The following is a 58,545-nucleotide window of genomic DNA, read 5'->3' as shown; positions in this document are numbered from 1 at the left end:
TTTAAAAAAGTCGACAGATTTTGCTTAATTGTAAAACTTTGGTTCTCGTAACGTACAAGTACATGTGAATTTACAGCTTGACGACGACTTTACTGAATCCGATGAATTGAAATACTCATGTTATCACAGACAAAATTGGAAAGAACTTTACATATTAGTTTATGAACAAATACATACGTAACGAAGAAATTCAGTTCGTAATATTCCCTCCAGATTTATGTTGCGACAGAGACGCATTCGCGTTGCTAGATTTGACGTGGACATCAACCATGTCTTCTTGCTTAGCGGATGATATAGTTTCCATCCCAGGCAAAGCTGCAGCAATCTTCCTGAACAGCGCCTGATATAGCAGAAAGATGCATGTAAAAACTGAAGGACGATTAGAGTTATTTATCAGATGGAAAATGGGTTTTGATGCTTCTCACCTTTATGTTGAAGCCAGCTTTTGCGCTAGTCTCCATGCGATGGATATATTAGAGCGACATGATTATTTTTCAATAACATGGTGAAGTTACACTTGCCCCGGAAATAAATGACACAGATGGGGCTGACGTTAATTTATCTAAGTATTGCCACGCGAAGCTTAAAATATAGTCTGCTGGCTGGAGTGTGATTATTTTAACATGACCTATTCCAATTGCTGTCCCGTACGAGGAATTTAATCACATATTTTTCATTTGTGAATGCACATTTATAGAGTGAAAATTGTGCTATATTTGAAAGATTACTATACAATTTAAATGTCTGTCCTGTGTGTGGCATGGTGTAAATGGTTAATACTCACCTGCTTACAGTTCCATTTTAAGAATCATAAACTAACTCGTACTTTACCAAAGCCGAAACCGGAGCCAGGAGTAGAATTTAGGTCTGTAAAATCATAAACTGAATAAGATTCGCGAAACAGGATCCAGGGAAGAAGCACGATCTCCACGGAAAATGATTGGAGATAACCCGAAAATGGATCCGGTATAAATTTGTAGGACTCGACTATTTGCGCGTTTGGGTTTTTCGAAACGAGTGCACTTTAGCATACGCTTGTGCTTTAGGGAACTAAACATTAGTTTAAGTCATTTTGGTTCACGGCTGCACAAGTTCTCGACTTCAAATCTTAACTATAATTAGTGTTTAATTTCGTGGTATGTCATATTAATTTTTTATGTTTGATAATTTTTGTGTAAAAAATATTTATTAATTTATTAAAATATGATACTTAGATAATATTTACTGAGATAATTTATACTTTTAGATAAATTATAGATAAGTTGGAGAAAAAATTAGAGAAGTACAAAAATTACTAATAAACTCACACCAACAAAATTAAATAACAAATAGTATAAAGTTTAAAGCTGTAAGTTAAAATGAGTTGCTCAAATTTAGTAATATAGTGTAGTATAGATATATTTTTTAATTAACAAATTACATTATATATCTAATTTACAGATATTTAATAATTTAGAACATCACAAATATATACATTAATACTAATTAAATATATTATGGATATTTGATCTATTTGAAGTAACTATTTCATTTCAATTATTTTGAAATATGAATAACAAACCAACCCGGTTTATATTTATGTGTACAATCCAAAACACTTAACTTCAATACAAAAAATAAGTTAAACGTAAACTTTTATGCCTCAAAATACAAATTAAAGTTGTTATTAGAAATATGAAATATATTTGTAGGACCGAGCGCTTACCGCTTTACCAAAAGCTATAGCTAGTAGTAATGGTGCAACTCAAATATTTTAAACCGCATAACAGCTCAAACACTACGATTTGATCGCTCGACCAAGCATGGACAATTATGGCACCCAACAATATTATACTATAGCGGCTATTACTTAGTCAAACATTATTTACTAATTATCAATTTCAGGGCATGCAGGAAATTAATTGGCTTGGATAGTTTGAATAATGAGAAATAAGGTATATAAAACGTGGTAAAAATATATATTATTTTTATGTTTAAAATTTTCATACACACTGGGAAATTGCTGAAAAAATCCAGTACGCCGGAATATGCTGCAAGTCCGTCTTTTCTTATGTGTTTAACACAATATTCAGTGATTGCTCGATGTGATACATTGTCTTTTTTGAACTGTACAAGCACCACCATCGCAACCATTTATTTAATTTGTTTGTTACTTTATTTTATAAATTTTTGGGATAATATGTTTTCTTCTTCGTGAATTCGTCCGCTATATAATTGAATTTCAGTTTTAGTTGTATATCTTTAGTTTTTTAACAATTTTAATCATTTTTCACTTAGAGTATTGACGTGATATTGCAACTTTAGCGACACATAAAAAAATGGGCTACAATCTCTAAAAAAATAAAGATATTTGACTAAGATCGAATTTTGGCAACATAACATAAAAGATCAAACTCATAAAAATATAACTATAACAAAATCAGTTTTTCCTAAATTTTATTTTTAATTATAATGATAATATAAATAGATTTACATAATTATTTTTGTCGACACTTCAAATATATATAGCATGTTTGCCAAGAAACGACAATGACAAAAGGAAACATCACCCACATGTCAGGAAAATGGCATTTTTCATGTTTTGTCAACAAATACAAATATGGAAATTATAAAAAATAAAATTATTTTTAGAAAGCCTATCTTGTATAGATATAAAGTTTTTTTTCTAAAACGAAACATTTAAAATTAAGATGCAATGGAGAGAATACAATTACAATTTTTAATACTCTTTAAAGTAAAAATATACATATTTTTTGAACAATCATATTCAAACATAAAACTAATTTCATTTTAAAAACTGTAATTAAATAAAATATTTTCAAAGTTGAATTTTTTTATATCCAAATCCATTCCAAAGATAATTTTGAACGTAACCTTTCGGAAAGATAGGCTGTTGAAAATTTGCAAACGGAAATATTTTTTTGTTAGTTTTGTTAAAAGTACACTATTTTGTTTCCTTGTAAATGATTATTATATTTAATTTGCGAAGCAGATAATATAGAAAAATTAGTGTTAATGATTAGCTTGACATTATAATATAACCGATGGATTAGAAGCCACTCTTCCATTGAATTATATCTCAAGAAAAGTAACTCGCTAGGGATTAATGTTCAACGCCGGTTCATTGATTGCATCGCCACATGTATATTACCAATACGATATATTCCACCAACAAATTAAATAGCAGTCTATTTTTAAAAATAATTTTCAGATTTAACGAGTTAATTATTATTTTATAAAATCATCTAATGAATTTTTTTTAAATTGATTCCTACTTAAACATCATGAGTAGGTCTTATATGAAACGGTGTCACAGATCTATATAAATGAGATGGGTTGACTCGATATATATTTATGAATAAAAGTTATACATTTGACGTAAAAGTAATATTTTTCATGAATCGAGTTGAGTTGGAGATCTGTATCATAAAATAAAATTGATAACTTCGACATAAAAGTAATAGTTTTCATGAATTATGTTGAATTGGAGATCTGTATCATAAAATTGATCCTAAGACAGTCTCATAAGAATTTTTGTGAAATATATGTCATTTCGATAGAGGATTTATTTATGTATTCGAAAGTCTTTAATTTGTTCTCTAAACTGGTAAAAACATTTGCAATATTAACTCTTTTCAAGTCGAAATAATAATTAACTTAATCAAACACGTTATATGAAAATAAATATTACACATTCATACTTGAATTTTCACTTATATTACACAAATAAATTACCACGCTGGATTGTATTAAATTTTTTTTTTTTAAAAGCTAAATACCATAAATTTTACTGTACGATAATAGGATTTCACATACTGACTTATTTTAAGGTATTAAAAATAATTTTTTAATGCTTTTTTTACAAGAAAAAATGATTATTTTAATAGCGTAATTAATAATAAATCCATCTTCCGTACATCCTTGTACTGCAGTTGGCGCAACCCGAAGATCCCGCCTGAATGATACGCATAACCGAAAGCGCCACCGCTGAAAGCTGAAATGAGTCCTTATTCCTCTTTGTCAATGGCGAAACCACACCTTCCTTCTCGCCAAACCCATCCTCGCAGGTCGTGGCGGCTTCCATGATCGAACTTATCTGAATATTAGCGTCATCGAAACGCTTGCTGTTGTAATATCTCATGGCCAGTTTGACGGTAGGAATGGCATCCGAGTAAAGATCGAAGCAATCATTCAAACACTGCCTCACATAAGGATCCCATTTCTTGGTTTTCAGCAACTGTTTGATGTAACAACGGGTATCGGTGACGTTGTACCGGACGAGCCGGATGGAGATCATGCCAAGGCCATGCAGGGCGGCGCATTGGCTGGCTGGGGCGGCTTGCAGGGAAGTTGTGCAGAAACTGTAGTTGATGTTTGAGTCGTTTTTGGAGGTGGTTTGGCATATCGAGTGGATTAAATTCTGGGACTTTACGGCTTGGATTGTGATCAGGAATGCGAGGAAGAGAGTTGAACATGGGAATGAGATGAAAATCTTCATTTTTTCCTTGTGTTTTAGTGGCTTTATGGGGGGGATGTTTTTTGTTTTCACTTGTGTTGTTGCGAGAGATTGTTTAAATAGCAGCTGGCGATATCGATACACGACATACACTTGCATATTAAACACGCCCTTTATAAATCAATTAGGATTTGAACTTGCGTGAAATTATTAAAAAAATAATTAATTAATTTGTATTTTCGGGTTTTTTAAAAGGAAAGAAATGGTTTTTTAACATAATTTATGATTTTTCAATGTAAATATTATGTATAGTCGGTTTTTTATTAAAGAAAAAATTCCCAAGAAATGCATCAAGATACAAAGGATAAGTGGCATTCAGAAAACCAAAAAATTATACATTAAATGTAGTTTTTTTTTTTTTAATGGATGGATCGATAATTTACTAACTAAGAGTTTAAATTGTATGGGTTTTAAGTTTGTTGTCATATTTTCTTTTTAAAAAAATTTAAGTAGATAATTAGAAGATATTTCAATATTCTTAACTTGGGACATAAATCAGACAAATAAATCAATATCTGATTTTTTTACGTAGTTTTTATTTATTTTATGTCATATACGTAATTGAATTATTTGTCCTAGAATTGTAAGTCCAAACACATAACTTTTTTTGCACAATTGAATGTCGCGGTCCAATTTATACTTTGTGGTTTACATTTGTTTTGGTGCTGATGATGATGCATTCCATTATAGAAATATATATGTCACGGTCTCACGGATCGTATTTGTGATACAGATCTCTTATTTGGGTTATCCATGAAAAAATATTACTTTTTATGCTAAGAGTATTACTTTTTATTGTGAATATCAGTAGGGTTTACCCGTCTCACAAATAAAGATCCGTGAGACCGTCTCACAAGAGACCTACTTTAACATTTTAGGATCTAGCGAACAAATCTTAGAGATTTTAAAGAAAAAAAATATTGATATGCTGTACACACATTGTGCACACTTATGCCAGCACTGATAATTGTCATTCATCCATTGGATGTATAATTTTGATATACTTCATTACACACAATAGATGAGTGTCACATCATCGGAGCTCATATAAGTGTGTACGGTTGGTGTGCAACATATCAAAACTGTTTTAAGGAAAGCACTATTGTGACTTCTTTAACAGATCATTAAGAGCAAATCCGTCCCGATTTTCATTAATTTATTTATAATAAATATTCACCATCCCGTCAATATAACCAATTTTAGATTTATAATGGATGAGGCAAGCTTGGAGTAAACTTCTTGTATTTCCATTATTTAAGTTACTTTTCTCCAAATTATAAATTAAAAGACCCCTAATATTTCATGCTTGTAAGCATCTACCAAGCCATGTTTCAATGTGGACTATATATAACATATATTCCATATACCTAAAGCATGAGTTTCTCAAATCTTTAAGCCATCAATACTTGATCCCTAATACCTCCATAATTAAATGATGGGGGAATTTTTTTAATGCCAATATATGTCGTTTTGTAGAGATTTGGAAAGATCTTTAAAACATTTATTTAAAGAAGTTTTATCTTCTCTCAAATCCATAAATTAAGCACTTAAATTAATTGTAAAAAATTTTAATTTTAGGTAAAAATTCAGTCCTTCATAAAAATATATTCGAGGGACAAAAAATGTAACGTGTTCGATAATATTTATCGAGTGGCCTCCCTTGACGTAATATGTGGCTCATCTCTAGGTTTGTTGTTTGGTTGAATGGTGGTAAGAGGAGACACGGAGAAACGCAAGCAAGGGCGTTTGGCCATGTTATTGTTATTTTACGTGAATTTTAATAAATATAATAATCATAAAAAACAAGATTAATAAATATAATAATTATAAAATGTCCCGTGTATTTGTCAAGAACGTCACCAAACTGCTCTTTCTAAACCGCTTGACATAATATTTGACCTAAAGTTATAATAATACGTAAACAACGTACTCAATTAAAATGAGTTATTCACACTCTCTCAATTCTCATTCAAAATTCTTTCTCCTATAAAAATACGCATATTTTTCTTAAATATTCTTCAAATTACTCTAAAAAAGGAGAAATCGAAGACAATGCAACACACCTAGCGTCAAATAAAACAACAATGTATTAAATTTGACAAATATCTTTTTGTTGTGAGTGTTTTGTTGTGCCCAAACATATTAAATTTATTAATTTGATTTTGAATCTTGATTATTGTTTTATCTATTTTTATTTTTGTATGATTTGAGCTATATTTTATGTTATTATTTTCGAATCAATTTGAATAAATATTATAATATTTTGCGTTCTACTTATCATTCACACAAAAAACCACAAACACACCGAAATCGCCCGAAAATTGCGAAACAAATTTCACGTGTGAAACTGTGATTATTTTAAAATACTAACCAACTATATATGACAATTCGGTTTGAATTTTTTCATAAAACTACAAACCACACCGTGATCACCCCTTAGCTCCAGGATAGCATTGCAAAGCTACCTATGTCATCATCCCTTCCATACATGATTATCCACTTCGAGTTTGACATTGTTCTGGTTACTGGGTTTTATATATAAGCAGGATGGATTTGTTTTGACCAGAAGCTAAATGCTTCTCGGATCTAAAGCCCAAATTGAATCGGCTGGATAGTAGTAATATAAATATTGATGTAGATTGGATTAAATCTGGAAAAAGTTTTCGAAGCGAATGGGTACAGCCCAAAACACAGAGCCCACCGCAAAAATGTCCACAAAAATCATTATTCAGCCAAAAAACTTTTGAGGCATTTAAACAATTTATTTATAATTTCGCCATCTTGGCTTATAAACCCGCATAAAACCCCGTGCCCCCCGCCCTTCGCTCTCATCCAAAAACTCACTTCACACTCCCAGATAAGGAATCCTACCAAACCCTTGTATCAAAATAGAAGGATCGGCCGGCCTGAAAAATTCCCCGGAAAATGGCGAATCTAAGAACAGCGATGGACGCAGCATTCTGGGACCTGAACATTTCGACCCCTCAAGCTCTTGATGGTGTCTCAAGGGCTGTTCCAGGGGATTCTGCGCCGATTGATGGTGCAAGAGCCAGTAAAGCTCTCAGAATTCAGCAGTTATCTTTGTTGGGAAATGGGTTCCCTTTAGGCATCATTCCGTCCTTTTCTCCCTCTGCTAATCATAAAGAATTGGGCTCGTTTGCGCTGCAGTCACTTCTGGGCAAAGTAGTTTTTGGCAATTGGTAAAATTCCGAGCACCTTTGTTGTTCTGCGTCGGTAATCGTAATGACTTTTGTGTATTTTGTTTTTCTTGTCGTGTTTGTTGATATGGTTGAGACTGCGCGTTATTGGAATTTGGCTTTGTGTTTATGTTTCATTCCCAGTGGCACTCAGAATTAATTTCAAATGCAATACATTTTCGTCGATGTTTGTTAGGATGGCGGCAAGATGTAAGTATGTCCTTAGTTCATATAGCGGTCAACATAGTGGCCAATCACCAATGTGAAAAGAATTACCAACTTTTGTGATATCTTTAAATATATAAGTTTATAACATTCAGAATACATTAGGTTTCCAGGAACAGGCTATAATTATGGATCATTTCAGCGTGGAAGCATTTTGGGCTGAATAACTGTGATTACAGATTTGAATTTGTAATTCTACATCTTAGGTTAAAATGTCTTTTTATGAAGATATTTCTTATAGTTAAAATTGTTAACTAAACAAATGTGACGAAGTTCTTTGATCCATAACTCCCAAGGGTTATTTAATTTACATGTACTTTGTATTTTCAACTTTACTTCTTTATTCACCTCACCAATCCAAGGATCAATTTTTGCGTATGCGGATTATTTTGTTCATCTACTAACTCAGAGAGATTAACTTTCTCTTGCAGGTGGGTTGGTTTAATTGGACAGTTCCGTCCAAAGAAATTGATATCATCTATTAAAGCTGAATTTTCTGCTGCAGAAGAATGGGATCTACCTTTGCTCAAGGATACTGCAAAGAAATTCCTGGACAAATCACTCTATGCAGTTGGCTTATGCTCACAAATAGCTCTAACATCCTCATCATCCTTACTATTGAGCACTGAAAAGCATGGTGAGAAAGAAAAAAGGCGCATGAAGGCCATGCTCTTTCACAAGGTAAAGTTCTGAATTTGTTTTAGTCTTTAGAAGGTCCTTCTACAAGCCCATCTCCCATTGTCCTTCATTTTGATCGCCTTCTGGCTTCTACTGTTTTCAAATGTCCAAACTTGAAAAAATGAGAAAAAAGGGGCTTCCTGACTCCCGAGGTTCAATATGAAAGCATTCGACATCTGTTTTCATCAACAATAAATTTTTGATACTTCACTTGGGAACTTATTATTTGATTAGTATGTTGATCATCTTTTGTTCCATAATTTCTTTCTAACCAGTCATAGTCCCAACGAGAAGTTTGTCATAGTAGAAGAACGTTTATTTTGTGTTACCCACCTTCAATCAAATGATTGAGTTGGGTCCAGTGATCTGCTTAACTTAACCTTAATGATAATTTCAAAGTTTGCTCTACGTCTTTCTCAATTTTTCAGCTTCCAGATCACGATATTACTTTAGAAGCTGCATGGCCTGAGTTGTTCATAGACCGTAAAGGGAAATACTGGGAAGTTCCTGAGTCTATATCGTTGGACTGTTCATCCCTTGTCTCGGATTCGGGACTGAGATACCGTTTTGGCATACATAAAAATAATGGCCTCCCACTGGCCTTAGATTCCATTGATCGTGAAACACCCCAATCCTTATTGCCTGGTGTGTGCATGAAATCTGCCTTTTCGTATGAGAAGTCTAAGGACTTGTGGAGACAAATAGAAACAGAGGAGGATGTTATAAAAAAGACAGGACCGGACCAATTTCGGCATCGTTCATATGATATTCGTCTCAAAGAGCCTCATGCGGCAATATCTGGAATTATGGGTAATTTTAAGATTTCAGACTGTGCTGATAGATACTAGTTTTATAGTTTTGCCTTATGTAGTTTAGTCTATTTGCTGAGAGTATAAATTTTTTTATTTGTGTTCAAATTTTATGTTCAATTCTTCGGCCGTCACATACTTACATTTGCACTTGGTGTTGGGCTGTTGGGTGATTTGTTGTAGTTAAATATTCACTTCACTGACTACAGCTTTCATTATTGAAATGACTGCTTCTATTTCCTAGAAATTTTGGTACTTTCCACATTATGGATGGAGGGCTTCTCCACTGAATATTATATTTTATGGCTAGATCAGTCTAACAAATATGTATGAAAACATTGCTAAATGCAAACATGGATGTCTGACGTGTTTTCTTCCAAACGAGATTTTTAATCATTTCATAGTTGTATCATAACAATTAAATGATTCTAAAGTGGGTTCTGTGTCTGATAAAAAAAACAGTTCTTTTATTTCCTTCACATGATAGTGGCGTGAAATGACATTCGTTTCTATATATCATTTAGTTAGCAAGAATTATATCTGTTTAATTTATGATTGCATCCCGAGTTCATTTGTCTGGTACTTGGTAGAAACTTGTTTTCGTTTTACCATTTCACAGTTCTACTTTTGTCATTCTTTATTCTCCATTTGCATTTAGGGGGTACTTGTGAAGCATGGTTTGGTGGTAGGAAAGATTCATCCCAAGTTGTGGACATAAATTCTTCAAGGGCTAAGGATAGAGGTCGTTTTGTTGCTGATTTATTCGGATCAGTTTGCTATACTTTCCAACATGGGAGATTCACAAAGACATTTGGTGACCTCACCAGATTAGATGCTCGTGTTGATATTTCTTCAGCTTCTGCTTTGGCCAATTCGGTGTACAATCTCTGCCGAAGGGCACAGAGCCAACGATCACCAAATTTACAGTCTTCCCCTAGACTTAGTTTTATATTTCAGCAGCAGGTGACTGTCTCCATCTGATTATCACACTTTTCACTAAATGTCATATTACAAACAAGACTGCCACCCCACATCATATATAATGAAGTCTCGAGTTTATAGATATAATATTCTTCAATGATGTGCTAGATATTGATGGTGTTTAACATTATGCAGGTTGCTGGACCAATTGTTTTCCGAGTGGATTCCAAATTTGCATTCGACTCTTCAGGTGGGAGAAGTGGACCTCAGCTGGAAGATCTAATATGCAGCTTGAATTACTCTTTAAGACTCCTGCGTTCTGGGAAGGTTGTAGCATGGTACGCACCGAAAAGGAAAGAAGGAATGATTGAACTACGCCTGTTTGAATTCTAAAACTAAGATACATTTTGAGACCATTAATGTTCTTGTCTTAAATTTTGGTTCTATTTCGGTCCAAGTCAATTCTTGGCTTAATTCTCCAGTGACATATTTCCGTCTAGGATCTGTGATTCTGTTTCATGCTTACAAAAACTGGAGCTTATTAAATTTCACTTCAAGGTTATATAAAATCAGTTGTTGAAATTTGTGGCCTGTGAAATAAACTGACATATGACAATAATCCAAGTAAATATGATTCTAATTGGAGCTAGAAGATAGTTCATAACCCGCCTTTCAAAAATGTTAATCCAAACTAGAAGTGATTTGCTGTTTTAAGCAGCTCTCGAGCGACTTTTTTTATAACTGACTAACAAAATAATATGGATTTGAATTCGATACTCTCTTCAAATAAATCATTGTCTTTCACATAATAAATCCTGTGGCGAAAGAATCCTACTACTTTTTATTCTACAAACATGCAAATATATATACATCTCGTGTCCATCTATAAGGTGATCTTCATCTATTGGATGTAAAATTTGGATATGTTTCATCATATTTAATATATGAGTGTTACCTGTAAACACGATGGGTGGACTCATATTAAAATATATATATATATATATATATATATATCCATTTTTCGCGAATGAGAAAACTAAAAAATAAAATATAAGAAAATCAAAGCTAAAAGGCAACTGAGAAACATAATGGGCCCGAAATTTGGCTATATATATATATATATCCATTTTTCGCGAATGAGAAAACTAAAAAATAAAATATAAGAAAATCAAAGCTAAAAGGCCACTGAGAAACATAATGGGCCCGAAATTTGGCTGTGATTTTTAGTGAACCCAAATATCCCATGGGCTTAATTTAAGCCTTTTACATGTATCATTTTGCAGAATTAGGGTTTTTGCTGCTGCTTTTCTTTGCTGTCGCTTCCCAGACTCATCAGTCATCTCCAATGGTAGCTTCTCTATCCTTCAAGCATTAAAGATCACGCTTAATCCTGCTTTCCCTGTTTGATTTTCGTATTTGTTAAAGATTATTGGCGGACATGGTCTTGAATTTTTGTTTTTTCAAGCTCAGATGGCTGCTGTTTGAATCATCATGTTGTTGATGTACGAGATGATGATTTCGTTGCGTATTGAAACTCGTTGGTTGTGATCGGATCCTATGGGGTTCAGTCACGCTTTTCGTGTTTCTCTCGATGGAAGTCTTGAAATTAATGAGTAAAATTTTAGAATTCTTTAGTATTACCATACTTTAGCGGAGTTGGTACATGGAGATTTAGAAGTGTTATATTTATTTTGTTTTTACCTTTATTTCGATTGTATTGTTTGGTGATTAGGGATGATATCCTCGTTCTTTGTTCACTTCTGTTTTACGCGGTGATATGCTTTCCGATTTGAATCAGTTTCCTTACATTGTTCTAACCACTGTACATTCTGTGATTTTAACTATTGGTTTTTAGTAATAGTTTTATTGATTTTATTATTGCTTTGTGTTACTTGTAAAGTGTCTCAGTTATTGTATTGATTATAAATCTATGTTTTGTGCAGGCAAAGAGAACCAAGAAGGTTGGTATTGTTGGGAAGTATGGTAGGTCTTACTTTTATAACTGCTTTCTAAATCTCTGTTCTGTCTTTTGTTTCTGGTTGTGTGTGAATGAGTTGTCTGAAGTTGCTCTTGGCTTGTGATTATCTAGTTGGAGGTTATGAGTTCAATTCTCCCATGATCGCCTTTGTCCCATTCATGTTTGTGTAAAGTGTTTTTCCTTGAACTAATGGACTTAATATTTGAACTTCTTCCTCCAGTCTTAGTGTCTTGCCTCCGATTCATTTCTTCTGACTTGAATGACTACTGATCTTTTGGTCTATGACATTAGTAGAGCGGCCCCTTGTTACTTTAAACCGATTTTCATTTCCTATGGGAATAGTTATTGATATTACATAACATCATGTTTTTTTAGGAAGTTAGTGATTAGTTAACTTCGATTTAGCTTCGATTGTGAAATCTTCATGATCCTTATGTGGTAATGGCATTAAACATTCTTCTCCTTGAACTTGTATATCAGAGTTTTGGATCCATCAGTTGCTTAGGCTTTGTTAACGTACTATATGTTGAGTCCTTATCTCATGTTGAAGCTTGAATGTAATGATCAGTTTCTATTATCCTTTCGAAACATTTCAGGTACCCGTTATGGTGCAAGTTTGAGAAAGCAGATTAAGAAGATGGAAGTAAGTCAACACAGCAAGTACTTTTGTGAGTTCTGCGGGAAGGTATGCACCAAGAGTTAAGTCTATAGCATGATTGATTTGCCGGGTGATATTGGTTGATTATGCATATTCTGAATGTAATAATTCTGTAACAGTATGCGGTGAAGAGGAAGGCAGTTGGCATTTGGGGATGCAAGGATTGTGGCAAAGTGAAGGCTGGTGGTGCTTACACTTTGAAGTAATAAACTTCTTTATTTAACTTTGTTAAATTCACAATTTTGTTCCCATACTCATAATTCCTCACCTTGCAGCACTGCTAGTGCTGTGACTGTTAGGAGCACCATCAGAAGGCTCAGGGAACAAACTGAGAGTTAAATTTTTCGATATTTGTCATGGTCATCCACCCATTTTGAAATTATCGGTATCATTTAGGTAATTTAGATACTGATCAAACATCAATGAGAGCACTACAAATATTTGTACGGCGATACTTCATTTTTCCTGAAATTACTGAAAACTCACTCCTTTGCGATCTGAATACTTGTGCATTGTCTCAGTGGCTAGAAAGATTAACAAATCAGATGATGATAGGAGAAATATTCTGAAATCATAGTGTCTGCTCTTAGTATTTTTTTAATTCTCGTTCAGGTCGTTTTGGAGTTTCCACTAAATTTTACTTGTCGGGCGCGAACGTTAAAACATCCTCAAACGTAGCATTTCTATAATTTCATTGGTTAATCAACTCTTTGCTGAAACATTCCTGGCTGTTAGAAAATAATGGGGTGGATTTTTAAGACCTCTGATGATAAAGCGATAGGTTTTTTTCGAAGGATATTGTGCCCACCTTTCGGCGAATTTGTTTCCATTGGATGATTGAACACCAACTTTTTAAAATTCAGGCAAAGACAAACCCTTCTTTCGGGGTATCATTCATCGGATGGCTATATTTAATTTTATAAATGACGCAACTATAAGAATATTGTGATTAATAATTTCAGAAAAATAACTTCAAAAATTAGTTTTTAAACTAATTATATTATGATTAATAATTTTGTTATGATTAATAAATTCAGAAAAATCATTTTACTACGATTAGTAAGTTTTTCGTGGTATTATATAAGCTCCGCTAAGGTTGAAATTTTCATGCTAAAAGTTTTCGATCTAAATTGATACTTTTTAAAGACTACATTTTAATGGATTATTTTAGTAGCTAATTTATTGTTTAATTAATGGAGAATATGTTTTCTGAAAATAATGTATGATTAAGGTTGAAAATTATAATTTTATGGAATGTTTATTACCCATGAAAAAACCATTTTCCACTTTCTTACACCATGCTACAGTGATAAAATAAAAAGGAAAAAATGCCAAAATACGAAATTGTTCCTCTGGTGATAAATTATAGCCAAAGATTGACAAATCTTTTGTTGACGGGACTAATCTCTACTATCTAGAAGTAGCATATGTAATAATTCTCCAAAATTTCGATTGATTGCTTTCACAACAACTACTAGAGAAAAATATGCACGCGACATAAAAATGGAAGTAATTAATACAGTCCACAACGTTAAGATTGTAAAAACAGAAAGAAATGAAAACTGACACGAGAACTGAAATCAAACGTGTAACCGAAAAGTAACCACTCATGCATTAGTTGAGCAAACTGGTACATCAATTCCTGCTTCGTGTATCTAAGCCAACCTGCTCACAATCCACTGGTATAGCACAAAGCCTAATACGGAACATTTGTCAGAAGAAGAATTAAGATATTGATAGCAGCAAAGGACCGGAAGCAAGGCGTCAAGGCCTGTGAATCTTGTAGCCAAAAACTCTAGGAATATAGTTCTGTGTTGGCTTTTGTGGCTTGAGGTGTCCATAAGTCATCAAGAAGAGATGAGGGAATGTGATTCCGAAATATGCTCCATCAATATCTTTGGTGGTAAATGAAATCAAGTATGTGTGCAACGTATAACGGGAAACGGTTCTGCTGATCCGTTGATTCTCACATCTATATTTTAGCAAATCCAGTGTATCTTGATGCATCGAAATTGTTTAGATCATGCAAAATTTATGTTAATTAATTTTACTTTTCTTGTGTGTGTGTGAAATACGTATTGCCTGTGAGATTGACCATTGATATGTGGTTAAAAAAAATTCTTAAAGCAACACCTGGCCACTTGAATGAACTTCGTGTGTGTACGAGGGAGAGGGGAGGGTTGTTAGCATGAAAATCAACCAGAGGGTCAAGGCCTCAATGGAATAGTGCGATGGAAGGATACTGCCATTGTACTTGGATCGAGGGTAGTGAATATCTTCACATTTGGGACAGTATATCTTCACGGTGCTTGAGCGCGGGATGTCTGACTGTCCAACCGGAAGGAAAGGCTGTCCGGAGCAATAAACTCTAGGACATCTTCCAAAGTTGTAGTTTCTGTACTTTTCTAACTGTTTCAAGTTTCAGCTCAAGTTATACATATCATGAGAATGATTAAAATAAAGAGAGTATCCAATTTTAATTTCGTCATGAAGTCTACATACGAAATTATCATCGAGTCATTACTGTTTGAGACAGACGTGGGAAGAGATCGTGGTTGTTACATTTTCATTTACAATTCGAAAACTCTTTGCCTTGGTTTCGCCATTTTGGTCTATAAACATGCAAGATTTACGTTAGTACTGTCGCACAAGAAGATAAGAATCAATTTATCATTATCAAAGGATAGGGGTTAGCAATTAAGGGTTTTTTTTTTAAAAAAAAAAATAATTATTTCTAAAGACTATCTACATGTACAAGACTGATTAAAAAAAGACTTTATTTTTATATAGATCAATAAAATTAGTCTGTAAAATAGACCCAAAAAGTCGGTCTCTAAAAATGCAATAAAATTCAGATCAAAATAAGTTATTTATTCTACGCGGCGGTACTCTAGCTCCATCGTGCAACTCAAGTCTGTTCGTTATTTTCTTTTTAGTTTTTATACAAACAATTACGTACAAAGTCAAGTCTTCCTCATGACAATCAGAAAAAATAAATAATAAAGACGACCAAGAAACAAACCATGAAATCAACTCCCTGGTTTTAAGTTTACATAACAAGATTGAAAATAATCTCTGTAAAAATGCTAAGGTATATCAATTAATTGGTTCATATTTACTTTATATATTCATAATCAATTTATTTATTCGGGTTTTCAACGTTTTATAACTTGTTTCGTAAGCCCCCTTTTCAAAGAAGCAGCTGGTATTTTGTTGACAGTAATATTATTATTAGAACATCCAAATAATTACTTTCAAAAGCAAATTAAGAAACAAAATGGATCTAGCTATTATGTTGATTACAATCTACAACTCCACATTTCAGCCATTGATGAGGGTTTAAGACTTTCGTTTATACAATCTATTTAAGCAAAATATGCTCGAATTATTATTCAAGATTTGGTCAAATTAAATTGCTTTCCTACATAAAAAAAATTTAGACCAAGTCCAAATTTGTGGTTCCATTTTTGTTTCAAAACAAAATATGCGGTTTCATTAAAATTTCATTTAGTAGACTAGAATGAACAGAAACTTCCTCGTCATTGGCATGATCTCCAATTCCTTCAATTTATAGCCGCCTTCACTTCACCTAAACCTTCACAAAAAACAAGTATTTATACACTAAGTTATATTTTATTTCACCACTTTTTTCAATCTCTTTTATCCAAAAAAGTTATTCGATCATTATGGCAACTCCCCCTCAAGGCGCGGTCAGAAAAACCAGCATACAAAGGTTCATGTACAATGAAAACACCGACACCCCAAACGACACCCGTAACGTCTTACTGATAGTGGCGGCGCTGATCACTGCAGTAACATTTCAGGCCGGGGTAAATCCACCCGGGGGCGTGTGGCAGGACGACACGGATGGGCACAAGGCAGGAAGGGCGATTTATTCGGACCAAAAACAAGCGTTCTACGCTTTCTTGGTATCCAACACATTAGCTTTTTCGACTTCGATTCTGGTCCTGGTTTCTTTAACTTACAAGTTCCCTTTTCATGTTGAGCTGTGGACTTCCATTTTATCCATGTTTGTGACTTACGCTTCTGCTCTTTTTGCCATAGCTCCTGATGAATCTGTGAGGTTTAGGTACCTGTTGGCTATTGCTTCAGTGCCCTTTGGGCTTAGGGCTTTGAAGGAAATATATAAATGGTGGAAGACGAAGCGTATGTGATATATATCTGTGTATGTAGATTCATAAATTAAATTAATGATTTGTAATAATTATAAGCTTCTCATGCATCCTAGCCGAAGATCATTTCTGTAAAAATCATGCAAAAATAAACATGTAAATCTTCTAATCTTTCAAATTTAATTATGCCTATTTTTCCTTCTCTCAATCTCGGGTGCTGACAATTGGTATCCCATGCAATCTTCTGTTAAGATTGAAATTTGGACCTAACTCAACCCCAAAAGTTAACTCAAGGGGCAGGTCCAAGACTATATATACAACTCCAAGATATTTTATCCAACCGATATGGAACAACTAACACCTTCCAATAAAGCTACATTCTGTTGCATTGTATAAGACAATGGAATTATTTTATTAATCCCTTAAACTTGCGTCAATTGCAAGGATCCCCCCTTGGTTGTTTAATTTACATTTTGCTGTCAATATATCCCTGGTCCATGAGCTCATGGCAAGAATTCCGTCGCTAGAACTGAATAGAGATTTGTCACGTTTGACATATTTTTCTTCGCCAATCCTGAAATATTTTGCCGCCCCACATGCAGAAGTTTAAGAATGCATCTACCCAGTCAATCATATCATTCGTGGAGTTTCTTCGACCCATGCATGTTTGTGTCTGCATTAGATGTGTGTATGCACATATATAAATTTGTTTTTAAAAGAAAATTATTATTTATAGAAAAAGCACAAATATGATAAGGGTTTATTGACATAAAACGATTATTATCTATTTGACTACAAAAAAAAATATCTCATCAATAAAAAAAGAAATTGTTCTTGATTAGTCGAAGGTGGGGGTGGTCCCTTTGTTCTCTATTGTCTTAATCCCTCTTTCAAGTTGGCACATGCATGTAAAATAAAGAAATAATAGTCTCCCACGATCGCACATGTATAATGTTCCCTTCGCATAATCAATTGCACCTGTAAAGTTGCGTGAATATTGTCTTCTCTTCTAAAAATGTCCACAATACAGTGCAACACACATACACATATTCGACATATAATTTAAGCTGTAAAAATTTTGCATACCATACCATAAAAAAAAACTCGAAATAAATTTAAGCTCGATAATTCCGAATTATATAAATATATTCCCCGCAACATTCATATGTTAAAAAGACAAGATCAAGAAAATTGCAGCACATAACCAAAATATTTTTCCCATCCCGCAAAAGAAAATACCCTAATCTACGTGACTAAAAAAAAATTTACAACGGTCGAGCTTAAACAGCAAGTTGCTGCTGTTGTTGTTGTTGATGGGATGATTCATCTTCATAGTTAAAACTCAGAAAAATTTTGGAAGATTTTGCACTGATGTGTGGGTGAAGCATCCTTTCCTTTTGGAGATAAGAATAATATGTGTGAAAAGTGGAGGGAGTCACATTCAAATGGAACCCTAGTCCAAATAAGAAGTCCACCTCAAGAAAGTTCATTTCTCTTGTGCTGATTCCTCCAACTTTAGCAAAGTATGCATTGTTGTAATACCTGCATCATATAATATCAGAACTACACATACATTTAAAAAAAATCAGTAATTTCTACTGAGTGCGCGCCTTATTTTGTCAGTGAATATAATTCAAATAATTATCACGTCTTGAATCCTTCGAATGTGGCTTGATGATCACATATTTGGACAATTTTTGAAACTTGGAAATTTGATGACTCAACTAGATATTTATTTATTGCACCAATGTAAATAATTTCAAATTTTTTTAGGAATTTTCTCGAAGTTATGTTTTGAATTTTGAATACATGTACAACATTATACGTAAAAACGTGGCATGATCATGTGATATGAGTAGTGATGCAGGTAAAGGCGAACCTGTTGCTTTCAGATACGAATGTTAGATCGAGACATATGATAGATTGATACCCTTCCTCACATTGAATGAGTGACCACAGTTATTTCAAGACTAATTTGAAATTTTGAAAAAAATGAAGAGATATTAATAAAGTGAAAGCTGGACAGCTAGCTCTTACCTTCCCCACCCCTCGCCAAGCGAGTTGTTCCCATCTCATTCAATTTATGTACCGTGGTGCTCTGTCATATTCAAGGACTTATACTTTTAGCCTTTATTAAATTTTCTTAAAACTTCAATGTGGCATATCGACTTTACATTTTATTAATTTGACCTGTATCGTGTTAAAATTTATTTCATTAATTAATTTTTCGAAAATGTCATTACTTGGTGATTCACTCGTAACTAATCATGATGAGTGCTCTCCAATAATTATTAGAGAGAAAAAAAGGTAATTAACGAGTTCAAGAAACCAATCAATCCATCTGAAAATTTTGAATCCAACTTGAAAATCAACAACAAAAAAAACAAATCCCAGCCCAATATTTCTTGACAAAACTTCATAAATCCAGCAAGATTCTTGAAAATAAATCTAGAAGAAATAGTAATGAAAAGTTAAAAGAAATATAATAGCCAGCTCATATATCATCATATCCTAGCTCGAAACTTTTGGAAACCAACCCATGTTCATATTTTAAAATTTAACAACTCAAGAAAACTTCGTATAATAAGTAAAATGTAAACTCACATGTCATCCATGAACTTTGCAGACACCATGACACTGGCGATAAGCAGCCTGTGAACGTTGAAGGAATTGATCTGCAGCGTCGGTTGCCGCTGAGTGAACCGATCAAGATAGACGTAGGCGACAATGTAGCAAGAAGGGCTACAATTGGCATACTTGAAGATTCGTTCGAGATAGCTTTGAATTGAGATGGTTGGCCTGTTGAGGCCATGGAAGACTGAGATTTTCTGAGGTTGGAATTGGCGGTTGAGATCGTTCGACTCCGCCACTTGTTGCAGGAGAGAAGAGAGGAAGGTGATGAGTTTAGGCATCCCATCTGGGATATCTAGTTCCTCCATTGTTGTGTGTATAATTTTGAACCTTGGATCGAGATATATAATGAAATATATATATATATATATATATATATTGTCATCTCTATTTTTGGATTATTATAAGTTTGTCACCTTTTATATCTTCTATTTTAGATTTAGCCTACTACTTACTTCTTTTTTCTTTATTCCTCCACAATTATCATGGCATATATTAGTTCATGATTTTCCACTCCTATGTCATGGTGGTTTCGTCTTCGACGCAGATTCATTGATTATCATTACTCTGTTGTTTGACAACTCGTACGAATTCTTTAAATGAACCCTCACGGAGAGAAGTTAAACCAATTATTAGTTGAACAGTAGAGATGTAGATCAAGAAATTGGCTTTGCAACCATAGAAATTAGATAATTAAATATTGCCATTAATAGATTGCAATCTGTCTTGGATTATTAATTTCTAATGGTTGGCTAATTCATGAAGAAAAAAAATATAATGCATGTGTGTTGAATTTTCTAGTATATTATTAAACAATTTTATGAAAAAAATTATTATTATTTATCAAAACAAAAACATGTGTTTACTCGACACTTGGTGAGATTCTCAGTCTCAATTTAGGCATTTTCTAAGAAAAAAAGTTTGATTAAAAATTTAGTCGCTCCTGCACATGAATAAATAACCCGAGCCACAAATGATCAACCATTCATTTGTATATATATTTCCATCGTTTAGTCTACCTACATTTCCATTGGTTAGAGACCAACACGTATTTCTGTCATCCAAGCTTGGTCTTCGCGTCCCGCTATCCGCCCAAGATAAAATTTGAATATGCTTTATTTAATATGCATGCTCTTAAAAAATTGGGTATAGTCGATCGTGATAGTGTAGTGAGCTGTGAGTCTACCCCCTTCCCTTCTACGGATAAAAAAGAAAAAAAAAATTAGGAAGATAATCGGATCCCTTCTACGGATCGCCCAAGTACGTGCTAATGACGCATTAAGACGTATATAATTTAGCATAGATAATAAAGGTAACGACATTTATTCCATTAATTAGAAGTGCACCCTTGTTGCATTGCAGAACAAATGATGCAATTAGTATGTAAATTTATTATAATACAAACCAACCCTTTATTTATTATAATAAATATTATTATTTCATATGATTTATATGTTTCTAACATCAATGATATTCTTCATAATATTATATTTCCTTTTTATATTATAAATGATAAAGTAGGTATTTTAACGATTTTAATGTGAATAAGTTAGATAAGAAATGAGTCAAATATGTTTCATTATCTAAATGATAATGAAATTCAATATTCGAAAATATGAAGAAATGCAAATTTTAAAATACAATAAATTTTGCCATCAAATTTGTTCCCATTAAAGAAATTTATTGTTAAAAAAATAATTATGATCTCACAAACAAAATATATTAATTATTTTGAGATGATATAAATAAATATCATCTAAAAATAATTAATTATCGATGATGGTGTGAGGGGTGCAATCTTGCTCTGCTCAGACCGGGATTTTGAACTCTAGCTATGTTACAAGTGGGCACTTGACAGTGGTTGCTCGTGGGGAGTGGCTGATTGCTCGTCAATCCAGCCCGGGGAACATATGACGTGGAGTAATCCTAATCCATCACTGGAGACTACTAAATTTTGATGGCAGAGGCTTGAGAGATGAGGGAGCCAAATTCAGCTGTAATCGAAAGAAAAATTATTGATTAAAGATAGCTATTATAAGATGCTAAACAATTAATAGTTACATATGCTGATTTACTTTTTTTTAATTTATTTATTCTGCTGCTGGAAAAAAGGCAAATCTCTCGTACAATATTAATATATACACAGACAATAGTATCATCCCCACAAAAACACAACGGGGTGACTGCAGCTGCAAAATTCCGAAGTATTTACGTATTTATAATTATAAAAACAAGTTCTGGCCTTTTAATTCTATTGCTATCTTGCCTTATAAAACCACAAGGGGAAAGGTAAAAAAGTCACATGTTCATCTTAATGCGATGATTTTACTTAATGGCATACGAACGGCTGCAAATCCATCTCGAGGGATTCGGTGATCAACAAAGAAAAACTGGTCATGGCTTGGAAAACTCCAGGCAACCCTGTTTGAATGTTATTCAGTGTCATTGCTCGGGTCACCTCGACTGCCTTCGAGTGTTTATGCATCTCGTCCTCAACCCGCATCTGGCATGTTGCAAGTTCTGCTTTTTTATCAGCCAGTGGGTCCCGAGCATCCAAAACGTGCCCGTTACCTGATCCTGTATCAGGAAGTCCTATGCCAACCATTGAGTAAGAGTGGTAATATTTTCTTTCTATGTTTCTGAGCGAGGAAGCCTTTTTCTCGAGCTCCTTTGACACATTCTCTGTTCGTTTCTTGATCTTTAGCTCCTCGATTTGCTTCAGGTATATTGAATGAACTACATTGATGAAGCTTTTGATGGCTTCAGAAGCAACTGTATCTGGGATTCTGTCGAGTGCAAGTTTCCACTCATCCAAGAAAGCAAAAACCTCTGGTAGCTCCCTATTATTTGGCTCGGTGTTAATGGGGATGAAGGTTAGCCTAAACCATCCATGAAGAGAGCAAATGAAATCACGCTGAAACTTTATCAGGCGACAGAAACTGGAATGCCAAGCTAATACAGCCGATTCAAGATCACGTGTTGCCTGCTTGTGCAGATCAGAAGTTGGTTCACCTATGGTTGTTCGGTTAACTAGACCACGAACTTGTTGCACTATGTCGTTCTGGATGGCATGATACTGATTCATAGATCTCCACATGTACATGAACCTGCATTATCAATTTCACCCGAAGATTGGTAATGTAGGATAAGCAACAAAATTACAAAAATGAAACAAATAAATGCATTAGTGAGTATCAAATGGAAGTCAATACACGGAATTTCCAACTCAGTTCTCACCCTTTATAAAGTGCAGGGGGATTTCATGAATTTATTCACAATTTACCAGGACAAGTAATCGATGATAACTGATGAACTTATCAATAGATTCCTTCATATTTGTTTGGCTCATACTCATAACCACCTCAAACATGGTTTTCATCAACACTGATCATTAGCGGACTACGACGCAACAGAAACACGTGATTTTGAATGTAAGATAAGGTGGCAATACATACCCGTGACAAAGTTCAACAAGTTGTGGGACGAGGTCCGAGTCTCGTAAAGTGACAATAGCAGTGGACGTCGTTGAAACGGCCTGAGATGTCACCACGATCAGTGATTGCAGCCGCGTTATCGATGCCTTCGTCTTGTCCAACTTGGCTTCCTCTCCCCCTCTGTACTCCTGACTTTGAAGCACTGACAACTTTTTCTCATGCTCGATCTTTACACCTTCTCTAGCCTAGATTATCCACAGTGGGCACACACCAATATATCGATAAGTATTCAGCTATAAATCTTGGCAAACATTTGGAAATTTAACTGATTCGTGCTTAATATACTCGAGGATTGCAGAAAAAACACTGTAGAACAACAATATTAGAACTTTCGGTGGAAATATAGCGAGTGAAATACTGAAATTTGCCAAAGCCTAAAAATTTCATTATGATCAGCATTTTTTTTAGGTGATGACAGGCACACACCAGCTGGAAACTAAAAGACAAGTTTTTTGGAAGCAGACCCACCATCATGTCCAAGTTGAAATCCTAAAGATGATTCCAGGCTGTTTTTGTCACTCAGGGTATTTTTGTCATTTCATACAGAGGCTTATCAATAAGCTAAGACAACCAATATAGCACCACCACCACCCACTAAAAAGAGACATGTTCCAAGTCTATATAATCTTTCCCCTAGCTTTTTCGAGGAACGGATTTGTCATTATTACTAGAAATGCAATCAAGAAAAGGGAAAGCTTCATGAAATTGTCAGCTGTGGCGTCTATGAAACAACAAAACAAAATCCAAACTTCAATTCAGATGAAAAATGTGAAACCTCGATGAGGATTAGACGAAAGTGGTTGATATTGAGAGATTCAGATCCATTACCTTCACTTCTTGATATAATTTATTTTCCCAAGCCAAGAGCCGTTCCAAGGTGGAGCAAAGGCTCTTTGGACCACCAGATTGGTCTATCGAATAGGGTTCGAACCGGTATTTAACTGCCAATGGAGGCTTCGAAGTCCAGCTTGAACTCAGATTACTCAACACTCCACTAGAATGATAGACGGTCTCTGTAAGAAGAGGAAACAAAAACAATTAAATTCAACCAAGAAGCAACTTCCTAGTACATCCCACAATACTGATTCAAAGATATGTGAATCCTTTAGCAATCTTCATTAAGGACTGGTAAGATCAAGAGTCCAAATGATAACTCGTCCCAAAAACTATTAGTGGGAAAAAGGACAACAGTTTTGGGGGAAATTAGAATCTCACGAGAATAGCATAGAATCGGCTATATTTCAATTCAAGAAACAGAACAATGACTTGATTCGAGAAACAGAACAGAATCTCACGAGAATAGCATATAAATCTTGGTTCGAGAATCTACTAGGCCATAGCTATACTCACTTTTCAGCTGTTTGAAGCTACGATCAAGCTGAGCTCTCCCGGTCTCAAGTATCTCAGAGACCTGCTCTCCAGAAGCAGCAGCCTTATCGAAATACTCCTGGATAGCCGCCGCAATCTCTGCTAAATCTTTGTGCCTCACTACAACCCTACGATCAGATTTCGTCCCTTCTTTGTTTCCATCTCGCCAACTAGCCGAAGACTTTCCGTCATCATCCGATGAAAGCTTCTCCATCTTGCTAGAGAAATTAAGTTTCGCGTTCACATTGGAATTCTTTTTGTCTGCAGCAACTGCCTCACTCTTCACCGAGCCAAAATTTGACCGAGTCCCAAAATCAGATCTTGACTTCAAATCTTCCTCAACATCCTCGTCAGATGAGCTACTTGTGCTACTATAATGATCATGGTCTTCCCATTCACTGCATTGCACCTCCTCTCTCTCAGTTTCTTCCTCCTCTTCTTTCACCCACTGCCCTTTACGGTGCAAGGGACCTTGTTTCATATGATTTCTTGCAGAACTATTACGAGTACATCGCGAGTTGGGCGAGTAATATGACCCCCTGTCATCAAAATACTTGTTTTCGTCGATACCAAAAGGTCTCTGATAGCGATCACCAGTATGGCTTGAATCTTTATCATCAGTATAGTGATTATCAGAATGGTCCTCCCCGGTCCGGCCTGCGGTTCTCTTGTTGTTCTGGAGTTGGTTGAAGTGCTCGGAGTCCGGAGGGGAGGGGGGAGCGTAAAAATTATCCCAATTCCATACAGAAGATGTCTGTGAAGGTGTGGTTGAGTAAGTTGAATTTACGGCGGCGTTGAAAGCGAAATTATTGAGGGGTGGTGGAGAGGATGAAAAGCTTGAGTCGGAAAGGATGTGGGGTAATTTAATAGGCTTTTTCCGGCGTGGCTGCGGTTGGTGGCGGTGGTGATGGGAAGAGGTTGTGGACAAGGGAGGTGATGGAGGAGGGGGCGAAGAGCGTGAAGCAGATGGGGATGGGATGTGATCATCAGTCGGTGGAATGAAGGCCGGGGGTTTAACGGTAGAGGCGGCGGCGGCGGCAGGAGTGCGGAGGAGGACGGCGGGGGTATGGTGCGAGACTGATAGTGGTTCACCGGAGGCGAAGGCGACGAGGACTGAGCCAGTCAAGCGAAGGGACCGGCAGTAATCCGAGTGAGCTGCGGCCAGGTGGTGACGGGCGTAAACAGACTCCTTTATCAAGCGGCGTCGCTCTTTGCACCGCCGCACGGTGTCCTCGTTGTCGAGCTTGGACGCCGTGCAACCCATGACTTGAAACACTCTTTATCTGATTCCTTAAGGAATCGGAATCAGCAAGTCAAACCAATAGTAGCGGCGCGTGGCGGCGGAGCAGAAGTATCTCGCATTTAAAAGGGTGGAGGAGCCTGCCACTACATACTGCTTCTTCGACAAAAATCATATGCAATTATTACTATTTATGTATATATTTTTAAAGCTTTTGTTGTTATTCTTAATTCTTAATTTCAATTTGGATATTGTCTAATTTCATTTCGTTAAATATATGCATTTATTTAGAAAACAAAGAAAATCTCCATAATTATATTGTGGGTCCTTTTGTCGATCGTTGATTTCATCACCCCAAATGCATTAATTACAATTACAAGAAAAAATAAATTATGATATATATTTTCAAATGTAGTCTAAGCACCGATGATTATTTTGGGATGATAATATATCATGTTATTTCGAGTATGATAATGGGCTGAGTCAAAACTTGATCCGACAATAAACCCACCCAAACGGGATGGGTTTATACAGCCTAAACAGGTCTCTTTCTAACTAATCCAGGATGAGTCTCGGGTTTAATCTGACCTGCTCCAAACATATATATAAAATAAATATATTATTATTATTATTATTATTATTATTATTATTATTATTATAATTTTCTATAAATCTAATAATTTATAATATTTTAAGATTGAATAGATATATTTAACATGAAAATATATATTATTATACAAGTTTTATTAATTATTAATTTAATAAGAACTGATAATTATTTTTCTAATGAATCAAAATTGATTGATTTTAACAAATAATTTAAATGATTATTTAATTTTAAATTCTTAAATTTTTTTTTTTTGTACTTTAAATATATATAAATTTGACAAATCTACGTTTTATGGGTCCAATTTGGGTTTGACACATCAAATTCACGAGACGAGACGGGTCCAAACTCACCCCGAACTTGACCCATTACTGTCCTTATATATGGAAGTAATAATTCGACTGCACTTACTAAAATGACGCTTTATGCGTCAAAATTCAAATATACCTGACGCATTATATAGGTTTGTTTCAACCTATCCGTGCAGGCACTGCCTGCACGTGCAATGAAAGGCCCGGATCACTCCACATGAGTGATCCGGGCCCACCTCCATGTAAAAAAAAAAAATAATTGGCTCGAAAAAATCCGAGCCGTTGGATCGTTCCCTTGCAGGCAGTGCCCGCAGGGGTAGGGTCGACCGAACCCATTATATAGGTGAAACTGTTAAAGTAAAAGTTGAAATAAGTGAAAGCCAGAGGATTTTTTGTTTTCATCCAACTTTCCATCCTTGTAGCTGGACCCAACTATCAAAATATTTTCTTTTGTACCATCGGGTTTCTAATTTTTTTGAAACAATTTCCATTTAATATCCATATGCTTTAGAGTTTAGACCTATTTTATTGATGTAAAAAGAAGAAGAAAAGATTAAATGCAAATATAGAAATACATTTATCATATTTTCATACACAAAATCACTTAGACTATAAATTTTGTAAGCCGTGAATGGGAAGCATACATTTTGTAGGCTGTCCAAATTCAGCTTTTAGCCCTAAAAAAAGCTGAGCCACAGCTAGTAGTAGTAGTAAGCATTCAATCAAGACAAAAAAGAGGAGGAGACAGTAGTACCAACAGCAATAGATTTTCTTGTCAAATACTCCAATTATGTTTCGTTCAAATACCGTTTGGAAATGGCACGAACTACCAAGGCAATGTTTGCTTATATTTGTGATTTGTTTTCCCTTTATTTCATTTTGGAATTCCCCTTCACAGTTATTATAGTTTTCAATTCTTGGAAATTCTCCAAAAATTATTTTATTATTGTCTGTACTTGATGTATATATTATTATTATTTTTATTTATATCATAAAGCAAGAGAGTGGTGTCACCATTTTTATATACCAAAACTATCATGTTGAATGTAATCATTGTTGTCAGGGGCGGATCCAGAATGATATGTTTGGAGGGGGCCGGTCTACCTCAATTCATGAACGACATAAAAAATTCCAAGAATCCTCGTCTTTCCTTCCGATGTGTCTCCGAACTCGCGTCCCACCATATTTCACTCTTCAGTCGACAATATAGCATATGTTTTACAAAAGGTTACGTTAGGTTATTATTTCAAATGGCTTTCTCGATTGTGTTTGTATTAACCAACTATGAAGGTTTTAAGTTGGGCCTTTGTAAAAGCCCGTTATTTGCAGATGTTTTGCAAAAAGTTACGTTATGTTATTATTTAAAATGACTTTCTTGATTGTGTTTGTATTAACCAACTATGAATGTTTTAAGTTGGGCCTTTGTAAAAGTCCCGTTATTTAGGTTTTCAAAAAACAGCGTATAAGAAGAATAGAACACAGGATCATATGTGTAAACCTTGAAAGTCTTTAACCATTAGACTAATTATAGATACTTTAAATTTTGATGGGTCAAATAATATATATACTAAATAATAAAATATATTTTATATAGTAATAATTTTTTTAAAAAAAATTCAGGGGGCCTCTTGCCCTACTATGAATCCGTCACTTATTGTTCTTGTTAGGTAGAGCAATTGAAACGTAGTGCTTGATATGTGGTACAGTTAAAAAAACTTTATTTGCACAGTTGGCATCAACTTTGACTTTTGATGAAACGATAAGCGCTCGATCTTACAATTAGTATTAGAGTCAATGTCACTAGTTTGATTCTCATTGATTGTAAAAAAATATAATTATTGAAAAGTGGGTTGTTACTTGCAATAATTGTCTATGCTGAATATAACAATCGTAACGAAGTGTTTGAATTGTTGTACGATTTAAAATATTTGGGGTACACTGTTACGCAAACTATATTTTTTGGTAAAACGATAAGTTGTCGGTCTTATATATTCTAATTAAATTAAAAAATACTAAAATTTTATTTAATTAAAAATATAATTTAAAACCTGTTTTATTACAGGTGGCGTTTGGCTATGGAGCAGGAGTATTTTGCATTCATCACACTCGAGCCTGCCATAACGCATTGCTACTTCATTAAAAATCATACGTGTGTACAACGTAATATTATAATTATTTTTTTCTGATTATGTCGATTATGTTACAAAGAGCCTCCTTGTACACACGCACACACGTTCCTAACCCTTCTTAGTTACACTCTACATGCCGGCCAATTACCCGGTTTTGCCAATATATACTCCATCCGCCCTTGCCAACCACCTACACCCTATTTATAAAAAAAAAAAAAAAACACAAAGAATAATTAAAAAATCGAGCTTTATATCTTAATAATCGAAGAAAATCAAGATAATCGAAGAAAATCCAACTGAAACATGTCGCTTAATGCTTGTTGGCATGGTGACCTCGGCGGCTTTCATGCGGTGACATATTGCTAGAGATGTGGAGAACTTATGACTATCATGGTCGATGATGGATGATGTCAAGTTTGATTTTCACCGAGTAACTCTTATTTTTTTTGTTATGATCATTTTTGTTTGAAACTATTAAATCTACCGGATATTGCTTATTTGATACTGATGTTCTCATACGTTGTTTATGTGACAAGAATATAGCTTATATTGCATGCATTAAAATATGCATAAATAAAAATAAAAAAACGACAAACATTTTTCATTTCATCTATAAATATCTAGAGTTGTTTTGTTTTTTATTTTATCATATGCATTTTTATTGTGAGTAATATGAACTTTATCTTGTCGCATGTATCACGTAAAAGAGATTCAATTTCAAATAAATCATACTCATAGATTTAGTGATTTGGAAAAAAAAAAATCAAACCAAAAAATAAACGTAAGACTTTAACCATAATATAACCATTTTTACGGCTAAAACCGTCTAACATTAAGTTGCTGGTGGTATTTTTTTTCATTTTTTTCTATTTATTTTTAATATATATATATCAAAATAATAATATAGTCCCTAATTGATTTTTATAATTATATTTTGATTCTCAGTTAAATACAAATCAAATGAATTATAAAAATATTATACAAATAACACGTGCATTGGTACACTAGTATATATTTAAAAAGTGTAGTCTCTCACTATTTTTTATAATTATATTTTGATCTTCATTTAAATATAAACCAAATGAATTATAAAAAATATTATACAATCACACAATGCGTGTATCATTATTCTAATGTGTGTGTATATATATCAGTACTCTAATGTGTGTGTGTGTGTATATATATATATAGAAAATGAACATTGCCAAGAGTAGTCAATTTCTTATATATAAAAAACATAGTTAGACCAATTTCTCCCATTCATTCTAGAAATACCTAAACAAAAAAAGGTGAAGCTCCTCTCCAAAATCTGTAAATTCTGAGGAATGCTCCTGATCGCTTGCCATTAATTTTTCGTCGGATCAGCAAAAATCTGTGAGCTGTAGAATGGACATTGAACAAAAGCAAGCAGAGCTCATAGATTACTTTGTGAAGCAGGCGGCCAGTCTCAAGGGCTCGCCGCTTGTTGATGTTATCATTGAGGCAACTTCACATCCATCATTGTTTGCTTTTTCCGAAATTCTCTCCGTTCCGACCTTCTTCGAGGTATACCTTGTGGATTCGTGTATTTTTATTCTTGAGTGATTGATGGATTGGATGTAGTGTTCGAGTTTGAATGTCAATGCTTTCGATATGTCGTATGGTCAAACTGGTTGATTTCGGAGTCTGGTTTGTAATTTTTCGCCAACTCTCTCTTTCTGTATTACGTTTTGGAACTAGGAGTGTGCGTTTGTTTCTCATACTCTACATATCTGCGGCACCATACTCCGTAATTTTCTTGGACTGGTCTTCAGGTTCTCAGTTATCTCTGCTATACATGGGGATTAATTAACAGGAGTCAAAATGGAAGATGGAGTTGTACCCAAGTCTTTTGAGTTCAACTTGTTAAACTCCTTTCTATTGTTAAAAATTCAGGCCTTCGTTTTTCCCGACTGGTGTTTCTTAACGGTTGAATGATTTGCAGCTTGAAGGAACTGATTATATTAAATATCGCGAATTGCTCCGGATGTATGCATATGGTACATGGAGTGAATACAAGAGTAAGCAACTTAGTCTGTTCAATTATCAATTCGTCCTTTTTATTCATCTACGGAATCAATCTATATTCAGTTTTGTGTCTTTGGTTTGTCTTGATGAAAGTTCCCAGGATGAAACCGTCTGGGTTTATTTTGGCTGAATCACCTTCTCTGCAATAATAAGTGATTTAAGTTTTATAGAACCTGCCATTCTACATAGCTGTTAGTGCTTGTACTGCGTTTGCAAAATCAATTTTACCTTCTGGAGTTGCTATTTGATTCTTGGAAATAGGTCGTTGGGTATTTACGGGCAATAAGAATCTCTCTTGTTGTGGTAGCTCTATTTTTACCTTTTAATGAATAGGCACACTCGTAACTTGGATTGACTAAAAGTTATTGCTAGCACATGTTGAGAAAATTAAAATTGTTCTGCTTCAGCTATAGACTTACACGTTGTTCAATGCTTTGCACCAATACTCATGGTACCTTTAATATATGGTTGTTTGTTTACACGTGTGATACAAATTTGAACAGTGCCTCTATGAGATGCATCACATTTTCGGGGAGTTTCTCCTCTTCATGACGAGTTTTACAGATAATTCTGTCATGCAGGTGATGCACACCGTCTTCCACAATTGGTTCCTGATCAAATCCTAAAGCTGAAGCAGCTGACTGTGCTTACTTTGGCTGAGACAAACAAGGTAGGATCTATGACACCATTTTTGTGTGTTCTCACAAGTAACCGAATGATGCAGGAGCTTTTGTTCTCATTTGATATGCTGCTTGTTTTGTCATGTTGGAGACTTTACTCTTTAAGTTGATAAGAATGTGTTTCTTGCTTGCATTTGAAATGAGCAAAGTATGTTTGATGTATCTAGATGCAAAAGTGTTGTGCCGATGTACCTGTTTCCTTTATTTATTTTTCTCAAAGTTAAATTGTGGACAAATTAGAAGTTTATGTGGCATCTATGACCACCCCGGTTTTGTAATTACACTTGTATCCTTACTTTAAAAGTATATATTTTTATTACATGGCAACATCACTTTTAAGTGTAAGTTTATTGGAGGCAGTTCTTCGACTTTCAATTAATGAAAATTGATCTGCGCAGGTATTGCCATATGATACATTGATGCAGGAGTTGGATGTCACAAATGTTCGGGAGTTGGAAGATTTCCTCATTAACTGCTGCATGTATGTGGTATGTTTCTGCTTTTCATTGCTGACCAGCTAGTTCGCTCTTATTGTCACATCCATCTAGACAATGCCTTACAGTGAAAATTAAACCTTCATTGCACTGGTTGGTCGTTTTTTATTCCTTAGTACAGATTTTACTCCTGTTTTGTTTTGTTCTTCTATATTTGAAACTTTTATGCTCTGTACACAAATAGGCACGGGATCTTGGCAAATATGATTTAAAGAGATGATCACTTGAAGAAGTTTCAAAGATAGATAAGCTAATTTGTTCTTCCTCTCGTGGACAGGGAATAGTGAGAGGAAAGCTTGATCAGTTGCGGAGATGCTTTGAGGTCTTGATTTAATTGCACTCGTACTAACTTCTCATGCCAGAACCGCATGTTTGACGATGATTGGTTTCTAACTTAAGCATTGTTCAAGCTTGTAGGTACAATTTGCTGCAGGGAGGGATCTCAGACCTGAACAGTTGAGTAATATGATTGAAACACTGGCAAACTGGTAATATTTCTTCCTGAAATTTTATTTATGACTTCTATCTTTGGCATGTCCCTTTTGAAGGTTCTTATTGTGTGTTGAGAACCCGAAATAAAACTATTCAAGCATGAAAAATGATAAAGTTTAAAATAATTATATAGCATTTTTTTTTTGTTTACTTCTCCTAAGGCAGGGGGTTTTATACAAGTTAGAACTCCTAGACTACTGGTGCGTCCTTTTGAAAGTTGCCTGTCTCTTGATATCCTCGCACACCTTTAGATGTTTTATTGTCTTTCTCGGATTTCCAGAAACTGAAGTTACGCAAAGAGGTGCTTTCTATAAGATTCCTGTGTGTTCCATGTTTCCACTTTTCCCGCCCACCCCATCTTTTCCAGGATTACTTCCCCACCCGGCTCAAATAATTTTACAGATGAAATCTGGTGGTTGATATTTTTGTATAAGTCCGATTTAGCAAAAACAGTCTGCAGTTTGTGTTACAGCATTTGATTACAAATTTTATGCTGGGAATACTTCTAATGTGATTCTCATTTTTCATTTTTTAATAATTTTTTCTCAGGGTTTTTTTATACATATTTCCTTTTACATTGATTTATTTATGCAAATCCTGGTTTATAATTTCTTAGGTTGTCAACATCAGACAATCTTCTTGTTTCCATTCAAGAAAAGATCAAGTGGGCAGATTCCATGAATGAAATAGACAAGAACCATAGAAAGGAAGTTGAGGAAAGAGTGGAAGAAGTGAAAAAGGCACTATCTGCGAAGGTGAGATTAACTTTCCTTTGGTAAAGAAACGATTTTCTGTTTCAAAGAGTCATTCATTTAATTCCGTGTGTGAAAGCAACCATGAACACTACAGTGACCAACTTGAGTGCTGTGTGACCTGAAACTTTTAATGAGATGGAAGTTTTAGTAAGATTAATTTATGGATATTTTTGAAGGTTTTAATTATTATATTGAGTCTAATACTTTCTGCTACTGCTTACCCGCTGCAAGGTATTATAGACAAATCTGAGTATTTACTTGTTTGATTCTAACGAATGATTCTTATAAAAGTAATTTTGTACGTTTAGTTGGTGATTTACCCTTCTGAATGCATCTTCAAAGTTTTTATAGGATACATTGTGGTATGACCTATCTCAGATTCACATTGTTTGGAACTTTAAGTGTTGTGTTATCTTAAAGTGTGGCAAGTATGAGTTTTAGCTCTAGACATGTTGGTCGATGTGTCTTACTTACATTGTGGCAGAAGCTAAAAACTGTAAGCAGGCCGGCATTGATATCCGAGGGCATGAAGAGATCTTTTCTGAACTTGGTGGAGTGATGGATTATGAGGAAGATCGTAGCCGACCAAAGAGGTAGCATTTGAGATCCTGACCTCCAAATGTAGCATTCTAGTACAAAATGTTCTATGCTCTTAACTTCTTGTGCTGTTTCTTTTAACCTTCTCCAAAGTCTAATCCTTTCTCGTTACATGAAGCTTATTGCAACACATCATTTTCTCCACTCCACTGCAGCCACTATGCCTATATCAAATTTATTGAATGCTGTGTTGAAAATAAATATATCGTGGCACGGGGTATCGTGGCACGGGGATAGTAGTGAAAGACAACTATAATATTTTATGAATTAAGCACTTATCTTTAGTTGCAGTATACATCTGATGCATCTCCTTGTTTCCCTTGAATAATGTACAGGAGGCGTCATCCTGTAGGTTGAGGAGATATGATTTAACCTGGACCCTAGGATGAACTGGTCAGGCAAGTAAGTTGGCCATTTCCTTTTTCTGAATCATGTTAGCAAATCACCTCGATTGCTGCTGCTCTAGAAGACGAGACGACTGTTCTGCACTGATTTTTTGTTGGCTATGTGTTTGAAACTGATAACATTAGCTTAGATCGTCCCGTATATTTTTGTTTTGATTTCACCATTCAATATTGTTATGAAAAAAATTGGGGTAATGCATACTTTGGCTGCGTGGACAGAGCTGCGGCGAGTCATCAGGAATATCTGTACTGTGGGATTGGTTATTTATTTATTAGATTCATACACGGATTCGATGCGATTTATTTGTCCCGTAACAGGGCACATGGTGAATAGTCAACCGTGGGTGTCAGATGATGCAAGACTGAGTGCAACACTCTATCTGCATGGTAGTATTCAACCGTTGTTGTGCAAGAATTAATCAACACATCATTTCCCATTTTCAAACTGGTGCGTCTTTTTGAAAGTTGCCTGTGTCTCTTGACATAATTGCACTCTATCCTTCGTTATTTTCCTCTCAGATTAATCAACACATCATTTCCCATTTTTGAAGAGAACCTAGCGTGAAGTTATGTGCGATGCAAAACTTAATTTGATAAAAATACACTCCAAACAACAAAATATAAACACACGTATAGCATCCTTTCGATTCGATGCAACTACACTATATATGTCTATTTATAATATAACGCATAAATGTGGAGGGTGATTGGTCATAAATAGAATATCAATAATAATTGTGCATGCGTGTTTTTCGTGAGATAGTTTTACAAATCTATATCTGTGACACATATATGTTAATCATGTTCATATTTACAATGAAAAATAATAATTTTAGCATAAAAGTAATATTTTTTCAAAGATCGGGTAAGGTTAAAGATTTTTCTCACAAAAAATTATTTCTTAAGACGGTCTTAAAAAAGTTTTTATGATATTTTGGACCCGAATCAAGCCAATTGAGTTTTTTCAATAATGGGAAATTTATTAAATCTTGGAGGGATACAAAAGATAAAACAAAAAAACATAATGTACTAATATTCAATCGGTAAATTCCAATACAATTTGCTATTCTTTTCAGTTATTATGCTTTGAAAAAAAACCTATGATGTTATTATGCGTATGCAAGCGAAGTATGAGTTCGGTACTAAATAATTCCACCCTAAATTACTAAATAATTCCACCCTAAATTTATTTTATCTATACTATAATGTATAATATCATTGAATACCAGACCCGTAAAGTAACTGCTTTTAGTCTCTAAGTCATATAAGTTTTTTTTTTTAATAACCAAAATACAAGTCTCCATGACACCCTTGGCTTATTTTATGAAAATCATAAAATATAACGAAACAAAGACAGAAGTAAATAGTCGATGGGAAAAAACTATTCCAATATAATTACATTTTATATTATAATATAATCTGATATTTAATTTATATCTTATTTGATGATACCAAAGATTTCACGTAACTTAGATTCGGTCGTCTCGTGAGCCAAATAATTCAATACTTCTTGTTAATTTGATGTTCGTCTCGCTAGTCGTGTATGGGCTGAGCATGACTTCAGTTCGGCTCTGCACGAATGAACAAAGGTTAAGGGGTGTCAGAAGTGTTTTCGGCGTAACCTTTTCGATGCTTAAATCAGCACTGTGATATAACTAAATGTGAGAATAATAATGATAGTGATAACAATATGTGAATGTCTAAAATAATGAAGAATATCTGTTATTTATAAAGTAGCATGAGCTATGTTATCTTATATAGAAATAACTCTAGTAAGACAAATTCCCTAAAATTCAATATTTGTGTTGATATTATCTTATGTTTGGTAATTTATAAATTTGAATGGTATATCTGATTTTTTTGGTATTTTTTCTTTATCGCAAAGAATTTATCCAAGAGTTACATTAAGAGGACTTTATTCACCGCCTTACTTATCTAAGCTCGGTTCGAAAACTCTATCAGGAGCTCGGCTCGGTAAACTATGTCAAGATGTTAGGAGCTCGGCTCAGTAAACTCTGGTAAGAGCTCGTCTATGTGAACTATATTAGGAGTTCGACTCGGTAAACTCTGTTAAGAGCTCGGGTCGTAAACTCTTAAGCAGCTCTTCTGCTCTTCCATGAAGCAGCTCTTCTGCTCTTCCCTTGATCCGTCTCTTCTACTTTTTCCATACCTAAACCCTGAGCATCCGGTCTTCTCTTCCCTCGTAATCGTGAAGTGCGAGACAGACGAATATTCAAAATGGCAAGAAAGCAACAGATTGATTTCAAGAATACCACTTATGAGTGAAGTAGGATCCAAAACATGATTGGCTATGGAGCCCAAAAAATAGCATTTGCCTCTCTTTCCTCCAAATGAATACCTTGGCAGTTCCAACCTCCACCAAATCCAAGCCTCCATGATCCGAAACGCCCTTGAAACTAACCTCAGCCTCATTATAAAGCTCATCATCACCCTATCCTCTGTCGTCCCACATTGTGGTATTCATCATGCCCGCCAGATGTTTGATCGATTGCCACACAAGTCCGACGAAGGTTTTGTGCCACACAGATGAAATCTCACCTCATTCCTGTCCAGTTCTTAGAAGCAATCTCCTTCTATGTTGGTTTGAGGAAGAACGAAGGTTTTGTGCCAGATAACTAGTCGTTTGAACTTTTTAATGTGGGAAGGAACGGAAGTTCATGCGCATGTGCTTAAATATGGGTTTAAATCTAATCTGTATGTTGCCACTGCATTGATTAACATGTATGGAAAGTAGGGCAAATAGGTTTTGCAAGGAAAATATTTGACGAGATGACAGAGAGGAATTCGATATCGTGGACTGCACTAACCAGCTGTTATTTGAAGGCCGGGGATATGGGCAATGCAAAATCCCTCTTTGATTCGATGCCCAAGAATGATAAAGATGCAGCTGCATATAATGTGTTGATCGATGGATATGTGAAGCTGGGGAACATGGTGTCGGCTAAGATGCTATTTGATGCAATGCCAGAGAAAAATGTTGTTTCTTGGACTACAATGATTGATGGGTACTGCAGCAAAGGCAACGTAGATGAAGGTAGACAGTTCTTTGATGAGATGCCTGAGCGGAATTTATGTTCTTGGAATGGAATGATTGGAGGCTATTGTCAGAATAAGCAATCCCATGAGGCTTTGATCTTGTTCCAGGAATTGTTAGCCCAGAAATTTTTGAACCAGATGTTCTGTTGTCACTGTTCTTCCTGCTATGGCAGATTTGGGTGCTTTTGATATGGGGAATTGGGTTTACGAATTTGTGAAGAGGAAGAAACTGGATGGATCTGCAAGTGTATCGGCAGCACTGGTAGATATGTATGCTAAATTGGGGGGAAATCGAGAAAGGAAAACGAGTTTTTGATAATGTGCTTGGAAGAGGCGTGTGCACCTGGAATGCTTTGATTAATGGACTAGCACTCAATGGGCGTTCCCAGGAGGCATTAGAAACTTTCCTGGATATGAAGAGAAAAGGGTCTAAACCAGATGAGATCACCATGCTTGGAGTTCTGTCAGCTTGTAACCATGGTGGTTTGGTGGATGAAGGAAGAAGATGGTTTTATGAAATGGAAGAATTCAAACTGTCTCCTAGAGTAGAGCATTATGGTTGCATGGTTGATCTATTGGGCAGAGCCAGGTGTTTGGATGAGGCTGAGAGATTGATAAATAACATGCCTTAACGAGACTAATGGGATCATATTAAGTTCGTTCTTATTTGCTTGTGGTTATGCAAAGGAGGTTATTAGAGTCGAGAGGGTGGTGAAAAAGGTGACAACTATGGAGCCATTTTCTGATGGTAACCACATAATATCGAGGAATTTGTATGCAGCTGAGAAGAGATGGAGAGACGTGGAACGAATAAAATATTTGATGTTGATCAACGGTGCTAAGAAAGAAGTGGGATATAGTGCAATTGAGATCGAAGACCGGCTTTTGGAATTTATTGCTGGTGATATGGTGCATCCACATTTGGAGGTGACACATTTATTGTTGAATCAATTGCAGATGCACATGACGGGGAAGTGTCCATATTTTAGTGTAGAGTGGAAAGTGAGTGAAACTTAAAGGGGGTATAATTCTGAATTTGAACCGTGAACTGAAGTAGCCCAAAAGCGTTCAAATAGCATGGTTCGGAGTTTGTAGCAGAGATCACTCGGCAAAAAGCACAAAACAAAACAAAAAAAAAAAAAACGAGAAAGTGATGCAATTGGTGTCGAAGAAAATACAGATGCGTATGAAAGTGACACCCATGGTTTGGTCTGAGAATTGATGGTAAATCTTAATGATGCGAGGGAGCTAAATCAGAACATCAAGTTAAAAAGTTGTGAAAGTGGATGCCATTTGAGAAACAACGATACTGAGGTGCCAGTAAAGGACTGGACAGCATTTGACATCCATTTGATGCTACATCCCATTATATTGGCTCAATTTCCAAACACAAGCCATACTTACAGGCGTCATAAAACATGCCACAACGTCAGCGGAGGAACTCGAGTTATCACTCGAGTGATAGTATTCAGAAGGGTTGCACATGACACAGGAATTGAAATGAGAGGATTGGAGATATATTTCACCATAGGATTGAAACACAATTTATGAAATGCGCGTTTATACAAGTCATTATATCCCAAAGAATAGAACTTTATAATTTACAAACTGAAAACGAATACATATTGACAATTTCTGCTGTAACATTAGTCTCCTCCATATCTAATACCTCTTCGACAAACGAAAACTGTCCCAACCTAGGAGAGGCTAACCTGTGGATCATCTACGCCTCTGACCAGCACCTCTTCTTTTGCGACTCTTTCTCTGGGTTTTAGGGGCAGGAGGCTTTGACATAGAACGCATTATAGGTGATGTTTGATTGTTTGTGGGAGGATTGGGTGCCGTTCGAACTTGAGGGTTGGTGCCCAAAGGACTTCGGATTGGCTCAATCTTTACTTCCTCAAAACTATTCATCTCTTCCTTCACCTGCTTGTTGTCCATGAGAATGTCTTCCTCTCCCTGAGAGCATTTTAGAGATGACTAAACCAAGGATGATCAAGAAAAGAGGAGTACATCATAAAGAACTACCAATAGATAATTCACAAAATGCATTGTCGCTCGTGAATCCAACAGCTAAACAAATGCAAAAGCAAAGTCCTAACAGGGAATAATCTCAGAGTATTTTGCCGAATAAATCATTTCTACAGATGAATTAAAACAACCTTGAGGGGAGGAAACAAAATCTAACTCACTTTTTTGTGTGCGTTGGTAAAACTAACATGATTAGTGCTTCCATTTACACCAGGAATCACCTCATCACTTGTCACTCCATTTCCAGGTACAGGTGCATCACTCATGTTATGCTCCATCTTAAGCTGCGAAGCGATATAAGTTCCTACGGGCATTTTTTGCCCATTGTTTGGAGAAGTATTTTGAGGAGAGGCAATCAAAGCACTAAATGGCTTAAGCATGCTTGAGTCATCCATGAAAGATAACTTTCCGGCATTTTCACTCATCACCTTCTCAACTCTACTCTTCATTTTAACAACTAGTGATCGAAGAAATTCAATCTTTCCAAGTATGACTTCCAAAGGATTATCACCATCTCCAGGCTCAAGGAAGAGCTGTTCATCATTGACCCACATCTCATTGTCAACATTGACTCTCTGAGTTGTCATTGCTACAATATAAAAAAAACAAAACATTGGGTATAAGCACAACAAATTTCTGTCAAAACTATTAGTCTTAATTATCATTCCAAAAATATGATAATTTCTATCTCGTCAAATTCAACCACATAAGTCTTGTAAAAAACAAATTTAAGAAAAAGGTAAAATCACCATCATGTCTCTAATCAAAAGCACATTGCACAAACAAAAAGGAGCAAACTAAAATGTTCTTGTGAATGGGATAAACTCAACTAATTTTATATCCTTCACCAACCATCTCCAATCAAAAGTACATGGCACGTGCAAAATGAGAAAACTGAAACTATTCTAGTGATTAGAATAAGCTCAACAAACTTAATATCTAATAACAAGTTATAAGGGGATAATATGACGATGGCCCGAAGTCGTGGCTAGAGACCAGCTCTTAAAAATGTAATTAACAACAAAAGCTTAGAAACCAATGGACCCAATTGAATCAGTCCAAATGAACAAATAAGAAAAAAGAAAAAATCGCCAACACTTTCGTATGGTCATATGATGGCACTAGCTATTCATATTACGTATATCAAGGTTGAATAGTTAACACAAAATGAAATGTAAGTTGTCACCTCGATTCTTCAATTCATTGCCCTTAAGGAGACCCTTACCAGAAAACCTCTTACTCTCTGCAAAATGGCCCGTGCAGATTCTTAACTTCAGATAAATACAAAATGAATTGAACTCAACAGAAATGAAGAAAATATGTACCATGATATGAAAACAAGTTATGGCGAGACATATATGATGCTATATCCATTGAGTCTTCGGTTCTTTTTCTTTTCTTCCTCATGTAGACACCATTTCTAGGATTGCTGGAGGTAAAATGAAGGGATTTCACACCAAGACCTTCGAATGAAGGATTCTGCAATTGATCATTCTTTCGCCTACCGTATTCCTCAAGTTCTTTGTCGTATTTTCGGGCTTGTGATTCAAACTTACGAATTTGCAATTCAGTCCATTTACAACGCCACATCAAAGGTTGGATAAATGATCTCCAATGACCAGTGACCCTTTTCTTCCTAAATATTGCAACAAAAATACGCCAAATGTGATGACAAGAATGGAAACGCATTGACAAACACTAAAGATATAGATGAAATTACAATTTTTGAGCATGTTTGATTCATTAGGGGCCAGAAAAGAAATCAAAGAAGAGAGAATGAAAACCAAGTTGGCCCACTCAAAGCATCGATTTCCTGATATCTCATTCACTTCTAGTTTGGACAAACACCGCAACCTCCAAATTCACCCCAAATTATAAAATCCCATTCTACAGGTGGCCACACATTATCTAACTCCACTTTTTTACGCAAGATTCTCTACCTTTGTGTAAGATAAAAGATAACATAGTGCAGAAAGTTCAAATTTATTAATATAAAGCTCATTATGGTGCTTCAATTCCAAGACATGGATTTTTTACAATGACTTGTCTGGGATGAAGTGAAGCATTACATTCTCTCAAATCCATCTAATCACATTAAACCAAACAAAATCTAGGATCAGAGCAATTTTCAGTGCTGAAAACCGTAACTCGAGTAATTTCTCCAACTGACCAACCCAAAACCGCGGGTTCACTTTCAAGTTTCTCACGATTTATTTTCTTTACAAGGATTAAATGCTTAGTTTTGATGAGAAAGGTCATAGAGGAGAAAATAATGACTAGAAAACAAACCTCATTCTAAATGGTTCACCAAATCCATCAAAACCAAGAGATGATGAGGCATCACCATGAAACTCTGGCATAATTTCAGAGTCATCCAATGGGTCAATATTGTCAGTGTCACTGTTTCCAAAGGAACTTGAGCTCTCTGTTGTTTCATGGTATTCCGCTGCAACAAACTCTCGGCCACCAGATTTTGTGCAGTCTGTAATGTTAACTTCCACATTTGCATTACCTTGGACTTCTTCACTCTGCTCAGCCAAGCGTGTGTTGGCTTTACAGTCCTCATAACTAGCTGTAAATTTCATAAGTTCATCTTCAAGTTCTTTAGCGAAAATTCCACTTGCCATATAGGTCGAAGCCTTCATATTTGTTTCTAATTTCTCTCCAAGTGCTATACCATGATTCATTGTGATATACAATCAAAAATCTCTCATTTCGAGAACAGCTCAAACAAGAAATTAATAACACCTGAAAAAACATTTTACACGTACTGTGCTTAATAAATTTGTAATCAGCATAATAAGTAGAAATATAAAACTCAAAGAAATTTTATCAGAACATCAACTAGAAATGATCACTGCTATCAAAATCGCTTATAATAAAAGTTACACGATTGAGCAATGGGTTTCAGAGTGTGCTATGATGTAATTCTGGAATCGAATAAAGTGACAGTAATGCCCACTCAACCTTGATTTAATGTATGTGTATGCTAATGGTCGCACCTGAAACTGAAGAAGTTCAATCTACTGGTTAGTCAAACACACGAGTCAAATGGTTCAAAAAGGCCAGATTGCATTTGTTAGGTTTAATCTACAAAATCTTAAATCCACACGCCCAGATGCGCTTAATTAACGCAAGAAAAAAGATTAAAAGAGAAATTCCAACCTTTAATTTATTGTGTAAAAAGAAACTTTTCCAAATGCTGGTATACGAACTGCCTTATATTCACAAGATCGAGTTGCCATAATTCCACATACAGCCAATAAGCATAGATAATCTAATGAGATCATGCCGTGTGAACTCAATGGAAAGATACTCGGATAACTGTTAACTTGCCGCTTTATTTCTAACAGATACCAAATAATTCCACATACAGCCAATAAGCATAGATAATCTTATGAGATCATGCCGTGTGAACTCAATGGAAAGATACTCGGATAACTGTTAACTTGCCGCTTTATTTCTAACAGATACCAAATATGGTCATCTAACGCATTAAAAATACAAATATATAGCTTTTCTGATATGCGACTTGGACTTCTGTCATAAAAGCTGACCAAGATAGTTCAGTTTTTTTGATTTACTTTAGTTCAGTTTTTTTGATTTACTTCGGCTCCAAACCGAAAGATCACAGATCTCATACCACCCAAAGTAATCAAATTCATCATATTTTCTAAACTTGAATTCAAAGTCAGATCAATGTACAAGCATACCACTCAAACCCAAAAACACCAACAAATGAATGCATGAGGCACAGGCACAGGCACTTACAGATAATAGCGATAAAGGGTAGGCATCATATAAAATCGTGATTTCTCCAAAATAAATAGAAAAAAAACGAAAATAAAAGAAAACGATAAACATCAAGAAAGAATTCAAACGAAGTCAATCAGGGCTGTCAGCCCCAATAACGAATACAAATCTTAACAAAAATGCAGTGAAGGAAAGGAAAAAGAAACCCCCTTCCCTGAGAAAAATTCAATCTTGATTTTTCATCGAATCTCCTTCGAATACCCAAAACAAGAACTCGAAATTGACCATAAAACGAGCAAGCCACACGTGAAGAGACAACCAAAAGGCGATCATGGCAGCAAAAAAACAAAGACAAGTTGGGTTTCTGCCAAAAAGTCAAAACACAAAACTCAAGAAATTATTATTAATTATCAAAAATAAACACCTGGATCAAATTCTGGGTTGTCACCACCCCCACGAATTTGTTCCTCAGACTGTAGGGGAGAGAGAGAGAGGTTGGTAGAGAACTAAGGGAAGAATAGTTTGTTAATTGCGAGAAAATCTTTGCGTTTTTATAGCGAAGAGAGGTTTTTTGGCAGTGTAAAGTGAGATTGATGAGGGTATTCTAATATCTGAGTTGTTAAAATGGGTCAATCGCTGCCAAAAATTTCTTCTTTTTTTGAGGATACAATTTCCTTTTTCCTTCCTTGAATTATTTTAATTCTAAATTTTGTATATTTTTCCTTTTAGTGATTTGATTGTTTTTAGAAGTTCAGTTATTAAATTTCAGGCAAAAGATTAATTTCAATCCTAAATAAATAAAAAAATATTTTTAATATGTATGTGTTATAAAAGATAAAATAATTTTATAAACAATTTAATCAAAAGCTGGTAAAAAAATTTACCTAGTGAATTTTTGCGCATGTAATTGATTACTAATATTTTTTATTATTTAAGATACAAATAAATAAAATACCAACAACGAAAAAATGATCTTGAAGTTAGAGTCAGAAGATGTTATTATTATTATTATTATTATTATTAAGAAATTTCACAAAAATGTCATAATTTCGTTCACAAACACACACAAACTAGGCTAGGATCATATTTTTTGAAAATACACGGTATTTTTGGTTAAAGAAGTTAATGTCAGTTATTCACTCCAATGTAATGTATTGCATTAATGAATTTTTTTTGGCTTTTTTTTTTTTGCAGCCATTGGATTAAGAGTTGGGTACTATCAAGGGATAGTAAAATCAACGCGAATAAAATAAATATTTCTTAACAATGATTTTACCCCCCCACCAACATATGTTTTGAACTTGAGCGCATACATTCAGACCCAGAAAGAAAAATTATTTTAACTCACAACAGTCTCAATCTCAAATTTTAAAATATATGGAACCATCGCCAAATATAGCTAACTCGTCATCAAGAAAACTAAGCTGAACCTTTTATTTGCAGACTCTAAATGAAACTGTTGTCTACACAGATGCTCTTCCGACGGAAGATTCCATGCGATGTTGCTCGAGATTTCGAAGTACAATACGAGCAAAAATTTTGGCTTCGAGTGTGGCACCTGCTGCTGCTGCTGCTGCACGAAGTACTCGAGGAGCTCCAGCGTTTTGGAGAAGGTTCACGTGGTGCAGGGAATGCCGTCCCCCAGGGATCGTGAACTTGAAAAGTAGAACATGAGATGAGATGTCAACAAAATGCGGGCAGTAATAATCTGATTTATTTATAGCTCAAGAATATATAAAACTTTGTCTTGTGTGAATTCGTGTTTGATGTACCTGAAGAAGAGCAAATGCAGCACATGCCTTCAGAATAGAAGAAGGATTTCGCAGCATACCAACAAATCTTCCAATCTCAGCTCCACTGAATACAAATAGAACTATCAGGACAATGAGGACAGAGGTAGCAAAAGGTGCAAGACAATTATAGTTAAGCACGACAACCATTCAGACACCAAAAAGATAACATGGATTAAGGGCTCGCAGGGAATGATGTGATAGAATTAGTATGTCAAGAAGCTTGTGTGCGAGTCCTCTTTTGGTGTAAAAGGTTCAACTAACCGGTTTGAATAATGCAATAGAAAAATTATCAAATGGATAGTGGCAACTTGACAAAATTTAATAAACAGAGAAGTGCTTTGAAAAAGTCACGAAAATCTGGCCTCCAGTCTTCGGTTTCCTCGAAAGGCTGGAATTTGTAAGCAGATTTCAAAATAATGTGCATTGAACGTACATCTGAACGCACAGAAATCCATTGTTTCTTCCCAGACATTGAATTAATTATACAACAATCTTTAGATAACATGCACCATAAGTTTTCAAGCTCACGTCAATGCAAATTTGGCAGATCCCACAATCAGCTTTCAATTCTCATTTAGAACAAGCACACAAATCCTTCTGTAACACGAGAAATTGAGAAATCCAGAGAGAGTGGTCAAAGTTTTTTATTCGTAAAACTTGATCATAAACATATGGCTAGCTAATTGAAAATGGTTTAGACATATTTGTCATTAGAATTGCTAAAATGTAAAATAGGTAGTCTCCCCTGGGATTTTGCTTTAGACAGGCAAAAGAACCAATAAAATCCAGTTTACGTCAGTGATTGAGGAATATCATTCATACTGAATTAAGGGGAGAGTACCTCTACAAAACACATTAGTGTGAGCATCTGTGTACATCCAATCTATAGGGCCAGCAGTCAATTAAAACAAAAATTAACGCCAGTAAAAAACTGCAAGCAAAAATGCAATTTTAGGGAGGGGGCAAGAGAGAGGGGACCTGCATCTAAGATGACCTGCTTCTTGAATACGAGCACATTCTGTTACTTGATTCAATGCTGCAGGAGCTGATGAGGCAGCAGCACTGGAAAAAGCTTGGGGGTCAGTGAACGTTAAGAAAAATGCTTCAATGTGCTTCAAAGCCAATCTTCTGGCACCATCTAAGGTCATACTTTTGGAAGGACTGTTAGTTGATGTTCCTATCTGGGCAATTTCATCAATTCTGCACATAAATTGAGACTTTCACAACGCTGTGGCCAATACCTGCCACTTTCCACAATGGAGACAGGAAAAGTGATGCATATAAAATAATATCACCAAGGTTGTGTTTCGTTAAAATTTCATAAAACCCATCTCCTTGAAAACTGAAAAACTTTCAAATTTCAGCAGTTCATAACTTGCTAGATTTTTATTTTTTTTTTTGAAGAAAATGCCAACAAATGAAAGAAAACTTCTTGTTTGAATTCAAAGGCTTGCATATGCATTATATGGAAGTGGAGCAACAGGAAAGTATTGCATAAACAATTTATGTGTAAAATATCTAAACACTCCAATTTAAACAAGTCCATTATTATGTGTATCATAGAGTTTTCTGAAGCACAAACTCCTTAGTGATGCACAAGCTAATTTAGATTTGAAACTACGAATTTTAAAAGGAGGATATACTCACCTGAAACATTAATTTTAAATGTCAAAGTGAAGGGAATCTATGTTTGCCATAGAAATTTCATTTGTCTCTTTTTAGGTATGTCCAAATAACAAGAGTAGATCTTCCGAATATAACAAGGGGAGGTAGACGTACACATTTTAGTCACTTTTTACACCCCAGCATGCAAACATTTTAAACCTCAAAGCACTAGATGCAAAAGTCATCATTTGATTGGAGGTCTGAGTATAATGTATAAAGGGAGGGATATTAATTCTACAGATTTACTAAACTGACTAAAGCGCATTAGACTCTTTGTAAAATACCAAGTCAGATGTTGCACAAGTCTCGCTTGAAAAATATTTTATTTAAAGTTGAAGGGCGATGATTCGGTTTTAGTAATACGTTCTAAAGTCCTCTCAGAACATTCAGAGGTTTCCAGTGTATTGTATTTCTTGAGATACACATGAACATCATGTCAGTAGAATAAACAAAGAACCTTCATTGTTATGATTCCAGAGTTATCTTGTTTACTGCCTTTCAGAAACAGCTCTTTACTAAAAAAAACAACTCTTTACAAAAGATAAGCTGATGCAATGAGAACGAGTGCAAATATGGTATATGGTCACTTAGCTACAGAGCTGACATCGACCAATGCAAAACTTAGAAAGGAGATAATTGATAAGCACAAATCTATAAAGATTTTTAGGGATCTATTTTATCGTATTTGTGTTTATCTAGCATTTTTATTCCTTATTATGCACTTATTTTATATTGTTCCTAGGTTTAACCAAAGTGTGGAAAAAGTTCAATTATGGGAAAAAGATCAAAGAATTCAAATCCATAAAGGAAGAACCCAAAAAGAAAGGAAGGGTCTAAGGAGAAAGGAAGGAATTTTCAAAGATCGATTTTGCAAAAGTGGTATGGCCCCTATATCCAGGTCTGTATCCGCTGGTCGCTGAAAATGAATAAATATTTTGGGCAAAAATGATGAAACCCTTGTACCACTTCCGTGCTGGGTCTGTATCTGTGTAAAATTGAGCATATGCATTGTGATTATAATTTAGACGGATCCCCACGTGGAAAAAATCCTGGAAATTGCAGAAAATCAGGAAAAAGAGGGAATTTCCATAAAACTTGAGATTTTTTTATATTTTGGGAAGAATTCAAGTCCAAGCATGACTTTTTTATGGAAAAAATATAAATACAAGGTCTTGGACTTTTATTAGAGACTTTTGACACTTACTTTTGGACGGCTATGATTTGGGAGAAGAAGACAACTTCAAAGGAGAATCGAGCCAATCACACTGAGATTTTCTTATTTCCTTTCTAAATTTATTTTTACGAATTCATACATTGTTTTTATGATTTGTTTTTATTTATGAGATAAATTTATTTATACTAAGACCGCGATAGGGCCGAGACGGTACACTATTATAATATTTGGTTTGTTTTCAATTAACGATTTTTTCTTGCTCTCAATTATTGATTGATAATGATTTAATATGACTTGCAAATAACTTTATCAATTATTTACATGTTTGTCGATTAATCTTGAATTGGAAGATAATTATATAACAAAAACACATAGTAAAGTCAACTAAGAAAGAATTTGATTTCTATGCTGCAGTTTTAGATTAAATATGAAATTTCATTGAATTTAATGCATTTAAATCTAGAATGTGGCATTGAAATATGTTTATTAACTCGAGTAATTGATTAGTAAAGAAATTAGGGGATTTCATGGTGATTGTACAAAAATTTGATAATTAATTGAATTTCAATATGTGTCAGCATATTAGAGATTGACACTATTGTGTATCTTGATTCTTTTATTTGAATTTGAATTTTTTTCAATCATTATATACCGTTGGTTTAATTGGCAAATTTCCTTAGTTTTAGCTTATTAGATTTATCATTTTACCTTAACTCATTTAATTGATTAGTCTAGCTTAAGTTAAGTTAAGTAATATAAATTATAATATATGTTTGACAAGACTATGACTCAAATCCGACTATATTATAATTTGATTTAGTACACTTGCTAGTTTCCCAATCGAAAAGATCGGTCAATAAAACAAATTGCATTGTCTGTCAGTGGAATGTAAAATCTAAAAACATTTAAAAAACGACTACGAACAACAAAATGAAACTAAAATAATAGAAACCACGTTAGAGAATTGTTGAATACCTTCCGTCAAACATGTAAGACAGTGCCAACGCAGACATAAAGCGTGCCATTTTTGATGTAGAAGAAGAACAAAGATGAACTAGCACAGGAACCCCCCCTTCCACTACAATTGAGAAAGCATTACAAGGATTGAAAGCAAGATTCCAAAGAGCCCCTGCTGCAGTCTCGTGTACATCCTGAAAATATGATGCATGTGCAAAGATTCATTCATGTTTTGGTGAGAAACAAAATACTAATCATATGCTAAGATTTATTACTAAATGTGATACAAACAGCACACATATCGATCCTAGATGCTCAACGAGACTTAGAGAAAGATTACATTATGCACCAAATGGAAGTTGAGGTAGCAAAGGAGGAAGTTTATAAAATAGCTTGCACACATGCTCAAGAATAGTGATGTCCTACAATACCAAATATGAAAATTTTGAAAATAACCTTGGTCAAACTAAATTTTTTAAAAATAATTTGAAATCTTTATTTTTAAAAAATTTAGTTTGACCAAATTTATTTTGCTAACCATCCTTAACAAATATAGTTGTGTAACTATAATGTGTGACATGTTTTTTTTTTTTACCAGCACATTGAAAGTATCGGGAAGTCTTGCAACAAATTCCACATTAAATTGCGAGAATGAAAATTTGTATGAATAAAGAAAATTTTCAGTACAAGTTCTTTTTTCTTTCCTCTTCGGGAGTGTGGGTATTCTCAAATTACCACTCATCACAACCTATCATTTTTTGGTGCTCTTGTTGACTGCATGATAGACGGGACCCCATGCATCGACCCGAATTGTGAACATTTTTCTAACATTGCAGGACATGACAAGTAACTCGATGTCATTGATGCAGCAGTTAAAGAAATCCTCCACAAGCTGTCCGCCATTAAAAAACACATTGATCTTTAACTCCAAAACTAAAAATCCACAATAGCTAGTGATTCATTTGCTTCAGCTAATGCCCCTTCTGGTGGAAATGCTTGATAAGTTCATTTTGTATGTCTATTTCTTCGCGTGAAGTGGGATTATATCGTGAGCAAAAAGTACGAGTTGGAGCACCTTGATGCCAAACAACTAGTGAGAAATTCCATTGCAAAGGTGCTGCGGGACCGCAGAAAAAAAAAAAAGAATTCATGTGCAAGACCATGCTCCACCGTGAAAAAATGTTGCGAGTATCTCTCGTGCTGCGGAGTCCCGAATGGACGAACAACCAGAGGTCACTAACCATAGGCTTGAACAATGTCTTTGCGGCTATGAGATGGATAATCAGGTTCTTAACTTTCATAAAACTCTCCGTTTCACTCATCAAGAGGTTATTCTCCTTTCCACATTCTCAACAGATCACGACCTCCTGTAATTCATCCATCTAGAGAGTTCGATATTCCATTGGAAGCTTTCCTTCAACTAGATAGTATTATCCACAATCTCAAGCAAAATATGGCCAATACTAAGAATAGTATGAAGCAACCTGCTACTAAGAAAAGATAATATACAATTTTGAGTCAGTAGCGACTACCAGTCAGGCTTCAATCTTATGGACAGAACTCGACCTGCAACCAACAATACCCGAAACATAGCCGCAGTTTTTCGGCCCATATAGTGTTCTTGCTTGAACTGCTGTCGTGGCCAACTTCCTACCACTCCTGAATTCATCAGGTCTTTCAGGTTTCTCTCCTCAAAAGATATTACAATAACCATAATTTACACCCTTTGCCGCTCCGGAAAAATTAATTGATATTACTGTATGATCCTACCATGATCTTTGTTGCCATCACGGATACCACAACAATCTTAGATAAAGAATTCTAAGTGGCCAGCTATATGGTTTTCTGGATTATATTCAACTTTTAACATGAATGCAATCGGATGAAACTTACAGAAGTTCGCTACGTCAACTAATGAAAATCAAAATTAAGCAAGTAAACATATTTTATAGTAGGAAAAAAACAGAACAAACCAAATTAACCTACCATGCTTGGATGGCACAAATGACAACCGAAAAACAAACCCAAATGACAATTCTAATGTTGTCAACAAGAAAACTTACCGTAACATCTGATTGTGCCAGTGCAATTAGAGGTGCCACGCCACCTTCTCGGCCAATGGCAATGCTATTACGAGAAACATATTGTCAAAACATAAACGAATAGATAATAATTGGTCAGAAACTACATATCCACCAAATATGGGTAAATATGTCGAAAAAACTGACACGTTATAAAGCATAAAAGCTGATCTATAGACGAGCAGTTGGCAAATAGCAAAACTCCGTTGTCCAATTTTAAGTTTAAAATAGACATTGCCAGTATGATTTGATCTAATTTGTAGATGTGGATGAGATTTATTCTTGTTATGCCTCACCACCAACCAATTTACTTCCATTGTTTCATTGAATTTGGTTTTTCCAGGGGAGAATCCATCTAACTACCTAGAGTGAAACTGCCAAAATGGAAAAAATGGACAAAAACGGAAAAAGCATGAATGCTTAAACTAACAAAGTAACCAGCTACAAGTTCTTGAGGTTAAAGTTGAACTTTTTCTTGCTAAGCCTTTCGGTACTCCATACTGAAATTGAGATCATAGAACATCATAAGTATATCTAAATGCGAACAACTATTCTCTTCAACACTCGGACCTGCTACATGAGAACTTTAGTCTTGACGGTTCTGGTTTGTGTAAGCCAAGGTTTAGGAGGAGTTAAGCTGTACATTAGCTATTTGTCATGTCTGTAGAGACCCACAAGCATCAATAAACTTACAATGGACTGAACTGCATTAAAATCTCTGACTGTATGTCAAAATAAATAGAAGTTTGTTTTGTTAATTTCTGCTCGATTGGATTGGTGCAAATTGGGTACACAGACAATATAGAGTATTTTGGATTACAATTGTCAAAGACCATCATCAGAAGCAGAAATACCATACAAACAACTGTAATGCTTATACCTATTTGCTTCCGAAACTGACAATCCCCAAAGAGCACCGGCAGCCCTCTCCTGAAGGCCATGAGAGGCATTTGAACAGGAACGCGCTAGAACAACCTAGAGATCACAAAAAAATGAACAGCCAGCATGAGCTGGAATTCGTCCGCTACATTACTATGAAAACTATGTCAATAGATAAGAACCATTGGTGGTGTAAGAGTAGACCAGAAAAACAGACGGAAAAGGTAATACCAGACAGATCATGTACAACTCTGATGAATACAGTAGAATTGCAGTAGATAGCTTATGAGAAATAACAATTTTGCTACTATGCTAAGAGCAATTTTGTGATAGTTCACTCTGAATGCAGACAAAATCAACACAATCTGATATTATAGGTTATGAAATGAAGTAAATAGACTGCAACTTAATTTCCCCACCTATTAGAAATCCACTAACTGGATCAAGAGTTACTGGCCATTTTACAAACAATAGTATCTAATTACCATCATAACAGAGGCTAAAATAGAATAAAGCAGAGGCAAAAGAACATGTACACTTTTGCACACCGTTTCAAGGAGAATACAAAAACTTTTGGCAAAGACTGACTTAGAAACAGAAATATCACTCGAGTGATCATTCCTCAATCATTAATTGCAGTTGAATAACAACATTGTCAAAGCTGACACGAGCTCATCCATATTCGGCGGAGTGGATGAGTACATCAAACATACTCAAAATCATTCTCAATGGGTAGCCAAGACTCGAACACATTACACATATCTACAAAACCAACTATCTAAAAACAAGGTAATGTAACTTGGAGCTGGCGATGTTTTCTATGCCTGTGTACCAAGTTGGGAGGTAATACTGACTGACGTGTAATATATTACTCAAGTGTAAACTTTTCCAAGATATATTTCCTCGTGATGTTCATGAAAAAGATGTCACATACAACGACAATTTTAGAAGATTCGTGATATAAATCTCCACGGGAGAGACCACAAAACATAAGCATGAATGTGATAATAGTGAGATTTATCTACGAGAGACTCAACAATGTGCACAAAAACTTGCTCATCATCGTGATAGCACATTTCCGACCTGCGCAACTCTTGCATACGATACTCATTAATAGTGCTTGCTTCTCCTACTATTGATTTTTCCTGATTTCATAGGCTAAATTCAAGCTTAAGCACAGACTCTTGGTGCTTCTAACATAATGAAATACATTCAACTAGCTAGGAAAGCAAATACCAAGCAGAGGCAAGAAAACGCTTCTTTAAAAAATTATTTATTATTAATGGCTGAACTTGTGGTTCATGTAACGCATGCAGATTTCTATATTTTCTTAATTTTTCATAAGAAAACTAAACTCTAAAAACTCAGCAAGTCATAACGTATTGCAAAACAATAAGTGTATTTTCCAAGGGGCAGTGCACCAAAGTATGCCAATACCATTGTCCATTATGTATTGTGTAAATGACAGTGGAAGGCAAACACCAAAGACATCACTATAAAAGTCTCCAGCGACATTGAAGTGTTGAATTTATTGATTTTCTAGACACGATCCTGTCGTCATAATCCTGCCAGAATTCCAGCAAACCAAATTCCCTCCTCCACAGGCACAGAAATATCTTGATTCATTGACTACTATCACACACAGGTTCAAATCGGTGACCTTCTGGGAAGTGGTAGCTCATTCGAAGCAAGTTCAATAACTCGAAGAAGTATACAACACAACTAAAACCAACACTAAAAATTTCTTCTATCTAGCATGACTTTTCATGACGAGTGAAATGCAGAGGTGGCAACTTTTGGAGAGGTCCATAAATCAGTTAGGACCAATATATGATTCCTAAAAGTGAAAGTAACTAAGACATGCTTTTGATATTGTTCCCATAAAATAGGCTGCCCGAGAACTTACACATATGACCCAATGAATCTAGACGATTACCTTCATGCTTTTTCTTTTTGCCAATGTACGGTTTCAAACAGTTGGATTTTGCAAATTATCCCACAGTTTCCTCTAAATTATTAGTTGCTTGGAATCAATCAAGAGTATGTAAATGCTTTAATACAAAAAAATGCTATACCAATGCCTCAGCTCCACCAGCTGCTGCAATTGCTTCCCGATTTCTATCGTCAAATGATAAATTCCATAATGCACCAGCAGCTTCTTGCCTAAAAATTTTTTTTTGATAAGAAACTATTTTATTGGATTAGGAAGCAGTTACATCATATGTGCGGATGAGTAATCCGCTACAATGTTACAAAGAGACTATATTAAGGAACCGATGAATCAATCAATATTGAATCTATTTTCATTCTTACAGGCAATTAATGCATTTACATGACAAGGAAAAACCAGAAATGACCAGCCTCATGCAAAAATGTAAAAAACTCGAACATAGACATTGAAACTTCAGTAAATATACAATACCTAACACCATCATGGAGAGAGCGAGTAAGTTGCACGAGAGCTTCAAGAGCTCCTGCCTCTTGTCCCACAGCAGCATTGTTACTATTGCTATCTCCATGAGCAGCCAAATTAGCCAAAGCCCGAGCTGCCTGTACAATGACACCAAGGTGTATCACTCAAAAACTGGATACAACTTTTTAACTTGCCAAGAGAGTTTTTCAACACAAATAGTTAATTGAAGGTAAGACAGCCACAGAGTGAATATCACTAACATCCCTGGACTGCTCTAAAGCAGGGGCAAACCCAGCAATGGTGTGAAACAAAAAAAAAAACTTTTATAAATGTTTTTCATAAAAATAAAATTTCACCCCAAACAACATACTAAATCTCCCCTTCATCCCCATCGCTCCCTCCGGCTAAAGTTCTGGGCGTGCTTGGCTCCAAAGGACTTGCAAACAAGTTGTAAATATTGACCTTGGAAACATGAAAACAAAGTACATAACGAGAGTCTACAAACAAATTATCTTGGGACAACTTTCTGTGATGCATCAACCATCAAGGATGGCCAAACTCCTAATTATCCTATCCAGTGTGTTAAACTAATATGGAATATTCATGGTTAATATTCCATTCAATTAGAACATAACACCACCTGCTCTTGCACTCCTTCAACCTTGCAACTCCGAACAAGGGATACCAAGCCATGTACACCGCCCACTGCAGCAACTTCCACGCTACATTTATCATCTGCAGCCAAATTTGCCAATGCACCAGCCGCACGTTCCTAAAATCAATTGATTAAATAATAAACTGGAGCATGTTAATGCAACTCTGGGTCCATTTCCATTATAATACACTTCTATGCATTAATAAAATGCAAATAAAAACAATCGCCCCCTTAAAGCATACCAATACTCCTTCACCACCAGTACACCTCGACCATTTGAAGATGAGGTCAACTAAAGCTTTTACAGCACCAGCTTCAGCGATGGTACCCTGAAATGAAAAAGAATGAAGCATGAAATGGCATGAAAGTGAAGAAAAACATGCAGCAGAGATACAACCTTGTGCTCTTCACCCACGGAGAGATTCCACAGTCCTCCCGCAGCCTCTTCAGCAACTAATCTGTTTACAGACCGAGCAAGATTTGCAAGAATCCGGATGCCTCCTTCATCAGCCACAGCTTTCGCAACATTGGTATTCACCGATAAGTTAGCAATGGCCTACACACAAAAAAAGCACTTTGAGCATTTGGTCAACAACTAATTATTGCTTCTTCTACCATCTAAAAAGGCAGGAACAATTTGCAATAAGATCAGTAGATGATGACAGAGTCAAATGAAATGCATGAGCAAAACTATGGGACAACATTCTCCATAAGGCATCGATGAAAGAGATTTCACCTTAGCAGCTTCTGCCTGAAGCCCCTCCCGCCACGAGCAGGCAAGATTTAGGAGAAGGCGTATGCCACCATCTCGCAAAACTGCCTCAGCCCTTCCAGTGTCTATACTTGCACTTTCATCATCGATTACAACAAAAGTTGCAAGAGCCATGGCTGCCCTTTCCTGAACTTCCTCCTGGGCACTCCGCATGCAACTAAGCAACAAAGTTGTTCCTTGGTTGAGCCAGAATTTATCCAAACCACGAGGATTTCCCTCAGAAACTCGTAAAAGTGAACTGGAAATTATCCATTCCAACCAATTCATGATTTCGTCCAACTTCCTATCCTTGATCTTCGAGCTTCTCCAATCCAAGAAATTATTCCTCTCGTTCTTTGGTGTATCGACAAATAGGGTTGCTACTCCTTTAAGAATGTCGGTGAAGGCAGCTAGAAGCACTTTACCTTTATTGTTGTTAATAGAGAGAGAGGTGGTATCCACCTCTTCTTCAAGTGCCGGACAATTCAAGGCACACAAGACCTTCAAACTGGGCAAGGATGAAAACAATCTTGAAACAGTTGTAGGGTTAATATCTGTTCTGGAGGCATCTAAGCCTGTCAGGTTCGGTGGCTTACTCCATTTTTGTAACACCAAATTCCAATTTATATTAGTTGTCCCAGCAACTGAAAGGAAACGAACTGATGCAATATTCCCCAGGTATGTTTCATCTACCTTTCGGCAGTCAATGAATCCAATATCTGTCAAATTAGGGCAATGCTTTGCCAAAGCATTAATAGCATCTGCATCCACTTCACGTAGACCTGAGAGTCGAAGTTTCTGCAGCCACGGACAGCAAATTGCTACAGCTTTTACGGCATCACTGGTAATCTTTTCACAGAAATCTGGCCCCAGCTGAAGGCACTCTAGCGCTTCGTGCCTCGCTGCAAGTACAGAGAGTGTGGCATCGGTCATTTTTCTGCAACAGTCAGCACTGATCTCACGCAAATTCTTCGCGTGAAGATTTATGATAGCATCAGCACATTCAGGGCCACGGAAACGAAGTTTCTGCAGATTCTCGCACCGAGAGGCCAGTGATGCAGCAGCCACGGAATCGCACTTGTGGGGCCGCAGATCCAATACTTGCCACAAACAAGGTGATTTACCCAGAGTCCTCCATGTGCGGCAGGTTGACGACAGGCTCGCTCGGTCACGGTAGTTCAGACATGAGAAAAGCTGAAGTACTGTATCATCAGGTAGTTTGGTCCAATCAACCATTCCTTTCTCATTCAAACACAAATTCTCATCAATCTCGGGGTAACCAACTTTCTCTTTGCCCTTCCTAACAACTCTCCTCCGTACCCTCCTACTCATACTTGAACACTTCAGCGCAAACAAACTCTCCCACGGCAAGTAAAGAAGCTATCAACAACTAGGTAATTCAAAATAGCCTGAGATGATGCACAATATGATAAACTCTTGACACTCAATCCTAAAGCCAAAAAAATAATAATCTGGCAAACAGTATGTGATGAACTGCCTTTTCCCTTAATTTCTCCGAGCTGCCAAAACCAGAAACCACTATACCACAACAATCCTACTCAATCACGGGTTGCAACAAAGTCCTCAGACCTGAAACCAATAAAGCAAGCAATATCGGTCACAGCTCAATAGTACAAAAGACAAGATTCCATTGCATATCAAAGACTCAATTTTTTTATCGTAATCGTTGATGAAAATCAGGTGGCATAAGTAAAAAAACCCTTTAATCTCAAAACCCACATCCCAGAAACGAGCAAAGCTTCCTCAGATGAACCACACATGGACCCAGGAACGTCAACAATCCCTAAATCCTAAACCCACCAATGACATGAATGCGCGATAAAACAGAATATCAGTCTCAAACAGCACGCAAAAAATCCTTGCTGGAGATGGGATGAATCCCCAATCATAAATGCATCATCATCATATTAAGGCGAAGTCAATGACACTTTCATTCGTACCTGAGTTGTTTTAGCTTTGTGGGCCTTTACCAAAACTTTCAACTCTCCAACCTACGCAATAAATCTATCACCCATTGAGGGAAATTGCATTTATGAAACCTTGTATATGTTTCAGTAACGATACCCTGATGCACAGCAAAAGCAAACCGACTAAAACCTTTATCCGTGAAAATGCCTCGTTCCTTCGCATTCATTCAATTACACATGCGCAGACAAAAGACAGAAGGAGAAAGGGTAGGAGAGAATTGTGCCAAAATATCAAAGATGGAGACGAAGCAAAGACCCAAGTTAAGTGCCTTCCCGGACCCAAATTAAGTGCCTTGAAGGCTTGAATTGGCTACATTCTGAATATTTCCGCATTATTCACAGAATGAATATTTTTAATAACAGAAAGTAAAAATAAAATTTAAAAATTATATTTTATGTTACATATTAATAATTTCAATCTACATACACTTACAACGCCATTAGGTAATTGGTCGTAAAACCCGTAAGCGCATATTATATGACGGCATTTTATTAATTGGCGTAAACAAATATTTGATTTTTTTTAAAAAAAATACATATATAACAAATCAAATAATCAATTCTTTCCAACTTATACATTTATCAACGACATAAATAATACGAAATAAATGAGTCATACATATCAATATATATATATATATATATATATATATATATATATATATGAGACAATAAGTTTTTTTATAATATACGATTAGGTGATTTTCTTGGCTAAATTAGAAACATATATAAGTGGAATTTGATCCAAAACCTTGTGAATTTTGAGGCTTCGTCCTTGTCACTAGACCAATAGATTTATAGTAGTAGACAGGATAAATTAGAAACAAAGATTTATCATCTCTCGCATCTCTCGGCCTTACATATGATGATTTGTTGTATGGTGCTTGGATTCGCTGTAATAACATGATCATCTTGTGGATTTTGAATTCTATAAAGCTGTGAGATTGCGGATAGTTGTACATATCTACGGCATACGAGATCTGGA

The 58,545-nt window shown here is 35.4% G+C and overlaps 10 protein-coding genes and 1 pseudogene across 20 annotated transcripts; 5 read left to right on the top strand and 6 right to left on the bottom strand.

Annotated features, from left to right (window-relative positions):
• Positions 1-3,869: 3,869 nt before the first annotated feature.
• LOC142554433 (putative invertase inhibitor) lies at positions 3,870-4,581 on the bottom strand. The gene has a single exon (XM_075665104.1). It carries the CDS (start codon positions 4,496-4,498, stop codon positions 3,893-3,895), a length of 606 nt encoding a protein of 201 aa, XP_075521219.1. The 5' UTR covers positions 4,499-4,581; the 3' UTR covers positions 3,870-3,892.
• Positions 4,582-7,339: 2,758 nt separating this feature from the next.
• On the top strand, positions 7,340-10,926 carry LOC142553134 (protein TRIGALACTOSYLDIACYLGLYCEROL 4, chloroplastic-like). Its single transcript, XM_075663152.1, has 5 exons — positions 7,340-7,716; positions 8,370-8,619; positions 9,045-9,426; positions 10,084-10,388; positions 10,542-10,926. Exons 1-5 carry the CDS (start codon positions 7,442-7,444, stop codon positions 10,737-10,739), a joined length of 1,410 nt encoding a protein of 469 aa, XP_075519267.1. The 5' UTR covers positions 7,340-7,441; the 3' UTR covers positions 10,740-10,926.
• A 654-nt stretch (positions 10,927-11,580) lies between these two features.
• Positions 11,581-13,484, top strand: LOC142553133 (large ribosomal subunit protein eL43-like). Its single transcript, XM_075663151.1, has 5 exons — positions 11,581-11,694; positions 12,290-12,329; positions 12,921-13,009; positions 13,102-13,184; positions 13,258-13,484. Exons 1-5 carry the CDS (start codon positions 11,614-11,616, stop codon positions 13,319-13,321), a joined length of 357 nt encoding a protein of 118 aa, XP_075519266.1. The 5' UTR covers positions 11,581-11,613; the 3' UTR covers positions 13,322-13,484.
• A 1,223-nt stretch (positions 13,485-14,707) lies between these two features.
• On the bottom strand, positions 14,708-15,588 carry LOC142554313 (casein kinase II subunit beta-1-like). The gene is made up of 3 exons (XM_075664996.1): positions 15,568-15,588; positions 15,226-15,391; positions 14,708-14,877 (listed from the first exon to the last, which is right to left on the bottom strand). Exons 1-3 carry the CDS (start codon positions 15,586-15,588, stop codon positions 14,747-14,749), a joined length of 318 nt encoding a protein of 105 aa, XP_075521111.1. The 3' UTR covers positions 14,708-14,746.
• Positions 15,589-16,668: 1,080 nt separating this feature from the next.
• LOC142554312 (uncharacterized) lies at positions 16,669-17,157 on the top strand. Its single transcript, XM_075664995.1, has one exon. It carries the CDS (start codon positions 16,669-16,671, stop codon positions 17,155-17,157), a length of 489 nt encoding a protein of 162 aa, XP_075521110.1.
• Positions 17,158-18,225: 1,068 nt separating this feature from the next.
• LOC142553132 (cyclin-U4-1-like) lies at positions 18,226-20,110 on the bottom strand. The gene is made up of 2 exons (XM_075663150.1): positions 19,720-20,110; positions 18,226-18,657 (listed from the first exon to the last, which is right to left on the bottom strand). Exons 1-2 carry the CDS (start codon positions 20,052-20,054, stop codon positions 18,396-18,398), a joined length of 597 nt encoding a protein of 198 aa, XP_075519265.1. The 5' UTR covers positions 20,055-20,110; the 3' UTR covers positions 18,226-18,395.
• Positions 20,111-21,813: 1,703 nt separating this feature from the next.
• On the bottom strand, positions 21,814-26,030 carry LOC142553131 (nitrate regulatory gene2 protein-like). The gene is made up of 4 exons (XM_075663148.1): positions 24,591-26,030; positions 24,069-24,253; positions 23,202-23,425; positions 21,814-22,853 (listed from the first exon to the last, which is right to left on the bottom strand). The coding sequence occupies exons 1-4, from the start codon at positions 25,870-25,872 to the stop codon at positions 22,076-22,078; spliced, it is 2,469 nt and encodes an 822-aa protein (XP_075519263.1). The 5' UTR covers positions 25,873-26,030; the 3' UTR covers positions 21,814-22,075.
• Positions 26,031-30,134: 4,104 nt separating this feature from the next.
• Positions 30,135-34,956, top strand: LOC142553129 (COP9 signalosome complex subunit 7-like). Of its 6 annotated transcripts, none has more exons than XM_075663146.1 (10): positions 30,135-30,440; positions 30,859-30,934; positions 31,523-31,611; positions 32,020-32,109; positions 32,393-32,437; positions 32,533-32,603; positions 33,224-33,362; positions 33,867-33,955; positions 34,295-34,357; positions 34,682-34,956. In XM_075663146.1, exons 1-9 carry the CDS (start codon positions 30,282-30,284, stop codon positions 34,314-34,316), a joined length of 780 nt encoding a protein of 259 aa, XP_075519261.1. In that variant the 5' UTR covers positions 30,135-30,281; the 3' UTR covers positions 34,317-34,357; positions 34,682-34,956. The 6 variants fall into 6 exon arrangements, 4 of the variants coding, with proteins under 4 accessions (XP_075519261.1, XP_075519260.1, XP_075519259.1 ...); XM_075663145.1 differs by having other exon boundaries at positions 34,295-34,361; positions 34,682-34,955; XR_012821904.1 differs by having other exon boundaries at positions 30,138-30,440; positions 33,847-33,955; positions 34,682-34,954.
• A 1,350-nt stretch (positions 34,957-36,306) lies between these two features.
• On the top strand, positions 36,307-38,758 carry LOC142553127 (pentatricopeptide repeat-containing protein At2g44880-like; annotated as a pseudogene).
• Positions 38,759-38,964: 206 nt separating this feature from the next.
• On the bottom strand, positions 38,965-43,810 carry LOC142553128 (uncharacterized). 5 transcript variants are annotated; one of them, XM_075663140.1, is made up of 7 exons: positions 43,629-43,810; positions 42,417-42,459; positions 41,741-42,199; positions 40,777-41,087; positions 40,638-40,694; positions 39,613-40,040; positions 38,965-39,379 (listed from the first exon to the last, which is right to left on the bottom strand). In XM_075663140.1, the coding sequence occupies exons 3-7, from the start codon at positions 42,136-42,138 to the stop codon at positions 39,140-39,142; spliced, it is 1,434 nt and encodes a 477-aa protein (XP_075519255.1). In that variant the 5' UTR covers positions 42,139-42,199; positions 42,417-42,459; positions 43,629-43,810; the 3' UTR covers positions 38,965-39,139. The 5 variants fall into 5 exon arrangements, with proteins under 5 accessions (XP_075519255.1, XP_075519257.1, XP_075519256.1 ...); XM_075663142.1 differs by having other exon boundaries at positions 41,741-42,122; positions 42,419-42,459; XM_075663141.1 differs by having other exon boundaries at positions 42,419-42,453.
• A 603-nt stretch (positions 43,811-44,413) lies between these two features.
• Positions 44,414-57,879, bottom strand: LOC142553125 (protein ARABIDILLO 1-like). 2 transcript variants are annotated; one of them, XM_075663136.1, is made up of 14 exons: positions 57,691-57,879; positions 57,534-57,584; positions 55,558-57,162; positions 55,219-55,377; positions 55,064-55,150; positions 54,807-54,938; positions 54,176-54,303; positions 53,829-53,916; positions 51,755-51,849; positions 50,857-50,920; positions 48,812-48,987; positions 45,976-46,197; positions 44,977-45,061; positions 44,414-44,859 (listed from the first exon to the last, which is right to left on the bottom strand). In XM_075663136.1, exons 3-14 carry the CDS (start codon positions 56,902-56,904, stop codon positions 44,668-44,670), a joined length of 2,775 nt encoding a protein of 924 aa, XP_075519251.1. In that variant the 5' UTR covers positions 56,905-57,162; positions 57,534-57,584; positions 57,691-57,879; the 3' UTR covers positions 44,414-44,667. The 2 variants fall into 2 exon arrangements, with proteins under 2 accessions (XP_075519251.1, XP_075519250.1); XM_075663135.1 differs by having other exon boundaries at positions 57,534-57,879.
• Between the last annotated feature and the right edge of the window lie 666 nt (positions 57,880-58,545).

Source organism: Primulina tabacum, chromosome 8, assembly GCF_025594145.1.
Source record: "Primulina tabacum isolate GXHZ01 chromosome 8, ASM2559414v2, whole genome shotgun sequence".
NCBI classification, from domain to species: Eukaryota; Viridiplantae; Streptophyta; class Magnoliopsida; order Lamiales; family Gesneriaceae; genus Primulina; species Primulina tabacum.
This window is presented reverse-complemented; position numbering and strand designations above follow the sequence as displayed.

Excerpts from the sequence above, each read along its gene's own strand:
- LOC142554433 (XM_075665104.1), bottom strand. The coding sequence starts at position 4,498 with ATGAAGATTTTCATCTCATTCCCATGTTCAACTCTCTTCCTCGCATTC.
- LOC142553134 (XM_075663152.1), top strand. The coding sequence starts at position 7,442 with ATGGCGAATCTAAGAACAGCGATGGACGCAGCATTCTGGGACCTGAAC. Across the intron at positions 7,717-8,369 it reads AAAGTAGTTTTTGGCAATTG|GTGGGTTGGTTTAATTGGAC; the intron begins GTAAAATTCCGA and ends TTTCTCTTGCAG. Across the intron at positions 9,427-10,083 it reads GGCAATATCTGGAATTATGG|GGGGTACTTGTGAAGCATGG; the intron begins GTAATTTTAAGA and ends ATTTGCATTTAG.
- LOC142553133 (XM_075663151.1), top strand. The coding sequence starts at position 11,614 with ATGTATCATTTTGCAGAATTAGGGTTTTTGCTGCTGCTTTTCTTTGCT. Across the intron at positions 12,330-12,920 it reads TGGTATTGTTGGGAAGTATG|GTACCCGTTATGGTGCAAGT; the intron begins GTAGGTCTTACT and ends GAAACATTTCAG. Across the intron at positions 13,185-13,257 it reads GGTGGTGCTTACACTTTGAA|CACTGCTAGTGCTGTGACTG; the intron begins GTAATAAACTTC and ends CTCACCTTGCAG.
- LOC142553128 (XM_075663140.1), bottom strand. The coding sequence starts at position 42,138 with ATGAATCATGGTATAGCACTTGGAGAGAAATTAGAAACAAATATGAAG. Across the intron at positions 41,088-41,740 it reads GGTGAACCATTTAGAATGAG|GAAGAAAAGGGTCACTGGTC; the intron begins GTTTGTTTTCTA and ends TGCAATATTTAG. Across the intron at positions 39,380-39,612 it reads TTACCAACGCACACAAAAAA|GGAGAGGAAGACATTCTCAT; the intron begins GTGAGTTAGATT and ends AAATGCTCTCAG.
- LOC142554312 (XM_075664995.1), top strand. The coding sequence starts at position 16,669 with ATGGCAACTCCCCCTCAAGGCGCGGTCAGAAAAACCAGCATACAAAGG.
- LOC142553125 (XM_075663135.1), bottom strand. The coding sequence starts at position 56,904 with ATGAGTAGGAGGGTACGGAGGAGAGTTGTTAGGAAGGGCAAAGAGAAA. Across the intron at positions 54,304-54,806 it reads TTGAAGGAGTGCAAGAGCAG|GCAGCTCGGGCTTTGGCTAA; the intron begins GTGGTGTTATGT and ends GTCATTGTACAG. Across the intron at positions 45,062-45,975 it reads GCAGGTCATCTTAGATGCAG|TGGAGCTGAGATTGGAAGAT; the intron begins GTCCCCTCTCTC and ends ATTTGTATTCAG.
- LOC142553132 (XM_075663150.1), bottom strand. The coding sequence starts at position 20,054 with ATGGAGGAACTAGATATCCCAGATGGGATGCCTAAACTCATCACCTTC. Across the intron at positions 18,658-19,719 it reads GCAAAGTTCATGGATGACAT|GTATTACAACAATGCATACT; the intron begins GTGAGTTTACAT and ends TATATGATGCAG.
- LOC142553129 (XM_075663146.1), top strand. The coding sequence starts at position 30,282 with ATGGACATTGAACAAAAGCAAGCAGAGCTCATAGATTACTTTGTGAAG. Across the intron at positions 30,441-30,858 it reads CCGTTCCGACCTTCTTCGAG|CTTGAAGGAACTGATTATAT; the intron begins GTATACCTTGTG and ends AATGATTTGCAG. Across the intron at positions 32,110-32,392 it reads TTAACTGCTGCATGTATGTG|GGAATAGTGAGAGGAAAGCT; the intron begins GTATGTTTCTGC and ends TCTCGTGGACAG.
- LOC142553131 (XM_075663148.1), bottom strand. The coding sequence starts at position 25,872 with ATGGGTTGCACGGCGTCCAAGCTCGACAACGAGGACACCGTGCGGCGG. Across the intron at positions 24,254-24,590 it reads TAGCTTCAAACAGCTGAAAA|AGACCGTCTATCATTCTAGT; the intron begins GTGAGTATAGCT and ends CTCTTCTTACAG. Across the intron at positions 22,854-23,201 it reads CTTGTTGAACTTTGTCACGG|GTTCATGTACATGTGGAGAT; the intron begins GTATGTATTGCC and ends TTGATAATGCAG.
- LOC142554313 (XM_075664996.1), bottom strand. The coding sequence starts at position 15,588 with ATGGCGAAACCAAGGCAAAGA. Across the intron at positions 15,392-15,567 it reads TGGCGAAACCAAGGCAAAGA|TTAGAAAAGTACAGAAACTA; the intron begins GTTTTCGAATTG and ends AACTTGAAACAG. Across the intron at positions 14,878-15,225 it reads TCGATCCAAGTACAATGGCA|ATATTGATGGAGCATATTTC; the intron begins GTATCCTTCCAT and ends TTACCACCAAAG.